Source organism: Macrotis lagotis, chromosome X, assembly GCF_037893015.1.
Source record: "Macrotis lagotis isolate mMagLag1 chromosome X, bilby.v1.9.chrom.fasta, whole genome shotgun sequence".
NCBI classification, from domain to species: Eukaryota; Metazoa; Chordata; class Mammalia; order Peramelemorphia; family Peramelidae; genus Macrotis; species Macrotis lagotis.
Genome location: NC_133666.1, coordinates 339,968,598 through 340,040,686, shown reverse-complemented (window position 1 = coordinate 340,040,686; position 72,089 = coordinate 339,968,598).

The window sequence follows — 72,089 nt, the reverse complement described above, 5'->3', positions numbered from 1 at the left end:
GTTGAATTGCTGTTCTCTTTCTCTTTAAAAATCTTTGTTATAAGGCCTATAATGCATCTGATCAATATGTATTTATTAAGTGCCTACTATGTGCCAAGCACTTTTCTATATGTTGGGGAACAAAGAAAGGCAAAAGAAAATTCTTTTCCTTGAGGAGCTCAAAAATATAATGGAGGAAACAACAAACTAATAACCATGTTGTTGTTCAGCTGTGTTCTAATTTTCATGACCCCATGGGGTGGCCAACTGTCCTTGGGATTTCCTTGACAAAGATACTGGAATGGTTAGTCATTTCCTTTTCCAGCTTTATACAGGCAAGGGTTAAGTGATTTGTTCATGGTCATACAGCTAGTAAGTGTCTTAAGTCAGATTTGATTTTTCTGACCTTTTTGACTTCAAGTCTGATGTTTTATCTACTTTGCCACCTAGCTTCCCCAAACAACTATCTTAAACAAGATATATAAAGGATAAATAGGAGATATTCAACAGAGAAAAAGCACATGATTTATAAAAGTTGGGAAAAGTTTCCTTTAAAATGTATTTAATTAGGATCCAAAGGAATTCAGTAAGTGAACATAGGAAACATTCCAGGCATAGGGGGCAGCCAGCAAAAAATGCCCAGATACAAGAAATGGAATGTCTCATTCCAAGTACAGTAAGGAGACAGTATTGTTGGATTGAAAAGTATGTTTGGTAAGATGGAGATGATGTAAGAAGATTGAAAAAGTAGAAATGAGTTAGGGGAGAGGGGGATAAAAGATATATATATATATATATATATATATATATATGTATATATATACATGTATATATATACATATATATATATTTGAAAACAAAAATTTATCAATGAAATAAAATAATGAAAATTAAGTTCCATGCTTAATAATATGTTAGAAATGTTTCTCAGTAGTATGGTGATCATCCTAAACTCTTCACGAATATGACATCAGACTGTGAATTCTCAAAGTTCTTGGGAAGGCACAAATTCTTTAAGGAGGATCTAGAAACAGAGTGTATTACACAATTGCCATCAATATCCACCGTGGTACAGTCTAAAGAACACTGGACTTGTAATGATGGGATCTTCATTCAAATTATGACTCTGAAATTGATTGTGTGACCTTGGGAAATTCATATAATGTCTCTGTACCTTAATTACTTATAAAATAAAGTTAAATAATATCTAAGTTTTTCCATTTCTAAATCAAGAGCTTTTTAGCACAGAGGAGCACATGTTTTTGTTGTTGTTTTTGTTCTTAAAGAGGGACAGAGCAGGAAATCAAACATATATAAATCTGCTTAATAAAATGACAATTAAAAATTCCAGATCCATTTTCAAAAACCTTTGTTAAACTGTGTTTTATTATCCTCTTCCCTTCATTTTTATTTTTTTTTAATGGTAAGTATAGCCAGAATTCAAGGCACAATATATAGGGAGGTCAAATAACACAGAGATCTCTCTACCTATAATTTATGACTACTAATTAAATCAGGGAAAATCTTTCTCTAATCTTTTGAGAAAGAGACTATAAATTCAGTTCATTCCCCTCAAAACCCATAGTGATTTAGAGAGACTGCTAATAGCAGAGCTCCTACTGGGCTTGAATGACTCACAATTTATGAAATATTTTCCTCCTACTAATATCTCCTATGTTGGCGCAATATAATGAAAGATGAAACTTCACTCTTCAGACCTTTGCCAAGAACTAACAATTATAAATGCAAATAACACTTGTTTTTCTTCTAATTCTCATGTCTTATTTCATCTCTTCTCTAATCTTATAATCATTCTTCTGTAATATCACCAGGTCTGCACAATAATTAATCTTTTTAGCAGTGATCATCCATGGTCATGCTTGCTTTAATGGTGAAGATGGGAGCAATCAATAGATTAATCATGGAACTTTGTGTAATTAGACAGCTGATATTCCATATCTAAATACAGAAACTACATACATATCAAACAAATATTTCTTTTTTGTTTTTAGGTTTTGTTTTAGTTTTTTTTTTTTTTTTTGCAAGGCAAAGGGGTTAAGTGGATTGCCCAAGGCCACAAGGCTAGGTAATTATTAAGTGTATGAGACAGGATTTGAACCTAGGTACTCCTGACTCCAGGGCCGGTGCTTTATCCACTGCACCACCTAGCCGCCTCTAAATATTTCTTAAATGCATTTCTTTTAATAGGCAATTTAAAAGATTCAGTGACTGGTCTGGTATATGGGAATACAGAATATGTGGATTGCCAAAGGATTCTGTCAATGGATCTTCAAAGCATTTTACCTCTTGTTCTGCACATCAAAAATGATGATAACAATATAATTGTACTTTTATGAATCATAGGGGTTCCACTCAAAGTAGCTGGTGACCCAGTGAATAGTGTAGTGGGCCTGGAGTCATGAAGACCTGAGTTCAAGTTCAGTGTCAGATGATTCCTAGCTGTGGGAAGTTTTTTAACCTCTGATTGCCTGACAAGATGAATCTACTGGAGAAGAAAATAACAAACCAATATAATGTCTTTGCCAAGAAAATTCCAAATGGAATCACAAATGTTCAGACATAACTGAATTGTTTTGGAAAAAGCACTTCAAAGGAAAAAATATATCTCTGCATTTTGAGACAGACCATTTTCATCATCCCAAAAGATTATGGAATCCTATTTTCTACATGAGATCTTGCTAAAATAATTAAGAGAGAATTGATTGGTGCTACTTTCATTTTCAGTCTCTAAAAACTTATACCACTAACATTCTTTGACACACAAACTTCAGCTGCTAAAGATTGCTACCCATCCATGTATTGTTTAATTGATAGACTGCTAGGCCAAGAGTCAAGGAGACCTGCGTTCCAATGGTGCATCAAAGGCTTACAGTTGTAGGACTAAGTATCTTAATTCCCTTCATCCTCATATTCCTCATTGATAGAATGAAATGAGATGACTTCCAAAGTGTCTTTTAACTCTGAATATCTGAATTATGATCCACATGCCTCAAATTTGCTGTATTTATTTCTTTTTAGGAATCCTCCAGAGAGAATTATGCTAGTATACAGCAAATAATGGTAGCCATCTATCATTGTTTTCACTCTAAATTAGTTGATAGGACCATTATATTCCTAGTTACCCAGACTAAAAACTTCAGTGTCATCTGCAACTCCTCACTCACTTACCCAATATATCTAATCTGTTGGCAGATCTTGTCATTTCTATCTTGACAATATCTCTTATATGGTCTTATTCTCTTCACCTGCTTAGACTAGTTTAGTTCCCTAATGACCTTTTTATTGAGCAATTAAATATCCTTTTAATTAATTTCCTCAATTCAAGTATCTTCTCACTACAATTTATCCTCCATTTAGATGTGATTTTTCTAAAATGTAGGTCTATCTGTAAACCAAATGAGCTCCATTATTTCCAAAGAATCAAAATATAAATTCTAATTTTGGCAATTAACCTTCTAGTCTTCTTGTAATTTAATTCCATCCATATAGTCTTCTATCTATCTATACTAGCTTACTTGTTGACCCTTGAACACAACATTCCAACCCATATACCATTTTTTTCCCCAAACTAGTTGTCCTGCATACCTGGAATGCTTTGACTCTTCATTGCTACTTCTAGTTTTCACTGACTTTCTTTTTTTTTAGTTTTTGTGCAAGGCAGATGGGGTTAAGTGGCTTGCCCAAGGACACACAGCTAGGTAATTATTAAGTGTCTGAGGTCGGATTTGAACTCAGGTACTCCTAACTCCAGGGTTGGTGCTCTATCCACTGTGCCACCTAGCTGCCCAACTGCACCACCAAGCCACCCTTCACTGGCATTCTTTAAGGAGTTAATGTCCTACCTTTTGCAGGAAGGCCCTCCCTTTCCTCCAATCACTAATGCCTTTTCTTCTGAGAATAAAAGAATATGGACTCGAGTGCTAGGGGGAACTACACTGAAAACTCTCATGTGGCAATTTCTTTGGACAGAGTTCATGAAAATCCCTATCTTTGGAGATCTCTGTTGGAGAAAAATTGGCCTTGAAAACAGTTGAGAAAATGCACCTCTTTTTCTTCACTGTAGTTGTAAAATGTTTAAAGTTATGGGCTATTGTGTGGATTGTGAGACACAGGTGATATTTTGATTGTTTTTGTTGAATTATTTTTCTTTGTTTTTTTTAAATCTTTGTTATAAGGTCAGTAATCCATCTGATCAATATACATTTATTAAGTGCCTATTATGTGCCTATTAAGTACCTATTATGTGCCAAGCACTTTTCTAAATATTAGGGATACAAAGAAAGGGAAAAGAAAATTGGTAGGAGAAATGAGAGAAATGCAGAAAAATCATGAAAACTGAGTCAGCAGTTTGGTGAAGGAGAAAGAAATAAAATACTGGAAAAAATAACATCTTAAAAACCAATTTGAGTTAAGTGGGAAAAGCAATCAAAAAGGTCAATGAGGAGAAGAATGGCTTAAAAAGTAGAATTGGTCAGACGGAAAAGGAGATAGAAAAACTCTGAATAAAATAAAAGGGAAGCTGATGACTGTGAGAAATCAAGAAACAATAAAACAAACAAAAGAACAGAAACTAGAAGAAAAATCTGAGGGGCAGTTAGGTGGTGCAGTGAATAAAGCTCCTTGGAGTCAGGAGTACCTGGGTTCAAATCCGACCTCAGACACTTAATAATTACCTAGCTGTGTGGCCTTGGGCAAGCCACTTAAACCATTGCCTTGAAAAAAAAAATCTAAAAAAAACAAGAAAAAAGAAAAATGTGAAATATCTCATTGTAAAAACAATTGACTAGGATAACAGATTCAGAAGTGATCATTTAAAAGTTATTGAACTACCTGAAAGTCATGACCAAAAAAAAAAAGAGTCTAGACATCATTTCTCATGAAATTCTTCAGGAAATAAGGGAAGTTCCTAATATTTTAGAAACAGAGGGTAAAATAGACATTGAATGAGCCCACTGATCACTTCATGAAAGAGAACCCAAAATAAAAAACTGCCAGGAATATTATAACCAAATTTTGGAACTTCCAAGTCAAGGCAAAAATATTACATATGGCCAGAAAGACATATTCAGATATTGTGGAGCTACAATCAAGATAACTCAAGATTTAGCAGCTTCTACGTTAAGGACTCCTAGGTCTTGAAATATGATATTCCAGAAGACAAAGGAGCTTGGATTACAACTGAGAACAAACTACTCAGTAAAACTGAACATACTTTTTTAGGGCAAAAGATGGAAATTCAATGAAATGGGTCTTTCAAATTTTCCTGATGATATGACCAGAGTTGGACAGAAAGCTTGATCTTCAAGTACAGGACACAGATGAAGAATAGAGAAGTTGAAGGGAAGACAATTCATGAGGGATTTACTAGTGTTAAACTGCTTGTATTGGGAATATGATATTAAAGACTCATATGAACCTTCTTATTTATTAGAGCAGTAAGAAGGAGCGCACATAGACAAGACAGAAGAAGGATTTGAATTTGAAGGTATAATCTATTTAAAAAGATGGAGTTAATGGTCAAGAAATGAATGTACTGGGAGAAAGGGAAAGGAGAGATAGAATGGAGTAAATTATTTCACATAAAAGAGACAAGGAAAAGTTTTTGCTCTAGAGTGGAAGAGGGGGAAGTTGGGGAGTGACTGAGTCTTACTCTCATTGGAAGTGGCTCAGAGAGGGATTAACATATACACTCAACTGGGTATAGAAATTGGGTATAGAGGAAAATGGAAGAACAAAGAAATGAGAAAAGGGAACGGGGGGAGGAGGGGTATAGGTGATAGAAGAGAAGGAAAAACATGGGAGAGGTAGTTAGCTACAACACACGTTTGAGGAGGAACAAGGTGAAAGGAGGGAGAGAGAATAGAATAAATGAGGGAAATAGAATGGAGGGAAATACAGTTAGCAAAAACAACTGAGGGAAAAATATTTAAGCAAAATTGATGGAAGAATGCTATCCATCTCAAAGACAGAGGTGATGATGTCTGAATAAAGACTGAAGAATCATTTTTTTCTTATTTTATTTTTCTTGAGGTTTCTCTTTCTTTGTGTGTGTGTGGGTTATATTTACTTTTACAACATGACTATAGTATAATGTTTACATATTTAATGCTATACATTTTTAACCTACACCAAGTACCTTGCTTTCTAAAAGGAAGAAGTGGAATGGGAAGAAGGTAGAGAATTTGGAACTCAAGGTTTTGGGGAAGTAATTGCTTAAACTTGCTTTTGCATGTAGGGGAACATTTTTTTAAAAGAAAATTTAAAAAGTTTTTATTGACTTAAAAAAGAGAGACTACATGAATTGATGCAAAGTGAAGTGAGCAGAACCAGGAAAACATTGTACAAAGTAACAGCAATATTATATATATATATATATATATATATATATATATATATATATATATATATATATATATATATGTGTGTGTGTGTGTGTGTGTGTGTGTGTGTGTGTGTGTGTGTGTGTGTATGTATAAACTATGAATGACTTAGTCTCAGCAATGCTATAAGTCAAGATAATTCCCAATGACTCATGATGAAAAGTGCTTTGCATCTCCAGAGAAAGAACTGGTAGAGTCTAAATGCAGATTGAAGCATACTGTTTTTCACTATTTTTCTTGTTTAATTTTCATTCAGTTTTCTTTCACAACATGACAAAAAATGAAATATATTCATCATGATTTAACATGCATAAGCTATATGGATTTTTTTCCCTGTCAGGGAGGAATTTTCTTCAGAGGTTTTCGATCTCCATTCCCTCAGGGTTGGAGGGAAATAATTTAAAACTCAAAGTTTTTTTAAAAAATAACGTTAAAATTCATTTTAAACATAAATAGAAAAATAAATTTTAAAAAGAAAATTAATCTTTAAATGCTTTAAACTGTATCATTGCTAGTAGGAATTTCATAAAAATATATTTAATCAAAGCCAGCCAATTATTCTTCCTGATTTTTCCTTTTTTTGTGATTAAAATTTTTTTATTCCACTTAATAATAATTAATTTTCTCTCCTTACTTCAATCCCTAGTTGAAAACAAAACCTTATAAGAAATGCATAACTGGGACAGCTACATGGCACGGTGGATAGAGCACTGGCCCTGGAGTCATGAGGACCTGAGTTCAAATCCAGCCTCAGACACTTAATTATTATCAAGCTGTGTGATCTTGAGCAAGTCACTTAACCCCACTGCATTTCAACCCACTCAAAAAAAGAAGTGCATAACTGAGCAAAAAAACCCCCCTCATATTGGATAGGTAAGAATGTATGCCTTATTTTGAAAAGAATCCATTATTTCTCTGCCAGAGATAGTATTATTCTTGATCATTAGTTCTCTGGATTAATGGCATGATTAGATATTATACTGATCAGTGTTCTAGTCTTTCAAAATTGCTTCTTTCTATAATTTGTTGCTGTAACAAAAGTTGTTCTGCACATAAAAGGGAAATATCAAACATTGGAAGAGAAGTGGGAAAACAAATACATTGATGCACCATTGACTTTACTTTCTATCCATGTGGGGATACTGAATTTAAATGTATTACATTTATTGTCAATAATGACAATGGATCATTACAGAAATAATGGCAGATCTGTGTCATTTTACATTTTTTTCATCCACTTCCAGTTTTATCTATAATTGTTCTCAGCATGAACTAGTTGGATTTCACACTTGGATTTTTGTAGTGTATTTTTCTTTCCAATATTCTTTGTTATTTTGTGATGTGATTCTGTAAATAATCTTCTATTGATCAAGTAACCAAATAACACTTTGATTATTTCAATGGATCTATCATTGATATGAACACTTTCTTTAAAAGTACAAATTGTACTTCATCTAAGCTTTCTTATCTAGTGCAACTTTTTATTTATTTATTTAAGGCAATGGGACTAAGTGACTTACCCAAGGTCACATAGCTAGGCAAATATTAAGTGTCTGAGGCTGGATTTGAACTCAGGTCCTCCTGACTCTAGGGCCGGTGCTCTATCCACTATGCCCCTTAGCTGCCCTAGTGCAACTTTTTAATGTCCTCCCATACATCCACAACAGAGGATCTTTACAAAATATTCTTGTCTTTTTTCCTAGTTGTTTAGACATTAAAAGGATACAAATAGGCCACATAGGTTATTCATGAGTTATGTTTTGTTTTCACTACTAATTATTTCCTTTCTATTCGAGTCATCCATCGTTATATTACTTCACCTGAAAAATTTTGACTGTTTTACCCCTTAATTTAAGACATTATTTTTTTACAAGAAAGAATGAAGAGAAGGGAAAATAGAATTCGGGATCCTAGTTCTCTAAAGGAACATAGAAGAGCCTCATATCAGAAGGGAATAGAATCTGAAACTTGAGTGAAATGAACTTTGGGCTGCCATGAGAAGGAATGAGATCAATGATACAGTCATGTAGTGTTTTCATACCCTATATTATCTATTTCATCGAGATAATGCTAGCTATTTTCACTCCTATTCAACTGGGGACCAGGATTGTCCCATATAATGTAATCATGTAGTTATGTCAAAGAATACTAAACATTGCATCAGGAAGAGAGGTCTTCCTTAGGAGCATTTGATAAGTTTGCCACTACTGAGGTTAAAGGCAAGGAGGTACAAATCAGCAACTTTAACTGGGAATATGAGTTGTCTAGCCAGGAAAATCCAGGCATAGAAAATTCCAGACATATGGGGTCCTAGAGAAGAGAAAGAATGTGATAGGAAGAAGGGAAATACTGTCAGATGAACATTATAAATTTTGGGGGATTTGTTTACCATTTAACTATATATTATTATCTGTACAAAAGACAGGCAACGACTGCATGAATAATTATTATGAGGAATGAGAATTTATAAAATGATAGGATCAAGTATTTAGAATTTCAAGAAATCTTAGAAATTATATAGTACATATTGTTTGCATATGAGGAAACTGAGACCCCAGGAAGTTATGCTCTTTTAAGTGATGTTGTATGTCATTTAGGGATCTCTACAATATCCTAAGACTTGATCCTTTCAATACCATAAAAGAGGTGTATGATCTTGTCATTCATAAAGGAATTCCTCTTTCATTTCTACACTGAACTAAAGATCTCCAAACATGGAATGAAACAATATTCATATATCTTTTTATATATTATAATCTGAAGATGGTTGAGCAATATTATTCATTTTATATTTAATATTTTATTCAAAATTTTACTCTGGGTACAGGCAAAAGCAACTTTCAACATTTCTTTCCAAAACCCTGATTTTCATACCCTTTCCCTTTTTCCCTTCTGACTCCCTCTATTGAAAAACCAAGTTACTTGGTGTAAGTTAAAAATATGTGGCCATGAAATACATTACTACAATAGTCATTTTGTAAAAGTAAACAAAATCCCCACCCACAAAGAAAGAAACCTCAAGAAAAATAAGGTCAGAAAAAAGTGTACTTCAGTTAATATTTAAAATCATCAGTTATGTCTTTGGAAAGGATAGCATTCTTTATCACAAGTCCATCAGAGAAATTGCTTCAATATTTTTTTCCATAGTTACTATGGTTAGCCTATTACTCTCAGGTCCCATTTATTCTATTCTCTCTCCTTTTACCCTGCTCCTCCTGAGAAGTGTGTGTATCTGACTACCCTCTCTCATAATCTTTCCTCTCTTCTGTCACCTATACCCTCCTTTCCTCTCCCTGTCCCCCTTCACTCATCTCCTTTCTCTTCTATTTTCCTCTAAGGTAAGATTTCTAAACTCAATTGGGTATGTATATTATTTCCTCTCAGAACTACTTCTGAAGTGAGTAAAGGCTCACTTACTCTGCCTCTTCTATTCCATTGCAAAAGTTTTCCTCACCTCTTTTATGTGAAACAATTTACTGCATTCTATCTCTCCTTTCCCTATCTCTCAGGACATTCCTTTCTTGCTCATAAGCTTCATTTTAAAAATATATTATACTTTCAAATTCAGTTCTCTCCTGTACCTTGTCTTTATTTGCTCCTTCTAACTACCCGATTAAATGAGGTTCATATGAGTCATCAGTTTCATCTGAGCAATGTTATTGCTGTTGTCATTTTTTTTCAAGGAATCATATGATAAAGGAGAGTCTTTAAAGTGGTATTTTGCTTTTTTGCTTTTTTTTTTTATTTTTAACCACAAATAAATACCATGGAATCATTTTCTCTAGTCCTTTAAGTCTTTCTGTGACTGTAGCAATATGCTTTGCTCTGGAACATTATTTTCAAAAGCCTTCACTAAAAGTGTAACTCTTCTTATACCTTCATTAAAGTATGAGATATGTCTTTGATGCATGCTTAGGTTATTCTTATTAAGATTTTGTTAGGTTGGAAAAAAGAGGGATATGGCCAGTGTTCATTGATAGTTCCTTAGTTTTACCTTTTAGGTAATAATGAAGTCTATAATTTCCCCCCCCCCCAAGAATATTGAATGATTTCCTTTTTTTTCCCATTACACTGAGAACATGTCCATCAATGGCCTCCAATTTCTATCACCTCCAGCATGCTCTGACTTTTTTACTGACTTTAGTCAAACCCCCCTATTTATTTTTTTCTTATTATTGTCAAATTGATTTCAATATAGAACACAAAGGACTTTGAAAAAACAGTCCAAAAGTGTTTGCCTAACTTCTAATGCTGGAGAAATGAATTTGCCATTGAAATTTTTACAACTCCTTTCTATTTTTTCCTATCTGTTGTCCTAATTTTATTTTAAAAATTATTTTGATATGATTTATTTTAGTTGAGTATCTCATCAAGTTTTCTTGATTTTCCACCTACTGTTTTTCGCTGTTTTATGAGGTTAAACAATTCATACCCTCAATATTCTTTTGTAAGATTTTACAAGATTTTTCATATACTGGCCAATATACTGGCAATGCCAAATGTTGCCAAATCTCTCCACTTGGCAAAGAGATCAAGTGTTTCATGGCTTATGATTTTAGATATTCTTTTTTATCTATTCTTTGTGGTGACTGATTTATTCAAATTAAACTTCTTAGGCAATAATAATAAATATTTCAGTTTCTATTCCTTTATTCCTTCTACTAGTAGATTAATTTTAAAGTTATATCAGTTGTATATTATATTGTCTCACTTTTATGACTCCCACTCTTATCTGTTAAAATATAACTATTTTCATTTTTGTTATTCTATTTGATGCCTACCATGCCAAACATTTACCATTTCTCTTCTTTTTTGTTGTTGTTGTTTTAAGTAGTATTTTATTTTTTTAAATTACATGTAAAGATAATTTTTAACATTCATATAAAAAAATTGAGTTCCAAAATTTCTTCCTTCCTCCCTTTCTTCCCCTCTTCCTAAAACTATAAACAATTTGATTAGATTACATATATGCAATCATGTAAATATATTTTCATATTAATCATATTGTAAAAGAAGCAGAACAAAAGGAAAATATTCATGAAAAAAGTGAAAATAGTATTCTACATTGAAGCTATCGATTCTTTCCCTGATGTGGATAGAATTTTCTATCAGGAATCCTTTGGAATTGTCTTGAATTATTATATTGCTGAGGAGAGCTAGTTATTCATAATTGATCATTATAATTGATAACTATATTATAAACAATGTTCTCCTGGTTCTGCTCACTCCCTGTCTAAGTATTTCTAGATTTTTCTGAAATCAGCTTTGTCATAATTTTTCTCATCATTATTTTATATTATTAACAATAATTTTGTTATAAGAGTAGATCTAGACCCCCCCTCTCCCCCCTAAAAAAGATATGAAACCTCAAGAATAGTGAGAGAGAGAAAAAAATGTATTTCAATCTATGTTCATATTTCAACGACTGTGTCTCTGGGGTGAGCTGCCTTGTTTGTCATAAGTCCACCAGAGACGTTGCTTCAATATTTTTCCCACAGTTACTATTACAAGATTTATTTCCCTCTACTCTATTCCTCCACACTGTCATTTATTCTGTTCTCTCTCTCCTTCCATTCTGTCCCTGTCCAAAAGTGTGTTGTATCTAAGTATCCTCTCCCACAATCTTCCCTCTCTTCTCTCACCTATCCCCCCCCCCCCGCTTCTCTCCCCACATTCCCCCTTAGCCTGTCCCTTTCTTCTCATTTTTTTTCTAGGGTAAAATTGATTACTATAACCTATTATGTGTGTGTTTTTGTGTGTGTGTGTATGTGTGTGTGTGTGTGTGTGTGTGTTATTTCCTCTCTGAGCCATTTCTGATGAGAATGAAGGCTCACTCATTTCCCTAACCTTCCCCCATTTTACTCCATTGAGAAAGCTTTTTCTTTATTTTTACTACACTATTCCATTATATTCTACTCCTTCCTGTGCCTGTCTCTATATGCTCCTTCTAACAGCTTTTATAAATGAAAAAGGTCATATGAGTTTTCCAAAGCAGGAATACAAATGGTTGAATATCATTATGTTCCTCATAGTTAGTCCTTCTCATCCACCTCCTCTATGGTTCACCAGAGTCCTGTACTTGAAGATCAAACTTTCTGTTCAGCTTTGGTTGTTTCAATATGAAAGTTTGAAAGTCCCCTGTTTGTTTCATTGAAAGTCCATCTTTTCCCCTGAAAGAGGGTGTTCAGTTTTGCTGGGGAATGGTTTCTTGGTTGTAAACCAAGATCTTTTGCCTTTTAGAATCCCAGAAACCCTTAATGTAGATGCTGCCAGATCCTTTGTGATCCTTACTATAGAACCATTGTATTTGAATTATTTGTTTCTACCAGTTTTTAGAATTTTCTCTTTGATTTGAGAGTTTTAGAATTTGGCTATAATATTCCTGAAAGTTTTTTCTTTTGAAATCTCTTTCAGGAGGTGACTGGTGAATTCCCTCAATTTCTATTTTACTTTCTGCTTCTAGGATCTCAGGGCAATTTTGCTCTATTATTTCTTGAAAAATGAAGTCTAGGCTCTTTTCCTGGTCATGACTTTCAGGTTGCCCAATAATTTTAAAATTGTTTCTTCTGGATCTGTTTTAGAGGTTGGTTGTTTCTTTCCAATGTGATATTTCACATTTGCTTCTAATTTTTGGCTTTATTGGAAGAGTTTTATTTCTTCCCGATTTCTTGCAAAGTCACCAGCTTCCTTTAGTTCCATTATGCATTTGAAAGAGTTATTTTCTTCAGAGAGCCTTTTTATCTCCTTTTCCAGCTGACCAATTCTACTTTTTAAGGCATTCTTCTCCCTATTTGCCTTTTGTTTTGCTTTTTCCATTTGACCTAAACTGGTTTTTAACTTATTATTTTCTTTAGTATTTTTTTGTATTTCTTTCACCAAGCTGCTGATTTGGTTTTCAATATTTTTCTGCATTGCTCTCATTTCTCCTCCCAGTTTATCTCTACCTCCCATAATTGCTTTTCAAAGTATTTTTTGAACTCATCCATAGTCTGAGCCCATTTTCTATTTCTCTTGGAGGTTTTGGATACAGAAGCTTTGATTTTGTCATCGTTTGAGTATGTGTTTTGATCTCCAATGGGACCAAAATAATTTTTTTATGGTCAGATTCTTTGTTTTCTGTTGTTTACTCATTTCCTCAGCCCAGGACTAATTGGCAGCACTTCCAAAACTTTGAGGTTTTTTTGGGATACCCCACTGGGACCTTTATTCCTCCAAGGTGTGCTTTGCCTGTGCTTTGATATGTAAATAACCACAAGGCTCTCCTGTGCCCTGGAGCTGTGAGAGGGGGGATCCCTGCTATCTTAGTACAGAAGGCCAAACTGCACCCTCGATCTGAGTGTGGGCAAACAGCAGAGTCCAGCCCCAGGGAGGGCAGAGAGATTTCTTCAGTCTCCCCTGACCCCCTTGCTGTCTGTCAGCTATGCTCTATGTTCAGGCTGCTTCCCCAAATCTCACTGCAGGTTCTGTGTCCAGTGCTCCTCACTCTTCACTTATTCTGGTGTAACAGAGTTCTCTCTACCAATTCTCTTCTTAATGGAAATTGTAATTTTATAGGCATGAAAATTCAGTAGAACAAATTTGTCCTTTTTTATGTAATTGCTGGATGAACTTTTATAACATTTATTTCTTATCATTTCTTGTATCACCTTTGCAAGATTAATAAAAATTAAAATCATCAATTTATTGAATAAACACAATTAAAATATGAGATGAATTCATTTTAAACATTTTATTGACTACATATCATTTCCTTTTCTATGTCTTTGTGATAAATATTGTCACATAAGTTGCAATTATCTTTATAATATTGCTGTTTTGCAAATGTTCAATCATGAAAACTTTGAATTGTGAAGAATGCGTGTCATATGTCAATAAACATTTATTAAACACATGTGGTCTTTGAAATGAGTTGTATTGCTGTTAGAAACCCAAGAAAGCTAACTCTACTAATTCTTTTATTTGCTTCCCCCAAACAGGACCTACGAGCTATTCTCTAATTTAGTTACAATGTCTTATTTTTTCTGGTTTCATTTATAAGGAAAATGTCATATGATTCAGTTTTTCCAGTAACACTCCTACTCCTTAGCCCCTGGACAAGGATATCGCAGATAACATGCCAACAGTTAAGACAAAAATTTTTTTTTCCCTCTGTCCTACTTCCCCATCACTGACCTACTAATTCAGCTTAAGGAAAAGAAAGAAGGGATGTTGCATAAGACTCAGGGTCACTTTGAATATTTATTGACTTGGTGGATTGACAAAGCCAAAACATTCATCACCACCAAGTCTACCTGTGATAAACTTTTCTATGCCTAGCTATTCTCATCAAAGTCAAAGTCTATTTCTGAAACAATTGAATTATTTCATGATGGATTCTGCCAAAGTTTGAGTTTTGCTAGTAAGAGAAGATCCTGCTTGCTTCCATGCTACAATCAAGCATTGAGGGATGGTTTGTAGTTAAAACGCTTTAGTATATACTGTTTATATTGTTTTTGGTCATTTTAGATGCAAGTTCTTTGCACACAGTAAGTTCCAAAATTTGTTCTTTGAGTTTTTGTTATCCTTGTTTCCCTAACAAGACTGAAACTATTCAAGTAAGACTTTGACTATCTTGATTTATTGGTAAGGCTAGACATACAGGAGGCATAATAAAATATTCGGCTCTCCTTTCCCTTGTTCTTTAGTTCCTTTGCTCATGTTCATACACACTGCTGTATACATCATCACATGAAATGAAATATTTAATAAATATATCTTTTTATGCTTTTGGTGAGCTATCCTGAAGCTTACTTTAAGATTGCCCTGAGATTATAACCAATTATACCATGTTAGAAGCTAAATGATTTTATATTTAGGCCCTCATAGGACACAAAGATATAAAGATCGCCTAATTGTTTCTTCAATTCACAAATTAGGAAGAAAGAATGAATGATTTCCATAGTGTTACACAGGCAACACATAATACTGGCAGGAATTAAATCCTTTCCTTTTCCTGAACTCTTTCTACTCTAATTTACTGTCTCTTAGACCACATTTTAAGTAATAAAGTCCATTAAAATGGGATCCAAGGAGAATCTGGACAAATTTCTGCTTAATCTAAAGAGAATTTCCTAAAAATTTGAGTGATCTACAAATATAATGGGCTATAAGGAATGAAAAAATATATGAAAGTCAAAAAATCATGGGACCTGTAGGGTCAGACCCTAGTCTAACAACATAGGCTGCATGGGTTTCTTGAAGCCCTCTAACTCAAAACTTGGTGCAGGGGTAGGAAGATTAGACACAGATGGCAGCAGCTAAATAATAAGTTCTCAAGTTATGCTGCAGTATTTTCAATGTTGACAAGAAGGCATGCAGCATCATGTCGGATGGAGGACACTCATGAGAGAAAAGCAGTAAATTATAATTGAAATCAGAATGCTGATCCAGAAAAACAAAAAAAATATATATAAATCTAGAACTGATTAAACAATGTATAGGTGAATGTATATCAAAAAGTGAAATGGGATCAAATCCCATATTCAAGACCAATTTTCCAACCTCCTCTGACTCTCATTTAATCCCTTCCAAGTTGTGGACCTCCAAATTAATGAGATGCTAAAGAAACAGTCCCAATCATTAAATCTCAAGTTTCATGATGAACTTTCTTATTCCAAGAAATAAATTATTTCTGTGAAATGTGAAGTTAGCAGGGCCTGAGCACAAACTAGAAACTGAATATTTTCTCCTTGACTTAACCTAGTCAGTGATAAAAAGGACAAAAGCTATAAAGACTTGCAATAACATCTCTTAAACTCTGAAATTTGAGCACCTAATCTCAAGACACTAATTTTTATTTCCTTGAATTTGTCAATGCCAGTGTCTTGCTAATAGGGAGTGAGAAAAATATATTGATATTGTCTCTAGTTTTTTGTAATTGATTCTATTCTATATCACCACCATTTTGTATATTGAGTAAAGTATGTTTCTTTGTGTTTGATTTAAGTTCAGAAGATAATCATCCAATACTCAGTTTTCCTCTCTGGCTTAAATTTGGAAATTTAGTTTTTGTGCTAGTAATTGTTCTATTCCTGTGCCAAGGAAATATATTATCTTGAATGATACAGGTGAATGACAGGGTGCCTTGGTCTCATATGTCAGCAACACTAGCTGTCCTAGATAATCTGGTCTGTTATCACTGTGACACTAACTAATCATGAAGGTAGACACCACTAATTACCTTTCTATGGAAACAAGATGGAAGGAGGGGTTGTTAACCTTTTCTATTTCCAGTCAATTAAATTGTTCCTAATATCTCTGATGTTTCAGATGTTTTAACTAATCACATTGTTTCTCCTATGCAGGATGTCACCTTCTAGTTTTTGGATGCTCCTTTTGTCTGGAAAAATGATTTCTCCACCCTCATTCAAAATCTTTTGACGTATGGAGGTTTTTTTGGTTATTGCTGACTTTGTCAATAAATTGAATGTACTCAGGCATCTGTGCCTCAGTTTATCTTTACTTCAATTGTGACAATTGGTGAGATTTCAGCCAGTGATCAAGAGTAGAAACTGACTCTGAAGACTGTACTCCTCGATCTTGAATTTATTGTAACCAAGACAGTGTTTCACTTCAGTAGGGAAATCTATCTCTGAGTTAGGTGAGCCTCCATGATGTTGGGGGAAAAGATAGTTAAGATTTTCCACCATTCTGTTTGGGAAGTATTTTCAGGAGGATAAGGTTATCTTCTACACTAGTGGGGAAGTCTCCATAGGGGAAAATGAAATTTGTCACTTTTACTTAGTGTGTAAGTAATAGTTTTGAATTGCTTTAGAAAATTGTGTGCATTAATTTTTGAAAAAATATTGTACTGGGAGAATAAAAAAATAAACTAGCCATTAACTAATTCTCTGTACTCTCTTTATTGTGAATTTCATGCTAATTGTTTAAAGGATTTTATAATATATTAATGGATTTTTGGAGGTTTGCAACTAGTATTAATATTAAGGGCAGGACTTCTTGGGGCAGGGCCAAGATAGTGGTGCAAAACTAGTCAATTTCCAGAGTTTTTCCCTAAAACAACGTTAAATGTAGTCTCCAAATGGACCCTAAAGTGACACCTCCCCTCAAATCAAAAGAAACAAAATAGAATAAAACAAGTTCTCAACTCAAGATACTATGGAACAACTTCAGTAAAGGTCTGTCTCATGTGGATAAATGGATAGTATAGACCAGCATGAGTGGAAGAGCCAAAGGTAGTGGCTGTCTCTTAGCCACAGCACAGCTCAGGTTTGGGCTCAGCAAGCCAGTAGGTCAATAGTAGTGATCCCAACCCTAGCTCAGAAGACAAAGTTCAGAAATGCTGGGGCAACAGATGGGATTGAATTGGGCTACCCTAACACAGGAAACAAACTGCTAGTGCCTGAAATACTATAGGCAAATAGTAAGCAGGGACCAGCTCCCCCAGCCCCAGTGCAAAAAACTTGGAACTGTGCCCCCTTTGTGGAGCAAAGTTCAATTATCAAAATGAACAACAACAAAAGACAAAAGTGTTAACCATAAAACGTTACTATTTTCCTAAAGACAATAAAAATGTTATATCAGAAGAGGAAAGCCTACATGTGAAGTCTTAAAGGTGTTTTTGAATTGGTCTCAAATCCAAAAAAGATATCTTGAAAGAGTACTGAAAGGCTTTTAAAAATCAAAGAAGAGGGAGGCTAGGTGGCGTAGTGGACAAAGCACCAGCCTTGGAGTCAGGAGTACCTGGGTTCAAATCCGGTCTCAGACACTTAATAATTGCCTAGCTGTGTGGCCTTGGGCAAGCCACTTAACCCCATTTGCCTAGCAAAAAAAACAAAACAAAACAAACCTAAAAAAGAAATCAAAGAAGAGAGGAAGAACAAAAATGGAGAAAATAAATGATAGTCATGTGGAATTACAAAAAGCTGACTGAAGAAAACAATAGCTCTAAAAATAAATTGGCCAAATGTAAAAAGAGATTAACTCCTGTTAAAGTAAAAATGGTCAATTAGAAAAGGGATGTAACTCATTAAAATGTAGAATTAAACAACTAGAAAAGCATAAATTGGGAAAAATAATATGGAAGGAAACACAGAGTTGTAAATCATAACTGTAAATGTGAATGGAATGAACTCTCTTATAATCAGAAACGGCAGAATGAATTAAGAACCAGAATCCTATAACATATTGTTTAAAGAGAGTTATACACAGAATAAAAGTAAATGTTTAGAGCAGAACATATTATGTTTCACTGAATTAAAATGTAAACAGTGGTAGCAGTCCTGATCTCAGATAAAACAAAAGCAAATATATCTACTTAAAGAAATAAGTAAGGAAACTAAATTTTGCTAAAAGATTCCATGGACAATAAAGTAATATCAATACTAAACATATATGCACCAAATGGTACAGTGTCCAAATTCTTAAGGGAAAGTTGTTAATTACAGACTCATGACCAAATAAGAAATCTAGACTAAAGCATTATGAAATATAAAGCAAATTATTTTGATTATATTAAATTGAAAGGCTTTTACAGAAAGAAAACCAGTACAACCAAGATTGAAAGGAAAGAATCCTGGGAAACAATTTTTATAGCAAATCTCTGAAAAAGGCCTCATTTTTCAAATATATAGAGAATGGAGTCAAATTTATAAGAATAAAAATAAGAATACACCACTTGTGTAATGGTCAAAGGATATGTGCAGATACTTTTCAGATGAAGAATTAAAAGCTATCTATAGGTATATGAAGAAGCACTCTAAATCACTTTTGATTAGAGTAATCAAATTGAAATAACTTTAAGCTACCACTTCTCATCCATGACATTATCTAATATGACAAAGAAGAAAAATGATAATTAGAGAGAATATGGTGAAAATGGGACACAAATGCATTGTTGTGGAGTTGTGAACTGCCTCATTTGGAATTATATTTGATGGGTAATCAAACTGTATACCAAAGAGATCATAAAAAAAGGAAAAAAGGACCTGGATGTGCAAAATATATTTATTGTAGCTCTTTTGATGGTGGAAAAATATTAGAAACTACATGAACATTCATCAATTAGGAAGGCTTGAATAAGCTATGGTATACGAATGTAATGTTGATGATCAGTGACATGTTGTGATGAATTGGATTTCAGTGAGGGGAATGCTATGCTTAGTCATCAGCCTCACTTTTTCTCCTGGTATCATCTGAGTCCAGGGCTTATGAATCAGGACAATTGGAGATAGCACAGGATGTGAGGCAATCAGAGGGTAATTAGATAGTGCAATGGATAGAGCACCAGCCCTTAAGTCAGGAGTACCTGAGTTCAAATGTGATGTCAGACACTTACTACTAGTTGAGTGACCTTGGGAAAGTCACTTAACGAATGTAATAGAATACTTTCACAATATGAAATGATAAACAGGTAGATTTCATAAAAACCTGGAAAGACTTGTATGATCTGATACATAGTGAAATGATCAGAACCAGGAAAACACCTAGATAGTATTACAGCATTGTAATGACTCAGTTTGTCTCAGCAACACAATGATCCAAGACCAGAAGGATTCATGAAGGAAATTGTGATCTACATCCAGATAAAGAATTTATGGACTCTGAATAAATATGAAATCAATTTTTCATCTATTTTATCTTTTTCATGTTTTTTTCTTTTGATCTGTTTCTTCCTTCACAACTGTGACTAATATAGAATTATCTTTTGCATGTTAGCACATGTGTAACCAATACCAAATTACCTACTGTTTTGGGAAGAGATTAAAGGGATAGAGGGAAAAAATGTATAATTAAAATATTATGAAAGTTGATGCTAAAAATTATCTTGACATGTAATTGTTAAAAAAAGAAGATACTATTTTTTTTAAAAACATACACAATAAGCACTACTAACATTTCTAGGTTGTTCTGTGAATAGACCACTAGACCTGGAGTCAGGAAGAAAGAAATTCAAATCCAGCCCCAAGAACTTAGTGTGCTATACTGAGTAAGTCACTTAACATGTCTGTATCAGTTTTCCCCAACCGTAAAATTGGGGTAAAAATAGCACTTACCTCCCAGAATTGTTGTGAACATCAAATGAGATAATAGTTGTAAAGTGTTTGCAAGCATAAAAGTGCTATATTCTAGCTATTATTGATTTTGCTGTTGCTAGGGAGAGAACATTAAAACTAAATAGAATGCCTATGATTATAATGATCAACATTGATCCTGGAAAAGAAATGAAAAAAATGCTTCACCATCCTTTTTTTTTTCTTAGGGGGTTAGGGAACAATGGTGCAGAGTGTCATATATACTCAAATGAGATCAATGTGTTGAGTCCTTGTATAGTAATATGCTGTAGATAAGCATTTTTATATCTATAAAGTATTTCCCTAGAACTTAGAGATGTTCCTTTTATTAGAGATCTTCAAAAACTTCTGCAGAACCTTTGGGAAACTGTAGGAGTGAATTTTTTATGTAAGTTGTAGTAAATGTCTTTGAGATTCTTTCCAAGTCTGAGATTCTATGACTTTCTGATTCTGTGATGGGATCTGAGAGGCAACAGGGTAGAAAATAGTTCTTAAGCTTTTTTTTGTCTTTCATATTATTTTTCCAGTTCAGTAGAATCTCTGAACCTCTTCTCAGAATAAGATATTTAAATAAGATAGGATTGCAAATGAAACCAATTATATTGAAATGCAGTTTGTAATGGACAAGATTATTCAGATCAGGAAGACCTGGGTTTAGATCTAATCTCAGAGTCTTACTAGCTGTATGAATTTGGGAAATTCAATGGACTTGTCCATGGGTCAGTTCTTTATCTAATGATCTGATTTGACTTGTTGACCAATTAGATCCTTTCCAGATCTATAAAGATGCTTTAAAAATGTCACACTTCAAGTAATGTTCTAAGGAGACTGTAATATATCAGGTGTAATGTCATTTCATCTTTCCTCTAAACTGTTGTCTAAAATATTTGAGTTATATACTGAGTCATGCATGCCACATTTTTCCAATTGCCTACATACTTGAAATTTCTTTCTACCACTGGGAAGCTAAGTAACCCCATAGAAGTTTAAGGACAAGACAGGGAGAACTGATTTTCATCCTTTCTTATTGTGTCAAAATGCATTTCTTCTCACCTTTTGATTGTTTTTTTGTTTTTTGTTTTTTAGGTTTTTGCAAGGCAAATGGGGTTAAGTGGCTTGCCCAAGGCCACACAGCTAGGTAATTATTAAGTGTCTGAGAACGGATTTGAACCCAGGTACTCCTGACTCCAAGGCTAGTGCTTTATCCACTATGCTACCTAGCCACCCCTCTTTTAATTGTTTTTGAAGTTAATTTTAAAGTTTCCATCATAAAAGGTAGTCTGATCTCTGATTCATTTTACAAACTTTAAAAAATCATTTTAGGAGGGCAATATGTCAAAGAAGGCCAGCTAGATTGTTATGGCTATTATCTATCATTTAGGATGTAAAGCATAAAGGGTGTGTGTATGTGTGTGTGTGTGTGTGTGTGTGTGTGTGTGTGTGTGTGTGTGTTTGTGTGTGTGGTGTGTGGGGGAATAGGCACTGATTCCTTTGGAATTTTCCTTATGGTGACGAAAAAGTGTAAATTAAGGGATATTCAATTGGGAAATGGCTGAACAAGTTTTACTATATGATTGTGATGAGATACAAGAAATAATAAATAGAAAGGTTTAAGAAAAGCACTAGAAGATGCATATGAACTGAAGCAAAGTTAAAATAGCAGAACCAGGAAAATTTGTCCACAATAACAATATTGTAGTGATAATCAACTATGAAAAACTTAGCTGTTTTCATCAAAAAAAGATTCAAAACAATTCCAAATGACCCATGATAAAAAATCCTATCCAGAGAGAGAGAGAGAGAGAGAGAGAGAGAGAGAGAGAGAGAGAGGAGAATGAGAGAGAGAACTGATGAACTTAATGCAAAATGAAATATCCTTTTTTAGTTTCTATCTTTCTTGGGGCTTTTTGCATTTCTGTTTGGTAACATGGTTAATATGGAAATATGTTTTGCATGATTGTCAAGTGTAATCATACTGCTTACCTTTTTACTTGGGTAGGAGAGGGTACAGTACTTAGAATTTAATTAAAAAATAAAAATCTTATTTTTAACATGTAATCAATAAATATTTAACAATTGAGATAAAGTTAGAAAGATGAGAGATACATAGATAAATATTTGTATTTGTGCGTATGTATTTTCTTTTTAAAAGAAGGTATCTATTTAGTAACTCAGAGAAAAAGTTTGCTGAGAAGGAAGCTGAAAAGGAAAAGAAACTACTTGACAAAATTTATAAAAAAGCATATAAAATAGATTTGGTAAAAATTCACTGAGGTTTTCTCCCTGCGTACACTCTGACTTTTTTAAAGTTTATAGCTTGTCAAATTTTTAAGATTGTCCAAGAATCTCCAGAAATATTTTAGCATGCTCTCAAATATCAAGGTTTTGTTTTCACTGATGCTGGAAAACAATGTCCATGGAAGACGTTGGACTACTCTGTAATAAAAGGAATGTTTTGACTAACTTCTTTTGATCTTCAGACAAAAAGTAATACCACACTTCTTCACTGCTACCATAAAGTGCTCTAGAATTTGAATATGTCATATCTGGCAAGCTTACAGTCTTAGGTTATTTGTAGAAGAGAAGTTCTTAACTATCTTTGTGTTATGGGCTCCTTTAGTCATATGGTAAAACCTATGGACCTCTTCTCAGAGAAATACACAAAGCAAAATACATAGGACCACAAAAGAAAACACATATTGAAATATAGCTATCAAAATTTTTTAAAATTAATTTTTATTAAAGATACTGATTTTTACAATCCCCCCCCCCATTTTACTTCCCTCCCCCCACGGAAAGCAATCTGTCAGTTTTTACTTTGTTTCCATGTTGTACCTTGATCCAAATTGGGTGTTATGAGAGAGACTTATCCTTAAAGAAGAGAAGTCTAAGAGGTAACAAGATCAGACAAAAAGATATCTGTTTTTTCCTAAATTAAAGGGAATAGTCCTTGAACTTTGTTCAAACTCCACAGCTCCTTATTTGGATACAGATGGCACTCTCCCTTGCAGACAGCTTCAAATTGTTCCCGATTGTTGCACTGATGGAATGAGCAAGTCCTTCAAGGTTGAACATCACTCCCATGTTGCTGTTAGGGTGTACAGTGTTTTTCTGGTTCTGCTCATCTCACTCAGCATCAGTTCATGCAAATCCCTCCAGTCTTCCCTGAAATCCCATCCCTCCTGGTTTCTAATAGAACAATAGTGTTCCGTGACATACATATACCACAGTTTGCTGAGCCATTCCTCAATTGAAGGACATTTACTTGATTTCCAATTCTTTGCCACCACAAACAGGGCTGCTATAAATATTTTTGTACAAGTAATGTTTTTACCCTTTTTCATCATCTCTTCAGGGTATAGACCTTCAGGGCATAGTAGTATTGCTGGGTCAAAGGGCAAAATATTTTTTAAAACTAACAAGTTTTTGGATCCCATATTAAGCACTCTTTATCTAGTATTTCCAGTGACTTTTTTTGGTTTGGAAGTGACCTGAAGGATATTGTTAAGTTACAGCCACTCTGGGCATAAAATGATTCAATCTGCATTTACTGGGAAATCTGAACTGCCCTAGAGAAAACATATGACAATGAATTGATAAAACATTTGAGAATTCCTGTTGATGCTTTCCCTATGGTTTTCCTGAACCAATTCAGAGAACTTTCGAGGATTCAGAAAGAGCCAATGTCTAGACTCTCATAGTTCCTATCAAAGTTTCACTCCTGATTGGAAATGACATTTGGAAATAATTGAGATAATAGCAATAACAATAATAGAAGTAGTAGCATCAACAGCAAGAGAATCAATAATATATCATTTAAAGAGTTGTAGAGCACTTTCCAAATATTAACCTATTTTATCTTTATAAGAACTCTTCTATAACAATCTTGCTATTATGCCTATTTTGCAAATAAAGAAACTAAGGCTGAAAGAAGTTAAATGGCTTGCTCAAAATCTCAAAGTATTTGAATCAAAACTTGAATTTCTTGACCACAAATACTATGCTCTATCCAAATGCCACCTAGCCATGAGGCCCCTTATTGCTCTAATTTTATGACTGGGGGATGATGTGATTTTGTTTAATTCCCTTTACAGAATGAAATCTATTTCAGTGAATGGATTCCTATTCAACAAGAGCAAAACAGAGAACTGGAAGTTGCTAAGTGACAAGCTGGCCGAAGTCCAGTTAAATTCATGGCTAAAATGAATTTTCTGGGTGATATGCAGCTTGTTAATTTTCTGTTCCTGTTGTCACCAATAATCAAAAGTTACTATATCAAGAATGACTGTCATTACAAAGACTGTCTTATTAAAAGGAGCAATGCCCTTTCAATCTCTCACAGAGACACACAGATCATTCTGAGGGAAATTAAATATTATTCCTAAGTAATTAAGTCTCATCCCTCAGGGCAAGAGACAATCATTTTGATTTTCAAAAATGTGATCTTTCCTCTCTTCTGCCTCTCTTAAATGTTGTCCAGTTGTTGTAGCATAACACTAAATTATATTGCTCCCTTTTCCATTTGTTACAATCAGGAATTATTCTCTGCCAGAGGAGGCTTAGCTTGAAAAATGAATTATCTAAAGTATTGTGGAAAACTCTATATTCTTGTTCAATCCTAGGATTTTTCAATAGTCCCTTCACCAAATGATGTCTCAATTAATGAATAAGCTGACTTCATTATGGAACAATGGGATTTTGTTAACTAGCTTTTTTAAAAAAATGCCAGTACTAAAGTATTATTGTCAAAGTTTAGATAACCAGTTGGAAGTCCAAAGAAATATGAGTTCTACAATTGCTAGCCATTTAGAAAAGTCTTTTTTGAGATTCTGAGCTAAATATTAAAAGAAACAAGACAAAGTCTTCCCATCAAGGAGCTTACAGTCCAGTGGTGATCACATATACACAAATAAAAAGGCATTATAGGATAATGTTTTAGCAATGGCAAAAAGTGCCATGAGAATTCAGAGAAAAATGCAATAGCCTAGTAGATGAAATAACATTTGAGGTAGACCTTTGGAAAGACTGATAAGATTTTGATAATTCAAAGCAATGGTAGAAAATGAAAGTTTGATGAAGGATAAAAATTATTCAGAGAATGAGTCTGATTTGAGTGGAATATGTGCTATACACAATTAAGCAGAGGATATGATGGTGAAAAAGGTATACTGATGTCATATTTTAGAGGATCTTAAATAACAAATAAGTTTATGTTTATTTGATAGGCAATAAGGACACACTGGGAATTTTTGAGTGAGGGATGACATACTAAATAGAATTATAGAAAGATAAATTTGGAGACAGTGTGGAAGATGGGTTAAAATTGTGATGGAGGGGAAAAGTCAGAGAAAGGGGATCAATCAGGAAACCATTCAAATAGTTCAGGCAAAAAGTAATGAAACACTATACCAGGGTGGTGCCATTAGCAGTGGGAAAAAACCAAAGAATTATGGCACATGCGATATACATTTCATAACAATAAGACTTGGTGACTGAATGCAAGAGAAAAGAAGGCATATTCAAATATGGTTGAGATTCTCAGACTAAGTACTTTGGAGAATAATAGATTTCAGACTAAGAAGGGACCTCATCAATTTCCCTTGTTATCCAAAAAAATTCTTTTCATATTTTACCCAAGTGGTCACTAAGCTTTTCTTGAAACATTTACTACCTTCCAAGGTATGATATTTTTTTAGGAGAGGTCTAATTATTAGGAATTTTTCTTTTATTTCTAGTCTAAGTTCACTTACTTCTTTGTAATTTCTGTCTAGCACTCCTAGTTTTGTCTTTTGAGTTCAATGAGGACAGGGATAATTTTTCTTTCCTATGATAGCCTTTCAAGGACTTTAACACAGATAAAATGTTTATCATGAACTCTTTTCACTAGGATAAATATCCCCATGTCCTTGCATGATCTGAGGAACAGGTGATTATCAAGCTGCCCTTCTCTGGATCTACACCAGATGATCTATCAACATTCTTCCCAAAATGTGGTGCTGAAAAACAATCAAAATCCTTTAAACAGAATATGACTGACTGGACTGGCACTTCCTTAGTCTTGGGAGGCTGAAGACTGATTATTGTAGTCTTATGAAGGCATCATTTACAAAAATGAGAAACTCAAGAGGAGAATCTGATTTTCAGGAGTCATGTGTCAAGTAAAATTTCAGTCAATTTATTTCTTTGGTATAGTTCAGACACAGTTGGAAATATTCAGCAAACATTTGGAACTACAAACTGAACTTATGTGAGCCTCCCAAATTATCTGCCCCAAATACCAAAAAAACCCAACAACAAAATTTCTTTGCTTCAGTGTCAACTCTAAGGTAAGGTACCAGTTCCTAGCATTTCAAGGCCCTCTATAGCCTCATTCCATAATTCTTTTTTCAGTTCTATTAACATTACTTTGTGTCCAGGCTCTTCATTTACTCATTCTGGTAATCACAATTTTACTCTCATTTATTTATTTTTTGGATCTTTTTCTTTGGAAGCTCAGTTGAAAGACCAATTATTACAATGAACCATTCATATCCTGTTTTATGTACCCATTCACTCCAATATTTAAAAACTCTTTCTCTTCCACCCCCACTTGTCTAACACATGCACATACAAATACACACAAAGCTTTAAGCAAAGCAATTCTTTCACATTTGACTTTGTTTATTCAATATATGGCACTATGCTTATCACATAATAAAGATTTATTAAATACTTATTGAATTTTTTAATTATGAAATATTGAATAGATTGTTAGATAATTTAACTAGATCTAGAAAGGATCTCATAGGACATCTAGTGATAGCCTTCATTTTATAGATGAGGAAACTCAGTGCAAAGGAGCCTTTTCCCACAAGGTTATACATTGTAAATAGAAAAAAAGTAGAGATACAAATTTGCAAATTATCTGCTTTAAGATGAAAGATGAGACTATAGGAATGAACTGGATTAATAGAGAAAGTACAGGGCAAAATAGAATAGGATTGGAGATAAGATGAGGGAGGTTGGAACTTGACAACTATTCATAATTAGGTGTTAGGAAAAGAAGACATCAAATGAGACAAATAATGGTCAAATACGTAGGAATAAATATATTTAATAAATGAATAAATTTTATTGAATTGAGAATAAGAGACTACAAAAGTGAAGGCAGAAATTTAAAGGACTGAACTTCAGATTCTGGGTGTCAAAATTAGTTGAGAGGTTAGGATGGATAATGACTGAGAAAATGCTTTGGGTTTGATGATTAGGAAATCATTGTGGCCTTCAAAAGCATAATTTTAGTAGAATAATATGGGGTGTTATTAAATTTCAAGGTGAGAAGAAGGAAAGAAATAGATGATAGTAACTGTAAGGATAGAGGAAGAAAAACCCAATTAGGGAAAACTTGTGCATATTGTGGACAGAGGAAAAAAGGACAGCAAAAGGGGGAAAACTGAAATTACAACAGGACAGGAGATAGTTTTAAAGTGAAGGAGATGAAATTAAGTGCACAGGTGAGGAGAGCCTGACTTTGTAAAGAAAGAGAGGAAACATTTATTCTAGGACCAAAAGAAAGGAAGAGAAGATGCCTGAATGAGAAATTTTAAGGTCGAAATGAACGTTTAAGTATATAATATATGTATATACATGTATTTTAAGTATATAAAATATACATGTAAAGTATAAGAAGGGGCAAAGGGAACTAAAACAATAATGATATTCCATATAATAAAACTCCCCTAGAAGAGCCAGAATTGATTTGATAAAAATAAAGGAAGAAGGAATGATATTACAGTCCTGAGGCTAATAGGAAAAAAGTTAGTCTATGGGGAAGAAAATGGAAAGTTAAGTCTTAAAATGGACAAGCACCATTGAGTATAAAACTGAAATTTACAAAAACATTATAGTGAACCATATTGATATGCTTCAAAATAATTTTGTAACTTTCTCTAATAATTTTTGATTTCCTGGTAGCAAGAATAGAGTTAGCAGATGGTGCAGGTAAGAGTTGCAGATTAGTTACTGAACTTGCAAGAATATCAAGGGGGAAAAATGATTCTAGGGTACAACTTGGACACCATTAAAATGGCTGAACATGATAGACTAGGTAGGGAAGTACCAGATGGGATATCATAAAGGGAATGATCACCAAGAGCCTAAGGACTGCAAGGTTACAATGAGAGAAAAGAGCAAATTCAGAATATATGAAACAGACTTTGGGAATATATTGTACAGCAATTCTTGTTTAGATAAATCGTAGACTAAGTGATCTTGGAGGTTTTTTCCATATCTAAGATTCTGTGATTTTGAATGAGAGAGGAGAAAGGGAACATTGTTTTGAATAATGATGAGGGTGCCTGAGTTCTTTTCTTTTTTTTAAAAAAATGTAAATGGGTAGCACAAAAATATTTCCATATTATAATTAGGAACTAGAAAAGGAGATGTGGATATATAAGACATCTAAAGAAAAGCTAGAGGGTTTAGGGTAATTTAGACTAGATACTCAAGCATTTCTATAAGATATAAAAGTGGGTGTTAGACAGTGAAAGTAAAACATAAGGAGAGAAAGCTATGGTAAGGAAGATAATATGAAGGGAAAAAGAAGGTAAATTAGCACTTTTTAGAAAATACTAAAATCTGAGGGCAGAGTCAAGATGGCAGAGAGAAGTCAGGAACTTTCTCAAGTTCTCCTGAGTTTTCCTCAAAAATAACATTATTCAAGACTCTAAACAGATTTTGGAGAGATAGAACCCACAAAAGAACAGAGTGAAACAAATTCCAGCAGAGTCTGTTTCAAGAGGAGCATGAACCTTGCCAGAGCAGGGAATAGAAAACCAGTACACGGGCAGTGGAATGAGGTAGTAGAGATCTTGGAGATTGGGTTCAGCAAGTTAATGGCACATCAGTCCACCTGAAAGAACCCCAAGGCAGGTGCCCTGGACCACAAATAAGTCAGCATGACCAAACTGGATGACTCAGTACAGATGTTGAACCCCTAGCATTCCTGCATTAGCAGGTCTAACCCAGTGAGCAAGCTACTGGTCTTCTGACCCAGATGGACCAGAAAGCAAGCCCTAGCAATCCCAAAATGGATGGTGCAGACAATGAGTAGCTGTCATTGACAAGGCAGATGGTCCAGAGAGTAATCTACTGATGTTCCTAATATGGTTAACCCAGTGAACAGCTCCCTGGAGTTCCCAACACCAATGACTCAAGAAAAATGAGTAGTCCTCTAGGGTTTTCAACACCAAAAATCTGTGAGTAGGCCCTTCCTCTAACACAAGAACCTTGGAATAGAGCTCAGGAACAAAACTCAAAATGAGTAAGAAAAATAAGAGAAAAGCAGTTTCTATTGAAAGTCATACTGGAGCCCGTTTCTCACGAAAGGAATCCATAAATAAAAACACTAAGGTATATTGTATCAAGAATTGTCAGATCAAAGAGGAAATCCTTGAGGTAGCCAGAAAGAAGGAATTCAAATACCAAGGAGCCACAGATAGGATTATACAGGACCTAGTGTTAATGCTAAATGATCAAAGGCACTGTAATATGATATTCCAGAGAGCAAAAGAGCTTGAATTACCATCAAGAATCAATCACCTAGTAAAACTGAGCATACACTTTCAGAGGAAAAGACAGATAATTAATGAGATAGTTGACTTTCAAACTTTCCTGATATAAAGAATAGAGCTGAACAACTGAACAGATCTTTAAACTGGAGGCTCAAGAGATGAATAAAAAAAATAAATGGGAAAAATGATTGCTATACAATAAAATTATACTGGTTACATTTCTACATGGGAAGAAGATTATCATCACTCTTTAGGATTATAACTCTCTTAGAGTTAGGTGAATTAGGTGAAATTTTATAACTTTAAATGTTTACATGAATAAAATAGAGGAAAAGGAGATCAATGAACTGGACATACAATGAAAAAAGCTAGAGAATGAACAAATTAATGATCCCCAATTAAAAACCAAATTAGAAATTATGAAAATCAAAGGAGAGATTAAGTAAGAAAACTATTATACTAATAAATAAAATTGAGTTGGTTTCATCAAAAACATCAATACAATAAATAAACCTTTGGTTAATTTGATTTGAAAAAGAATGAAGAAACAAATTACCAGTATCAAAAATGAAAAAAAGTGAATTCAGCATCTGAGGAAGACATTAAAGTAATAATTCAAAGCTATTTTGCCCAACTGTATGCCAATAAATTTGACAATCTGAGTGAAATAGATGTATATTTTCAAAAAAAATTGCTCAGATTAATAGAAGAGGAAATTAAATACTTAAATATTACCATTTCAGAAAAAGGAAATTGAATAAACCATCAATGAACTCCCTAAGAAAAAATCTCCAGGACCAGATGAATTCATAAGTGAATTCAACCAAAAATTTAAAGAGTAATTAATTCTAATTCTATATAAGCTATTTGAAAAATAGATGCAAAAGGAATGTTGCCTAATTCATTATATGTCACCAATATGGTACTGATCTCTAAACCAGGAAGAGTCAAAACACAAAAGAATTTGGAGGAAGGAAGTTTGGAAGGCAACAGGAACAAGTGACTTACCCAAGGTCACAAAGCTATGTAAGTATTAAGTGTCCGAGGCCAGATTTGAACTGAGGAACTTCTGACGCCAGGGCTGATGCAATATCCATTGTGCCACCTAGCTGCCACCCTGGGAAAAAATTATAGACCCATTTCTCTAATGAATATTGATGTAAAATTTTTAAATAAAAGATTAGCAAAGAGATTACAGCAAGTTATCACTAGGTTAATACATTATGATCAGGTAGGATTTATACCAGGAAAAGTATCAGCATAATTGACCATATCAATAACAAAACTTGCAGAAATTATATGATTATTTCAATAGATGTTGAAAAAGCTTTTTGATAAAATACAGCACCCATTCCTATTAAAAATACTAGAGAGCATAGGAATAAATGGAGTTTTCCTCAAAACAATGGGGAGTATCTATGTAAAACCATCAACAAGATAATATGTAATGGGGATAAGCTAGAAAAATTCCTAATAAAATCAGGGTTGAAACAGGGATGTCCTTTATCACCACTATTATTCAATATTGTATTACAAATATTAGCTTTAGCAATAAGAGAATAAAAAGAAATTAAAGAAATTTGAATAGGTAATGAGGAAACAAAACTCTCATTCTTTGTAGATGATATGATGGTATACTTAGGAGATTCCTAGAAAATCAGCTAAAAAAATACTTGAAATAATTATTAACTTTAGCAAAGTTGCAGGATATAAAATAAACCCACATCAATCACCAACATTTCTATATATATATATATATATATTACCAATAAGATACCAGCTTGAAATAGAAAAAGAAATTCCATTTGAAGTTATTGTAGACCACATAACATACTCAAGAGTCAATTTACCAAGACAATCTCAGAATAGGAAAACAATTATAAAAAATAGAAAATAAATACAAAATACAAAATAAAATGAGATCTAAATAATTGGGCAAATGTCAATTACCCATGAATAGGCTGAGCTGATAAAATATAAATGTCAATTTTACCTAAATAAATTATTTACTTAGTGCCATACCAATCAAACTACCAAAAATATTTTATTCAGCTAGAAAAAAATAACAACTAAATACATTAAGAGGAATAAAAATTCAAGCATTTCAAGGAAATTAATGAAAAATTGCAAAGGAAAGTATTTTGGTCTTATCAGATCTAAAAATATGTTATAATGCAGATGTCATCATAACGGTTTGGTACTGGCTAAGAAAAAGAATGGTAGATCAGTGGAATAGATCAGGTACAAAAAATACAGTAGTTAATGACTATATTAATCTACTGTTTGATAAATTCAAAGACTCCAGTTTCTGGGATAAGAACTTATTCTTTGATAAAAACTGCTGGGAAAATGAGAAGATGGTATGAGAGAAACCAGTCATAGAACAACATCTCACACCCTATACAAAGAAAAGGTCAAAATGAGTACAGAATTTAAACATAAAAGGTAAATACCACATCAATTAAGAGAAAAAGGAATAGTTTACCTGTCAGATAAATAAAATCAATGTAACCAAAATTAGCAGGAAAGCAGATAACTGAGAATTAATATTTTCAGCTAGCATCTCTGATAAAGGTCTCATTTCTCCAATACATAGTGAACTGAGTCAAATTTATATGAATGGAAGTCATTTCCCAATTGATAATAATCAAAGGATATAAACAGGCAGTTCTCAGATGAAGAAATTAAAACTATCTTTAGTCATATAAAAAATTGTTCTAAGTCATTGTTGGTTAGAGAAATGCAAATAAAACCATCTCTAAGGTATCACCTCACACCTATCAGATTGGACAGTATGACTATAAAGTAATATTTTCGATGTTGGAAAACTGGGACACTAAAGCAGTTGTGAAGTGATCCAACCTTTCTGGAGATCAATTTGGAACAATGTCGAATGGACAATAAAATTGTACATACACTTTGATCCAGCAATAACACTTCTAGATCTATCCAAAGAGATCAGCACAAAAGGGTAAAAAACCCAATGGTTAATCATGGTATATGAATGTGATGGAGGACTATTGTTCTGTAAGAAATTCTGAGGGATGAGACTTGAGAAAAGCCTAGCAAGACTTGCATGAGCTGTTGCTGAATGAAGTGAACATAACCAGAAGAATGTTGCATACACTTAGAACAACATTGGGTGATGATCAGCTATGATAGACTTGCTCATCCCAGCAGTACAGTAATCAAAGACAATTCTAGAGGAATTGTGATGGAGAATGTCATTCACATCAAGGGGGAATTATGGAGTCTGAATGCAGATCAAAGGTTATTATTTTCAATTTTTAAACACGTATTGTTTTTCCCACTCATGGTTTTTCTTGTTCTCTTTTTGATTTGATTCTTTTTTCACAACATGATTAATATGGATGTATGTTTAACATGGTTGTACATAAATAATCTATATTAAATTGCTTTCTATCAGAGATATGGGGGAGAGAGGGAAAATAATGTGAAACTCAAAACCTTGCAAAAATGATTGTCAAAACTATCTTTGCATGTAATTGGGAAAATAAATTAATTAAGAAAGAAAGCAAATGCTAAAATCCAATACCAGTTGTATTACTTAGTTATATTTTTTGTTTTGAAATTCTTTCTAAAGAAATCATGGATAAATAGTTATTTTTTCATAAAAAGAAAATCATGTTTAGAATTTGGAGTATTTAAAACCTGAATGCTTATTTTGAACGATTGAACAATGGAATTTTTAGGAGCACTTGAAACAAAAAGCAGATTTCATCTTGGAAGCTAAGACTTCAGTTAATTAATTAATTAATTAGTTAGTTTCTTTCAAGATCTCCACATAAGAGAGGAAACAGTGTTATGCTCACTTAAAGGGTATTTATGAAGTTGTGATTCTGGATTTATGCTTATTGATTTTTAACATATTAATCAATGCAAGTTGCATTTTATGAAGCATATTCTTACATTTGATCTTGCTAGGTTTGGTTCTTACTGCCATCTTTGCTAGGTTTGGTTCTTACTGCCATCTTTGAACGAAATGTCCACTACAGTGATTAATTATTTATATCTATCTCTTTTGCTAAATGAAGGAAGAATATCACATTCATATGCTGCTGTTTTTTTCTCACTAATGTTTCTCTCTATCATCTCATAATTAGTAGGCAACCAATCAAGGTAAGAAAAATGTAGGAGGACTTTTCACTAAGGAAAGGAAAATATGCTGTAACACTTTGTTCTAACAAGCAGAAATAAATATGTCAGACCTTTCTTGGACCTCAGATAAAGGGATTTAGTCAATAAAGAATTAAAAGGACCTGGTTATAAGGCATTTTCACCTTTGAAGAGTTCCACAGCATGGACTTAAAGAAGCTGGATGTATCTCATATCTGAGAAAGGTTCCAGTGTTTATTTCTCTGAGGATATATCATATATCATATACATATAATGTCTGCATATATATATATATATCCATATATACAAACATATGCCATTATATGTATATATACATATATATATATAATATATAAAATATGGGAATATATTATATATAGAGAGATACATAACACAAGTTATCACTGCACCCCCAACTATACTTTAATCCTAAAATAAACTATATTCAAAAGTCCCTGCCATACTCCTAAGTATGGAAAAAAAGAGAAGGGAAGCAATTCAATTAAGGAGGTATTCACATCATTTCATACTGTGTTAATGTCAGTATTTACAGTGGGGGATAAAAATGCAAGTCATCTATAATGAAAAGACAGAACACACAAAGCTAATGCTAGAGATGTATAATAAAGGATAAACAAAGGAGCAATTCAAACCTCCCAGGAGAACCAGATATTAAGGGAAAAATAGGTATCTTGAACCAGACTCGTCCTTAAATAGGTGCTACACACCCAGTTCAGAGAAAGACTCTGATAGGTAGAAAATCTGAAATCAGAGTTACCCCTGATTTCATACACATCAGAAAAGGAAGGATCTAAGAAGGCAAGATGGGCAGGAGCTAGAAAGGCAACTAAATTACCAGATTGCTATAACTTGAAAAAACTTGAAAGAAATTCAAAAAGGAACTATCAGGAAAGGTAGGTGGCACAGTGGACAGAGTACCAGCCCTCAAGTCAGTAGAAACTGAATTCAAATCCAACTTCAAACCCTTGATACGTCCCAGCTGTGTGACCTTGGGCAAGTCACTTGAGCACATTGCCCCACAAAAAAAATAAACAAAAAAGAGCTATTCAACTGTTTATTGAATAAACAAATATATTAGCTTCATCAATCAGTCACAATTTTCAAATATCTTTTATTCTTCAACAGGCCAGATATTTTTACTTTTGCTTTTAACTTTCCATAGACAAATTTGTCAATAGCACAACTACTAATAAGAGGTCTGGTTTTCACTCTGTGGTTTAATAAAGGTTTATTGATTGACAAATTAAAAGTCCCAGTCTAGATTCCTAATGTTAACCTGGTAAATTCAAAAATCTGCAAAAGGCTTAGTGACAGAAAAGCTTCATATGTATATAGTGAAAATATGGCAAGAGAAATATACAGATGCCCCCTGTTTAAAGATGCTGAATATACAAACTAATAGAATGAGGGTTATTTTTCCATTGCAGAAATGTCTTTTTCTAGGTTATTTTAAGTAAGTGTTCTAATATTTTTGTGTTTGCCAGACTCTGATTAATAAAGAAACTGAAGTGGAGATTGAGTGTATAGAGTCAATACCAATGTAAGGTCATTCCCAAAGGAAGAAAAATGATATGCAATCATAATGGAGACAGAAAAAATAAGATTTTTTTGAGGGGGAAAAATGCATTTACCACATATTGGGGGTATTTATTGTACAAAACATGAAAACCTCAATATAAGAAGACAGAATCAGACATTGACTCAGAAAATGAGACTCAATTCTTGCTTTCCATCATTCCTTATCAAAAAGAAGTAATTGGCTTCCAATAACTGAAACATTTCATATGCTTATAGTTTGTTTACTTCATTTCATATGCTGCAATCATAATTCCTAAATGTTACAATGCTATTTGACTGAGAGAAACTAATTGAGTTTGTGCAGGTTTACTTCATCTTTTTTTTTTTTTCATTCCATTTGAGGACTACCAACTTCTTTATTCTCTTCTGTAAACGCCTTTCACATATAATCAAATGTATTCTCCCCTTTCTGGGTAGAGAGAGGATGATGAAGAGAGAGCTTTCCCAAAATTTTCTTAAAGCAACTCTAAGTGCAGCCTCAGAACAAAAAGTGACATAACCCACAAAAAGACACAGTGAAACAACTTTTCAGCTCGAGATATCTTGGAGGTACTTTAGGAAAGGTCTGTCTCATGTTGGTAAAAAGGGAGTGTAGGGGTGGCTAGGTGGCACAGTGGATAAAGCACCGGCCATGGAGTCAGGAATACCTGGGTTTAAATCCGGTCTCAGACACTTAATAATTACCTAGCTGTGTGTCCTTAGGCAAGCCACTTAACCCTGTTTGCCTTGCAAAAACCTAAAATAAAAAAAAAAAAAACTTTCAAAAGGGAGTGTAGCCCAGCATAGGTAGGGGAACAGGAAAGTCAGTGGGAGGCTATATACCATAGCACAGTTTAGTAACCAAAACACCTGAGTGACTACTCTTCAGGCCAACAGTGAGAAGGCAGAAGGCATACATCATTGCAGAAGGCATACTTCAAGCCCAAGAATATTGGTGCAGTAGAAAGAACTGGGTTGGGTTACCATAATGCAGCAAACAAGAACACCTGAGACCCAGTGCAGAAAGCCAGGGGACCAAACCCCTGCACTCCCTCCCCAGAGAGAAAGCTTTGGATTATATTACCTGTGCCCCAGGAACTTAGCTCAACTTGTAAAAAATGAGCAAGAAAAAAAATAACTACTAAACATTAGAAAGCTACTATAGAGACAGAGAAAATCAAAATGACATCTCAGAAGAGATAAGCAGTGACAAAATGTCAACATGTAAAACCTCAAAGGGTTTTATGAATTGGTCTCAAATCCAAAAAGTCCTCTTGAAAGAGCTCAAGAAGGAATGGATGAATCAAACAAGAAAAAAAGAAGAAAAATTGAGAAAAGAAATGAGTCATGAAGGTGAATTATGAAAAATTAGAAAAGCAAACACAAAAATTGGCCATGGAAAACAATACCTTTAAAAGTGGACTCGGCCAAATGGGGAGAAAAAACTCCCCAACTTTTCTAAAAGTAAAATTGATCAACTGGAAAAGAAACACAAAAAAAACTAACTGAATAAATTAAATCCTTAAAAATTGCAATTGGGCAAGTAGGAAACTAATGACTCTATGAGACATCAAGAATCCATCAAATAAAATCAAAAGACTAGGAAAATAGAAAACATTGTAAAGTACCTCTTAGAAAAAAATAACTGGCCTGGAAAATAGATCCAGGAAAAATAATTTATGAATTATTAGATTACATAAAAGCTATGATAAAAAAAAACCTGGATAATATCTTTCAGTATATTATCAAGGAGGAACAAATGATAAAGAATATCAAGAGACTTAAGAAAAGGCATAAAGGATGACAACTTAGACATGCCAATCTAAGACTATATAGTAAACCATCAGTCATCAAAACTGTTTGCTATTAGCTAAGAAATAGAGTGGTGAAATAGATTAGGTACAAAAGAAACAATAGTAAATGACTATAGAAATCCACTATTTGATAAACTCAAAGACTGAAGTTTTCTATAAAAACTCGCTATTTGACAAAAACTGCTGGGAAATCTGAAAAATATTATGGCAAAAACCAGGTATAATATTGGCACAAATAAGGGAAAACTGGAACATTAATGCATTGTTAGTGGAGTTGTGAACTGATCCAAACATTCTGGAGGACAATTTGGAACTATCCCAAAGGGCTATAAAATTGTACATACCCTTTGATCTAGCAATATTATTCTGTATCCCAAAGATATCACAAAAATGGGAAAAGACCCATATGTACAAAATATTTATAGGAACTCTTTTTATAGTGGCAAAGAACTGGAAATTGAGAGGATGTCCTTCAGTTGGGGAATGACTGAACAAATTGTGGTATATGAATGTGATGAAGTATTATTGTTCTAATAGAAATTAAAGGTGGGTAAACCTTGGAAAAAAACTGAAAACACTTGCATGAACTGATGATGATGATGAGTGAAGTGAGTAGAACCAGGAGAACATTGTGTATTAACAGCAACATTGTGAGATGCTCAACTATGATAGACCCAGCTCTTCCAAGCAATTCAGTGATCAAGGACAATTTTAAAAGATTTATGATGGAAAATGTCATCCATATCCACAGAAAGAACTATGGAATCTGAATACAGAATAAAGCATACTATGTTCCCTTTTAAAAACTTCTTTTATGATTTTTCTTTCTCATGTATTTTCCCCTTTAGTTCTGATTCTTTTTCACAATATGACAAATATGGAAATATGTTAAATACGATTGTAGATTCATAACCTAATCATATTACTTGTTGTTATGGGGAGGGAGAAGGGAAAGAATGATGGTGAAACAATATGTAAACCAGAAACTTATGAATCTATCTTAGAAATCTATCTTTACATCTAATTAGACAAAATTAAATAAAATAACATATAATCAGAAAAAAAGAATGAATGGATCAAAGAAAAATCATAGATATAATAATTTCATTAAATAGAATAAGAAAAATAAGAAATATCAAAATTTATGAAATGCAGACAAATTAGCACTTAAAGGAAATTTTATACATCTAAATGCTTATATCAGTAAAACAGAGAAAAAGCAGATAACTGGTCATTCAACTAAAGAAAGCTAGAAAGAGAACAAATTAAACCCAATTAAGTACCAAATTTGAAATCCAGAAAATCAAAGAGATTAAAAAAATGAAAATAAAATAATCATTGAAGCACTAAGTAATATTAGAAGCTGGATTTATAAAAAAATGATAAAAGTCAGCAAACCATTAGATAATTTCATTAAAAAAAATCACCAGTATCAAAAAATGAGAAAGGTGTATTCATCTCTAAAAGTAAATTAAAACAATTATTAAGAGTTAATTTGATCAATTATATGTCAATAAATCTATCAATTTAAGTGAAATATATGAATATTTACATAAATTCATGTTGCCTAGTTTAACAGAAGTTGAAGTACAATACTTAAAACTTTAGAAAAAGATATTGATCAAGCCATCTATGAGCTGCCTAAGGGAAAATATTCTCAGGAATAGATGGAATTACAAGTGAATTCTACCAAACATTTAGAGAACAATAAATTATAATACTATATTAAATTATTTGAGAAAATTAGCACAGAAAAAATTACCAAATTCCTTTTATGAATTGTAGTGTTGATACCTAGATGAAGGAAAGCAAACACAGGAAAATGAACTATATGTAAATTTACCTAATGAATAGTGATAAAAAATGTTCAAGAAAACAATGGAAAGATTATATCCATATAATCCAAAAATAATATACTATGACAAGGTATGATTTAAGGGAGGAATGTCAGGCTGGTTCAATATTAGGGTGTTTCAATATTGACCACATCAATAACAAAACCAATATAGATCATGATTATCAAAATAGAGGCAGAAAAAAACTTTGACCAAATTCAAAACTCATTTCTATTAAAAACACTAGAACATATAAGAATGATATATCATATAGAAAACATATAGAAAATATTAACTTTTACAGAGATTAGATAGAAGTCTTAGTAATAAGGACAAGAGTGAAGCAAAGATGTCCATTATCATCACTAAATTTCAATATTGTAGTAGAAATACCTAGCCATAGCAATAAAAGAAGAAAGAGAAATTGAAAGAATTAAAATAGGTAATTAGGAAACAAACCTATTATTCTTTGTAGATGATATGATCCTATGCTTGAAGAATCTCAGGGAATCGGGTAAAAACAAAATTAGTTGAAAGTAACAATTTTACAAAGTCATAGGATATAAAATAAGCCCACAAAAACATCAATAGTAAAAAATAAAAAGATAATTTCCATTTAAAATAATCTAAATAGACAATATAAGTAGACAATTCAAAATTCTTGGGAAGCTACCTGCTGAGACAACTATATGACTTACATGAACACAATTACAAAACACTTTTCACACAAATAAAATGAGACCTGAACACCTGGAAAAAATATTAATTGCTCAAGTCAATTTAATAAAAATGATAATTCTACCTAAATTAATGTATTTATTCTGTGTCATACCTATTGAATTACTAAAAAAAAAATTTAGAGCTAAAGAAATAACACCAAAATTAACTAGAAGAACGAAAGTCCAAGAACGTCAAGAAAATTAGTTTAAAAAAAAGTTAAGGAAGATGGTCTGGTCATACTTGATCTCAAATTGTTTACAAAAGCAATAATCGGGGCCTAGGTTGCTCAGTGGATAGAGCACCTGCCCTGGAGTCAGGAGTACCTGAGTTCAAATCAGGCTTCATAATTACCTAATGGTTATTTAATAGTTACCTAGCTGTGTGGCCTTGAGCAAGCCACTAACCCCATTGTCTTGCAAAAAAACATATTAAAAAAAAGCAATAATCAACAAAGCAATCTGGTACTGACAAAGAAACAGAGTGGTGGATCATTTGAATAGATACCATGTACCAAAATAAAGTAAAAAAGGGTAAATGAGTTAGATGAAAAAGGTGACACTGTAAGCAAATTAGAGGATCATGGAATGTCAGATATGTGGATAAGGAAATATTTTTATTACTAAATGAGAGATAGCAGTAGGGGATATAAAATGGATAATTTTGATTACATGAAAGTGAAAAAGATTTTGTAACAAAAGCCACAATGCAATCAAGATTACAAGAAAAGTAAAAAACTGGGAAATTTTTGATAGTAAGATTCTCTGATAAAGATCTTATCTCATGACCAAGTATGAATGACTTATTTATTCTCAATATGTTGATCAATATGGTGATCTACAACAATTCCAAAGAATTTAGGATGAAAAATACTATCCAGCTTCAGAGAAAATAGCTGATGGAGTCTGAATGAAGATCAAAACACATTTTCTAAATTTTTAGTTTTCTTTTTTGTCTGTTTTCCTTCACAATATGAATAATATGGAATGTATAGCCTATATTAAATTGCTTCCTTTCTCAGAGAGTGACTAGGGGAAGGAGAGTGGGAGAGAGTTTGGAATTTAAAAAAATGCAAAAAAAAAAGGTTTAAAATAGTTTTACATGTAATTGAGAAAATAAAGTATTAAAATTCCCCAAAATGAAATAAAAACAAAAAAAATTTGATTCCTAAACAGTAATAATAGGGTCAAAAATTTGTCAAGAAATTCTACTAAGAGACTGGAATAATGTCTGCTATTTAAGAAATTAGAATAATTAAGGAAAGAGATCCATAGTGTAAGATTGTAATCTGCAAAACATATGCCAATTAGAGCTAGTAGAGAGTTTATTGCTCACAAGTGCAGGCCTGTCCTGTGAATTCAGCAAGTCATTCAACTTTCCTGGGATTTCATTTCACTCCATGATAAAGTATAAGGCTTCCATTAGCAAAAAGATTATACAACCTCTATTACGACTTAGACCATAGTATTGAAGAGATCTTAGAAGCATCTAATTAACCTTCTAATTTTAGAATTTTCAATATCATACAAGTAGTAAGTGCCAGAAATGGAATTCTAACACAGATCCTTTAACTCTAGAGCTAATATCTTCTTTTCTCCCATTATAATCTTTTTTTCTTTTCAGGGTTTTTTTTTTTTTTTTTTTTTTTTTTGCAAAGCAATGGGGTTAAGTGGCTTGCCCAAGACCACACAGCTAGGTAATTATAAGTGTCTGAGGCCAGATTTGAACTCAGGTACTCCTGTACTCCTGACTCCCTGACTGGTGCTCTATCCACTGCACCACCTAGCTGCCCCCATCATTGTACTATCTTGAGAATGCTTCTCAATGATTTTTAAAATGATTTGATCACATAGAAATGAGCCAGAAAAGTATCACCATACAAACAGAAATTAATATCAAATTGTCAAGCTGATTGAGAGTAGTTTTTAAAATCATCAGGTATCTCCCGAAGGGGGTAGGGGGAAGGGAGTTTGTAAAGACAATCACCAAAATGTTATTTTTTCGTAAACTAGAGCTTCTCATACATTATATTTATCCAAAGACCATTTTACCTCACTCATACCAAATTCTCAAAAAAAAGTAAGCAGACTAGCTGCTATTTATAATACACTAATTAGGTAATATGTCACTTTGTTTATAGATTTATAGATTTAGGCCTGAAAGTGACCTAAAAATATCAAGTCCGACTCCTGAAAATTTATGGATGAGTAAACCAATGTCTAGAAAATATTGGTGACTTAAAATTAGTAAGTGGCAGATACTTTTTCTCCAAACCTAGCCTCTAATCAATATTTAAAGTATATGTTCTTCTGTTCATATAGGAGCTCTGCAGCTTGCAGTCAGAATAACATCTCTGAGTACTACTGTGGTTTAATGATAATGCTACCAACAACAACAAGAATAGCCTTCATATATCAATTAAAAATTTGCAAGGCCTTTTTCACTTGAACCTCACAACTAGGGGCAGGGAAGGAATGTAAATGGGGAAGGAATACATATTCACATAGTACCTACTGTGCCAGATACTGTACAAATAATACTTTTTAATCAACAACCCTGTGAAGTGGGTGCTATTATTATCCTCATATGGCTAGATGAAGAAACTGAAGTTGAAATGAAATGACCTGCCAAGGGTCATTTAGCTAGGAATTGTCAAAATTAGAATTCAAACGTGGTTCTACTTGGCTCTAATACAGTCTTCTATATACTCCAATACCTCCAGTATACTCCAGCGTCTCCCAACTTAGCTAGGCTAATGCTCAGATAAAGACCTACAGATCATCACTGGCCCTCTACTTGTAGGCTTTCCAGTTTAGCCAGATATACCAGATCTTGTGTTCAAAGGGGATCTTGGAAAGCTCAAGGTCACCTCTAGGAAAAGATGAATCATCATTGTAGGATATGCTTGGCAGCTCTATTTTATAATTAAGTAATTCTCACAATGTAAGAGTAAACATTGGCACATTAGAAATTTAATGTAGTATGAGCAAAGGCTAGCATGTGGACCTTGAAGGACAAAATAAGCTACAGACATTAAGAATGTTATGATTATTTATAAGAAGAAGAAGCAGGTGGGAGGAACCCAGTGGTCTATTATAGCATATTGCTAGTGAGGTCTGGTGACCAGTAAAGAAAAGAAGATGTGAGTTTATACTTTATGTTATTATTTTTTTTGCTAATTGCCTAAGGACTTATAATCAGGGAAACAAAGTGAAGATAATAGCAGCTTAAGGAAGGTCCAGGGGAGATCAACAGGAGTAAAGAGACTTAAAAAAACATTCCTAGGAACACTAGTGACCTAATGCACTGATGGGTAAATACTATCAACAAATAGTTAGCTGTGGAATTTTATACCAAGAGACTCATAAAATACACAATGGAGTTGAGATGAAGGAAATATGTATAGTAAGTGAGTTGTTTATCAGAGTTGAGAATCTCTATGAAAACTAGAAAACTATGCAAGTAAGCTCCTTTGCCCCTGATGCCAATTGAACCAGTTATATTAGATTGGTAAGAGAACTACCCATAACATTTGTCTGTGTCTTGGCATGGAATTGTAACTGATTTGGTGAAGTATGTGACGGTATTTTGAGAGGAAAAAAGATCCCTGAAGCGTCTGTAATCCTGGAAAGGATTGCATGTAAGGGAAAGAGCAAATGCTGGCAGCTATCTTCTTTCATGACTTCTTAAACTCAACAGGATATAGATAGTAACAATAAGAGAAAAATTATTATTAAAAGAATACAAGGGAAAAATTATTCATAAGTAAAACAATATTAAACAAAAAGGATAGTAAAGAGAATAAAAGAAAAAAATTAAAAGTTACAACTTGAAATTAACAGAAAGTAGTAAAGATAATGAAAAAGTATAAGAGAAAAGAATAGAGGGAAATAAACAATTAACGATCCTAATTGAATGTGAATGGAATGAACTCTCCCACAAAATAGAAGAAGTTAGTAGAATGGAATAGAAAGAAAATTTAACCACTTGCTAATGAGAAACACACTCAAAAATACAGACTCACATAGGATTAAAGTAATAGGTTAGAAGGGCAGCTAGGTGGTACAGTGGATAGAGCACTGGCCTTGGAGTCAGGAGGACCTGAGTTCAAATCCTGCCTCAGACACTTGCTAATTACCTAGCTGTGTGACCTTGGACAAGTCACTAAACTCCATTGCCTTGCAACGCCCCCCCCCAAATAAAACATAATGGGTTGGAGTTAGAAATCTATTATATCTTACAGGAACATGAAAATCTAGTGGTAGTTATTATTATTTAAGATGAGATAACAGTAAAATAAACTTAATGAAAAAAATAAAAAGGGAGACCATATTTTATGAAAAACAACATAGACCATTAATTGATTTCATTGCTTAAGAAATAGGTAATGATGTCATATCTTCTAAATTCTGAAAGAGAAACTAAATTATAAGGAGGAATAGACAGCAAATTCTCCTTTAGTGAATGATTTTAATTTGACCTTATCAACCCTACATAAATCTAACAAAAAAAAGAAAGAACTAAGAAACTGAATAGATTTGAATTCAAATAGAATAATAGAAAAATTAAATATTCTAGACCTCTGGGGTAATAATTGATTAAGAAGAGAAAGAATTGCAAAGTTTATTAGAAAAAAATATTTGCAATAAGTTTTTTTTTTCCTAAGGGTCTTTTCTCCAAAATATGTAAGGAAGAGTTTCAAATCAAAATCAAAGATTAAGAACGTTTCCCCAGTGATAAATTTTCTAAGGACATGAACAGGAAGTTCTTAAGTGAAGAAACCTAGTTTTTATATAGCCATATTAAAAAGAGCTTCAAATCACTAAAGAAATTCATATTTAAGTAATCTTGAAATCCCACCTCACTCTCATCAAATTGATAATAATAAAATGAAAATGATAACTGTTTGAGAGCCTATAGCAAAACTGAAACCTTGATTCACTGTTGGTGAACCTACCTGTGAATGGGTACAAACAATTCACAAAAAAGTTACTTAGCAGTGCAGTGCACATCCTTTGGACCAGCTATAACACTACTAGGTCAATGCTCCCAAAATAATTTTAAAAAAGAGTAAAAGTTTCTTCATGTACATATAGATATATATGAACACACACATATAAATATACACATATAGCAAAGCAAAATATGATAAGCAAAAATTTATGCTATAATATAAATACTGAAAAGGAAAATAATTTTGAAAATTACCATAAACTGATGAATATTGAAGTAAGTAGAAACAAGAGAACAATTTATACAATTACAATAATAATATAAAGATAAGCAACTTCAAAAGCTATTAAAAAACTATAATAGATACAATAACCATCCATGATTCTAGAGGGCCAAAGATAAAGTATAATCACCATCTTGACCATGAGGTGTTAGATTTAGGTTGCACATATACACACACACACACACACACACACACACACACACACACACACACACACACACACAGGTCAAATGAGAAAACTTTGTTTACCTTTTTTTTTCCTCTTTTTTTTAACAGTAGTGTGAAAGGTAGGAGATGGAAAGGAGAGAACAGAGATTTCTGTTCATTAAAAAAAACAAAATGTAGAGATTGTGCTACAGATATAGAATGCTGGAAATACTTCCAAATGAAATTATTATATTTTGAGTTTTGCTTAATTGTTTTACTTTGTTAGAAGTAATGCTAATGAAATGAGAATAATCTGTAAATATTTGTGATATAAAAATAAGACACATTAATAAAACTTTTTTTTCAATGACCCCTCTCTGAGACTTCAAGCAGGATTTTCACTTTATTTCTCTTTGGATGCTTCAATGTTTAGGCCACTGTTGTCAAATTGGCTCATACCACAGAACTGAATATGGGATCAACAGTGAGCTGGAGTAATAAGGGCAGAAGAATAGAGGCTGATGAACACAAACCCCCTTTGTAAAAAAAAAAATTATTTAGAACAATGGAGTTAAGTGACTCGACCAAGGTTACACAGCTAGCTGTCCCATGTCCTGTTTTTGCAAGGCAGTGGGGGCTAAATAACTGGCCAAAAGTTATGCAGCTAGATAATTATTAAGCAGGTGAGGCTGGATTTGAACTCAGGTCCTCCTGACTCCAGGACCAGTGCTCTATCCACTGCGCCATTGAGCTGCCCCATCAGTCTTCACCTCGCCCACAGGTTGAATCCTTAGGAAAACCCCATAAAGTTTATGAACAACTTTTTGTCTAGGATCTATATTAGAGATATTAATGGATTCCTTTCTAAAAAGGTAATATGTAAAATATATTATATTTATTATCTCCCCATATAAAGCTAACCACTTTAAAGAAAAGATTCTTAAGAGTAAATTGACAATCACCTAAAACATCAAACAATAACTGATCACTATTGTTTTATTTGTTGAAAGACTGAGACTTTGAGGAAATATTGAGTATCTATTTCAAACTTATCATTACTCTGTACTGTGAGAACAAATTCTTCAAAAGTAATATTTTCTGGTAAACTAGAGAATGACTTAAACACATTCTCCTATTAATGACTATATTCTTCAAGATGTATGTAATTATAGAAACCTGCTCCTGCTACCAGTTAGCATTGACTAATGAATACAGAGAATCCAGGAATAATTCAATTCAATTCAGTAAACATTCATTAGGTATCTACTATGTTATAGACAATTTACTAAGGACTAGGGAGACAGATTCTTATCTGTCCCTGTCCTCAAATGGGAGAATAAGTTGCAACACATTAAAACTACCATATTTCCCCATGTATTAGGTGCACCTTAATTTTGGGGCCCAAAATTTGAAAAAAATGTATTACATAATATTACATAATAAAACTCATGTTATATTCATCATAAAATTCATACAACTCCTGGTGACTGTCCATCCCTTAGCTCATCCTCCTCTGTGTTTGATGATGAATCACTGAGGATCTGACTGCTGGTCTGGGGTTGACCAAAAGCATCCCCAGTTTCATGGACGCAGGCCTAGTCCATTCTGGTTCAGGTTCATCAACCTTAAGCACCACTTGTGTCCTTCTTTGAAATCAGTAATTTCTTTTTCATCAGCAATTCTTCTGGCCTCTTGCTGAACCACATTTGTGTACAAAGGAATTTCACTTGCCCTTTGCTCTTCAGTCCATTTCTTCAATCCCCTCTCTAACTCAGGCCATTTATCTGACTTGCCTCTCATGGTCTTCTTCTGCCAGGGCATTTTCAGTAAGGTTTCTTCTTCCCATAGCCAGTATCAGATTATTTTCTCAGTTGAAGGAGGACCAACGTTCAGCAGCACTACTTACATTCGCTTTTGCAAACTGGATCACAGCCCTAAACAAAAATCTTTTCTGAGTCATTTCTGGGCAGAAATGTGGCAAAACATAACCTAATATACCAGTAACAAATGAGAAACAATGAGTGCACAGAAAACAAATATGAAAAAGTGGGAAATATAAGTAAAAAAAAAAAAGATTTACAACCACTGCATAAGACACTTCCAGTTTTTTGACCCCAAAGTTTTTGAAAAAGGATGCATCTTATACATGGGGAAATACAATAAGTTGAAAAGGGTGGGGAGAGGCAGGACACTGGGGGACACCAATGTTCCATAGAATTGAAGATAAGCAGAGATGCAGATGGGAAGTGGAGTGACCTGGAAGTTCAGTTCCAGTCCTCTGTAAAAGAAGACTTTGGGAGGAAGTTTAGGACTCTATCTTCTGATCTTCTAGCCAAAGGGAACAACCACAAGGCTAGAATCAGCAGTTTATTGATGAGATAAGAAGTGATTAGTATGTCATAGGAAGGGAATCTTGTTCCATGGAATAGGACCCAGCCAGATGCTAAGGGAAAGAAACACAGAGCCAAAGCATTAGCTTGGGCCTGAGGTTTAAGTTCAGATTTGCATAGACAAGAAATATGTTGGCTGCCTTGTGTGAAGAGACAACACAGAAGGCAGGAAAGGGGAAAGGGGAAAAGTTAGAGAATCCTTTTTTCCTCCCCTGAAAGTAAAAAAAAAAGTCCTACATAGTTTCTACATGTTTATGAGATAGGAAGGGATAAGAGATAAAAGAGAAAAGAAGAGAGAGGGTATGGAAGTTGTTTCGCCTTTAAAGTTTACTGAACTGATGCCCATCAATGAACGCAGGTGCAATCTCTACTTTAAATCCTTCCTTATTTTTTTTTCTTTTCCAAGGCAATAGGGATAAGTAACTTGCCTAAGGTCACACAGCTAAGTAAGTATTAAGTGTCTGAGTCTAGATTTGAACTCAGGTCCTCCTGATCCCAGGATCAGTGCTTGATCCATAGTGTCACTTAGCTGTCCCTCCATCCTTAATTTCTAATCTCCCAAGCTAGAGGAGACCTCTTCTGAAATCTTTCAGGGAAACAGGCTTTATCCCTTCAACATATTTAATTTTTTAAAAAATTCAAACTATTTTTATTTACCAAAAATTCTATTTATTCTTTCTTCTTCCTGTCCCCAAATAAAAAAGTCAAAAAAAGCAAAACCCTTGAAACAAATATGCATAATCAAGTAAAATAAATTGTAGCATGGTCATGCTCAAAGTAGCTATGTCTCAGCTTTATCTTGAGTCCATTACCTCTCTGTCAGAATGTTTTATATCAATTTTCTAGGCAATTTCTAGTCACTGAAATGATCAGTTTTTCAAAGTTGTTTAAGATTGTTATCTTTATAGTATAGTCTTTGTATAAATTGTTCTTTATTGCACTCTTAATTTGACATAAATGCATATATTTCTTACCAGCTTTCTTTCAAACTATCCCTTTCACCATTTCTTACAGCAAGGTAAGATTTTAAATGGAACTTGGAGGAAGACAGAAGGTAGAGTTGAGGAATGTAAATATTCCAGGAAAAGGGAAAACTATAGAAATTCCCTGGATATGAGAGAGTCTTGAAGTCTTAGATTAAATGATTTGCCAGGTTCACAAAGCTAGTATTTGTACAATGTGGGATGTGCACCCACGTTTTCCTGATTTCCAAATCATCCCTCTATCCATTATGCCACACTGTCTCTCCACCTTCTCCTCCTCTTTTCCCTCTGTGTGTGTGCACTTCTCTCTATGTGTCTCTCTCTTTTTCTCATACATATACTTAATACTATTGTTTTCCCTACCCAAGCTAATGTGATTAGCAAATGGAAATATCTTCTCTTTGCTTACTCCAGTCATAAATCTAAGACACACTAAGCTTGTTCAGTAACATACCTTGACTAGCTATTGTCTTCTGAGAATAAAGACATTCTTATTGGACATGTATAGTTCTCCTGCAAACAATGAAAGACAGTATTTAAAGCACCTGTGATTTTACTCATTTCTCTCTAATTTAAATACATTTTTAGTGCTTATTTCTTGATTTGAAATAATTTATAATGATCTGGGACTCCGTATTTCTTCAGGTTCCATGCAGTTTAATAGAGTGATTACTTCATTCTCCACATTTTTGTCCTCATTTACATGGTAATTCACATAGACAATATCAGTGATGCTGTCAGTATGTCACTGCAGCCTTGTAGGAGGAGATATATAATGGTTCACTATTTAACATACAGGTGGACTACTGAACACAGTAATCAAGGGCAATATTAGCATATTGGTCATCTTACCTTTCGGGAATGAAGTTTTTGCATATGTTTTTTTCATATCACCTAAACTTAACTACCTCCATTCCAAGATGAGAAGATGACATTTTACAATTAGAAAATTCTATTGAATGTATTTTACACAAACCTCTTTGACAAGGTAAGGATAAAATAGAATTCTACTCTAAAATTCAGGTTTTAATCTAGAAAGCAGGTTCTTAACCTGGTTTACGTCATAGACCTTTTTGACAAATATTATTTGGCTATGCAGCCCTTTTCAGAACAACAAATCCATTACTCAATATTTATTAAGTGTCTTCTCTTTTCCAGGCACTGTAGTAAGTTCTGGGGATAGAGAAAGAGCAAAACTACAGTCCCTACTACACTCAAGGAACTTACAATTTATTGGGGTATAGAGGGTTGCAGTGGACAACATGCAAACAAATATAAATAAAGTCATATAAAGGTTAAGTAGAATAAGTGTAACAGAGGGAAGGCACTGGGACTAAAAGGGGTTACAGAAGGCTGCCTGTAGAAAGTGGAATTTTAGTTGAAACTTAAAAGAAGTCAAAAAGGTCAGTAGTGGGTGTGGAGGAGGGGCATTGCTTCAGGCAAGAAGAGAGCCAGAGAAGCTGTAGCCAAGAAATGAATGTCTTGTTCAAGGAACATCCAAGAACAGAGTCATTAAATCATATTCAGTGGTAAGTAAAGTATAAAGAAGACTGAAAAGGTAGGACAGGATTAGGTTATGAAGGACTCTACATTAAAGAAAATTTTTATTTGCCTAAAGGCAATAAGGAATCATAGGAATTCACTGAGTAGAGGGTTTATAATATTGAGTAGGATTGGACTTGCACTTTAGGAAAATCACTTTAGTGGTTTAATGGTGGAAGATATATTAGAGAGGGGAAAGACTCAAGACAGGCAAATCCACTAAAAGGCTATTGCAAAAATGCAGTAATGAAGTGATGAGCATCTGAAGAAGAGTGGTAGCAGAGGAGAGAAGGGAACATATTCCAGAGTTTGTAGCAAATCAACCTTGGTAACAAATTGGCTGTGGTTTGGGGTGATATAAGAGTGTAGGTTGAATCTGAGGGAATTAAGAAGAAGGCAATGATGGCAAATTAGTTTATTTATTTGAGTCTGAGTCTTTTTTTCTGGTCCAAACTGAATGATCAGCTGCCACTCATTAACCCAATTTAAGAACTAAATTCACACAGAATAGTTTTAACCTCCTCTATTTCTAATATAGGCTAGGTTGTTACTGCTTAGCTTACTGACTTGTCCACTCTTGAGGAGTTTCCATATTGGTATCCATACTGAACACATGTTCAGAGCAACCTCTAATAGCTCAAAACTCCTGAACCCATGTGATCCATCGACCTTAGTCACCCCAATAACAATTATCATAGGCATATAATACTTTGCCAGGCTCAGAATAATAATTTCAAATACATATAATGGTATCTATATGATTAAAAAAGGAAGTCAATTATAAAACATGAATGTTCTTCCTATTGAGCTTAACAAATTTCCTGAAATTTATCTGCAAAATCCTTGAGGATTCATGAGTCCAAAGTTAACAACCCTGACTCTATGCTTTTTTTATGTTGCATGGGAGCTGAGATAATGGGAACAGAACTGCCTATACTTCGTATTCACTAATTATGAAATTAACCAAGAAAATGGTGCTAAAGGAACTAGGAATCCCACTCACTGATTCATATGAGATTACATTATTCCCTGACTTTGCATGCGCCATTGATAAGGGCCATTAATCACCACTTTTCACTTTTTTTACTTCTTTCCTTCTTCTGGAATTATCTCTTTGTTCTCTATATTTCACTGAATTATTTATAAATCTCATAGTTCAAAACTGGCTCTTTGCAGTCAGGATTATATGCCACTTTTGCCACTTTTAACTATTTGAAGACAAAGTCAACTGTCCAACTACCCTGATACCAATTTGAGAATGAATGATACCATGGAATTGGGGAAATTGTTAGACTAAACCTGTGACTTGATTCAGACCATATATGAGGGCTAACTGAGAGTTTCTCTATAAACATTTGAGGGATATATATATATATATATATATATATATATATATATATATATATATATGTATATGTCAGCTATCAGAAGGGTCCTCTCCTTGAAGGAATTTACTAGAGTTAATAGCTTTTGATTGCTTCAGTCCTTGAGTCAGTTGGCTCTATAGTAAGGTAGATTTGTGACTCTGGATTATTTTCTCTGGACCTACTCCCTTGGCTTGTTGATTGGTTTCTACCTCCTTTCCTGTATGCAGGTTCTCAGTATTAGTCATTCTTGGATTCTATTTTGCCAGTGTATTTTTATTTCATTGTTTCTTCTACCATAAGGGAAATGAACTGATGCAGTTCCTAATGCAAACAACTCTCTGCTGCCCCCTACTGAAGTTGGAAAATGCTAGGGTCTTATCCTTGGACTTTAAACCCCAGTAGATTCAGGCTCTCACAGGTTACCACATTTATTTACAATATGCTCTCTAGGCATATGAGTTTTCAGTATTTACTCTTCTAGATAGTCTTAACTGTCTGTGAAAATGCTAATTTGTATGTTAAACTAAGCAAATCATCCAAATTAATCATTTGAAAAGTATCAGTATCATTCATTTAGCTAAACAGGATAATAATTTATGTGATTTTGTAATCAGCAAAACTTCTTGGAGTCTTTGTTATTATTTTCCTGTCAAAAGATAAAATATCAGAATGAGTTAGATTTGTTTTTATATTTTCATTAAATTAAAGTCAGAATGCCTTATATGTCCTCTATATGTGTTTTCTAATGTATATTTCACCACTAAAAATAATCTTTGAAAATTATCTCAAAAAGTAACTACTAGGAGCGGCTAAGTGGTGCAGTGGATAGAGCACTGGCCCTGGAGTCAGGAGGAGCGGAGTTCAAATCCAGCCTCAGACATTCAATGATTACCTAGCTGTGTGGCCTTGGACAAGCCACTTAACCCCACTGCCTTGCAAAAAAAAAAGTAACTACTAGTAAGTAAGTATTCAGAATATTCTTTTGGAAATCCTTGAAAAAAGATCATCAATTTCTCTGGATTTACATTTGTTGGGAAGGATATTACTTGCATCATAGGTAGTTGCCATTTGATAGTGACTTGTTGACCTTCTACCAGTAGTCCTATAAGTCACACTAACACCGGAAATATCTAGGATATGCTTAGAATTGGGTCTCAAGTTGTGAATATAGGTTAGAGTCAAAGCATTTTCCCAATTCCTGACCTTTGATGCAGGTAACTGACTTCCCAAAATAAGAATCAACTTATCTCCCAACCCTTACTAACATTACTACACCAGTACTCCAAGAAAAGAGTAGTTTTGAGGACTAACCTCAAGAAGTTTAGCTTTCTCTTCTTTCTATTCAGTGGTTAGAGAGGAGGGTTTGAAGCTGCAATTTCATTGGTATTTTGAATTTCCATATTACAATCCATCTCTACCAATGCAGAGAAATACCTTATCTACAACATATAGTTTTAGGAGATTGCCTAGAATACTGAAAAGTTATGTGACTTTACTAGAGTCACACAACCAATCTGTCAGAGACAGAACTTGAGCCCAAGTCTTCCTGAATAAAAAGTTGGCTGTCATTCTACATGCTATCTCTGTCTTATTTATTATAACTTTTAATCATTTATTACTAATATCTGGAGCCAATCTGGATATATTTTAGTGTGAAAGATAAGAGTTTAAATAATATTTTTGGGGAGTAAAAAGGTATCAACCTAGTTTTTTATTTCTCTCAAATCCTACATGCTAAGTGTGTACTGCCAAGAAAAACATTATCTAATAAGTTAATGGTAAATTAGGTTGCTAATCTTCATTCTATTCTTTAGTATAATGAGAGAAGAAAGAAGATACTTGCATGATAAGGTCAATGATTAAGAACTAGAAGGTCCAGATATCAAAAACATAATCAATGCTGTAGTTGGGTAAATAGGAAATACAATACATTCCCCTTTTCATTACTGGGTATCTGAGTGGTTCCATGTTGTTTCCCTTTAGATTTTTAGCCGATCAAAAACAGCATTGAAATTTCTAACCACATCAAAAAATTACTTCCTCTTTACATACCTTGTTATGTTGTTTTCTAGAATCTTTCTTCCTTCATTTAACTTGGTTTCCTCAGAGTCTGCAATCTGCTATGTTTTCTTTCCTACACTGTTTGAAGTTCATGAACTCTCTCCCTAGAGTTAGGAGTTCAAACAATAGTGTAAAGCCTTGAAGTTGCACCTTCTCATTCCCCTTGGTTAATATTAAGAAACTAGAAACTTCTTAAGATCTTGGTGCCCTTCTCTGAACCCCAACTTTGCAATCATATTTCTGTTTTCTCTCATGCCACAGTAAATACTAGTACTCCTTTATGATCTCTCCTTATGAGAGATTATCAGTCATCCTCATATATATTATTATTCTTATTTTTACCTCGTAAATATCACAAAACATGAAAACATTCCCATGGAGGTATTCAAAGGCTTTCTGTACCTGTGATTCTGGGGAAAATTTTCCAAATCCCAAGGGCACTTACCCCTTTGATATCCCCTCAACGCTGCACTTAGTAGATGTTCCCTCTGACTGAGCATGGTTGAAAGAGATTACTTATAAAATCTATTAACCACTCACTCTGGTGAGAAAAAGAGGCAATTTGAACTATGGAAAGAAATGTCCTTCCTTCTCTTCAGACCTTAGTAGAACTTTTATATTAATTGGGCTTGAAAAAAAGCAATATAAGCTATTCCAAAAAGTGCCACAAATGGAATTTTTACTGAGGAGTAGAAAGAACTGTATTTTCTCTTTTCCATCAATATCAGCAAGATTCCTGAGTTCTCATTCACCCCCATCAGATTAGCCAGTAACACTTTTAGTAGATGGTCCAATGTTTCAGTATTCAATGATGCCTCATCACGCTAGCATAAGTTGGGGGAAGAATAAAGAAAGTCACTGTAGACAACCTATTCTACCTTTTACCTTCTACTTATTCAACACAAAATGTGTTAGCCATAACCATAATGCTCTAGAGATGCCAGAAAAATAACAACTTCTACCAATACTTCACTCTACTTAGTAGAGCATCCTTATCACATTTTACTTTACTTAGATTAAAAAATATAAAAATACTATTTTGTTTAGAACACTGTATTTGGTGAGAAATTGGATAGAGTACTACTAGACCAGGAGTCAGGAAGACAAAAACACTCTCAGATTCTAGCTATATGACCCTGTGTAAGTCACTTAACTTTGTCTCACCCTCCTCAATGATAAAATGGGGATAATAATAGTATTTAGCCCATATGGTTATTTGAAAGATCAAATGAGATCATTTTTGTAAGGTGCTTACCATAGGTCCTAACATAAAGAAGGAACTAAAGAAATGTTTATTGCATTCTCTCCACCACCATCTGTATGATAATTGTACCATTCATTAGCTGTGTGATCTTTAGAAAAATCACTTATCTTCTCTAGGCATTATTTTCTTCATTTGTGAACTAGAGATAGATGTTTCCTAAGGCTCTATCCAATTCTAGATCCAATGACTATTGGATGAAGGGAAGTATTCTAGATGGGCCTAAAGTATACCCATTGGAAAGTACTCCCTCCAAATGTCATATTTTAGTTGCAATCCTGCTTCTAAGTAAAGACAAGACACCAGTACCTGGGGGCAGATAGTGGTTAGAGCACCAACCCTGGAGTCAGGAGGACCTGAATTCAAATATAGCCTCAGACACTTGATACTTACTAGCTGTATGACTTTGGGCAAGTCATTTAACTCCATTGACTAGAAAAAAACAATAAGAAAAAAATAGCAAAACCAAATCCCAAACAAAAAAGATTACCATATCTTAGAAGTTCTTTTGAAATCTAAAATTCTGCCCTTCTTTGACTACTGTTATTTGGGTATAAAGCCATAATATTTTATTAATAAAGATGGGCACAAACAATAATATTTCCTCATATTTTTAATCTCATACTGAACCTCATTAATATTTGAGAAAGACTTTGCTTATTCTAGAAGAATTGATACATTATTTTCAATTACCAAGTTGTTGTCAATGGGATCTGGGGTAACCAGATAAGCATAGGAATTTGGGGACCACTGAAATATGAAAGAATTTTATCTTTCTGGTATGTTAAAACTGCTCTGGATTTTATTAAGAAATATAGCAAAGTAAATAGGTTAAAAAAACACTTTTCCTTTCTCTCCCAGAGAAGCAACAGTCACTTTAGGACAAGGAGTGAATAACAAAAGGCTAGTCATGGTTGCTTGGTAGACAGGGAGTGAGACAGAGAGAGGGACATAAAGAGAGGCAGGCATAAAGACAGTCAGAGAGGGAAGAGAGAGAGAGAGAGAGAGAGAGAGAGAGAGAGAGAGAGAGAGAGAGAGAGAGAGAGAGAGAGAGAGAGAGAGAGAGAGAAAGGAGAAAGGCTTGGCTTAATAAGGCCACATGACATGGGGAGGCCCATGGTGCTACATGTGCTCTAAGAAAGAGCATGAGCAAAACTCATCCTACTAGAGTCAAAGAAGAAGAAGCAGCAGCAGAGCTTCCTGTTAAATTACCCTTCTGTTGTAGGTTGGACAAGGAGTGGCACTTGGGGAGTGATTCTATACCTTGGGCTAGTTATCTTCCAATGACAGGTCCCTTCCTATCTCATGGTGCTCCACCTCTAAGTTCAACATGTTATTTCCAGTTATGCCAAGTTATACTTGTCCTTCCTGTACCAAGGTTAAGTGGAGGGGAAAATGGGGGGATGGGATACAATCAACAGGGTCAAAAGGAGACATAATACAATGAACAAGGGTCAGTTTACATCTCAGGAGCAAACAGCCTTACACAATTAACAAGATTTCAACAACATTAAAATATATTAACAATAAAAGGTAACAAATTTTATTTCTGCTACATTACTAATTCTCTACAACTAAGTTAAGGCTGATTTTGAAAACAGTTAGGAGGCTAAAATGAATTTGTTGGTCTCAGCAATTTGGATATTTCCTGCAGTCTCCATAGCTGGCATTTACCATTTTAGAAGGGGAAGGGAAGTCAATAAACATTTATTAGTCAACTATGTGCCAAGCAATGTAGAAAGTATGGGACACTATGATCTCATTTCACAAACATCTGACATATTTCACCATTTTTTGCAATGTAAAAGAAGTTTAACCCTTTATCAATTTTCACTCATCTCCATTATTGGCATTCACTGTGTTAGAAGGAGAGATGAACAAGATTTAATAAATTACTGCTATGTGCAAACATTGTATTAAGTACTTTATAAATATTAGAAAATAATCAGGTCAACCTAAGAACAACTCTAAAACTCAATTACTCATAGTAAAATATTGTTTACTGGCAAAGCATAAATATTGACCAAATCATTCCAATATATAGCTCTTTTTCTATTTTGTACTTTAATAAAATTATATTATTTTTACCCAGCTCTACTTTAAGGTGAAATCTGTTAATAAAGTTTATGATAAATTTTCAGAGATCATCTTATTGTTTTGACCTATCCTATGTGCAGCCTATTTGTAGAACAATAATGCAGTGGATACATTTCAGTTTTCAGGTATACTACCTCCTTTCCCATTTCCCTTTAATGAGTAAGTGCCATAAGTTTGGCCATGTAGACATGACAAGGGAATAATATTTAAAATAACCAGGAAAATATTTAGTAAACTTAGAGAAAGGAAATTGCTTTTGAGCAATGGTCATATAACTTTTCAGCACTCTGTATAGGTTTCAAGTTACATTAACTGAGCTATACAGTCACCATTAATAGCATACACATGTGCAGAGGGGAATTGAAAAAAAGAAGATGGTAGTTAACTATTATTTGCTAACTTGGAAATATATTCTGATTCATCTCAGCAACTGTGTATTGATTTTGATTGCCTTTAGAGGTGACAGACTCAGAGATTAGCCTGTAAAGTTTAATAAGTTTTTGAGTGCATTGTCAGAATTCCCAACAGACTTCCCTTTTGCAGGTGTATAACTGTGAATCAACCTCAGAGCAACAAGAAAATTCTGAATATGTATTAAGTTCCCCTCTCTTAGGACTTCTTATATACTTGCTTTGTTCCTTTTGGCTATCTTTTTCGTGGTTTTACTGGGGTTTATATTGAGAAGACTTTCCTGAGACACCCTAGAGCTGCATTTTTTAATTTGGTATCTTTTTGAGACTATTACATTAAACTCTGGTTTAATTATGTGTCTCTGGCATAATAAGTAAAATAAAGCAAGTATAGTGAGAGACACAGAAACCTAATTCAATGTTGTCCTAGTTTGATTGTCTATACTCAGAATGTGTCAGGACATAAGAAAAATTTCTTTTTTGACACATTCCATATGAAGTAGGGAATTGAGACAAGTAACCATATGTCAAGGAAAATAGGTCATTTTTTCCTCATATTACCTGGCTAATTAAGGAGCTTTTCCTGAATTACACACACATAATTAAATTCAATGCTTTTCTTGCCTATAAAGAGTGAAGCTTAGGAATCTTGACAAGTATGCACCTTATCAAAAACTCGTGCAGTATGTTGCCATCAGGGCAGCATTCTCAATTTACCAAACTCCTCAAAGAGTCCACTTATTTCAGTAAATTATAGAAGCATGATTATCTCAGTTGCCACTCTGAATGAATACTAAAATTGAGACAAATAATATCCATAATCAGTCCTAGGGAACTATGAAGGGATTATGTGGAAAAATGGCTTTTTCATAATGAAATTCATATCCATTATATGTTTGTGTGTGTGTGTGTGTGTGTGTGTGTCTGGGTCTAATTCCTTTCTATAGTAACCTATAACCTTCAAAAGCATCATCTTCAAAAACAGAGCAATTTCTTCCAAAGACTGATTAACCAGAGAAGAATAAAACTATCCAATTCTAGATCCAATGACTATTGGATGAAGGGAAGTATTCCCAGGTAATCATTTAACATCCCTTTCCTGAGGAAAGATAATCAAATAAGAAACCAATAAACAATTTTAATTTCTATTTCTTTTGGGTACTAGGAAATCATCACCTTACTTCATTTTACATTTGTGAGAGTTCTTCAGATTACAGCTAAAAATTCTACCTTCAAGAAGCATCTTTCCTGATCTGCTTTAATTCTAGTGTGTTCCCTTTCAGATTATCTCCAAATTATCCTATATATGTCTTGATTGTACACAATTTATTTTATGCTGTATGCCCTACCAGACTGGGAAATCCCTGGGAGCAACGGCTTTCTTTTCCTTTCTTTTTATCCTTTGACACTTAGCAGAATGCTTGGCAAATGGAAGGAGCTTAATAAATATTAGTTTACTGACTGACTCTCACATCTCTCATCTCTACCCATGCTTGATGGCTGGAATGTGCTTCTTTTTCAGTTAGCTTCTTGGAAATTCTCATTTATTGCAGCATTCACCTTAACTGCCACTTTCTATAAAGATTCATAGGGTCATAGGTTTTTCTTAATTTTATTTTTTCCACTTGCAGGCAAAGAATAATAGTGCTCCATCACATTCATATACCATAATTTGTTCAGCCATTCCCCAAATGATGGATATCTCACAATTTTCAATTTCTTGCTATAAGTATTTTTGGATATGAGTGTCTTTTCCCCTTTTTATGATCTCTTTGGGATATAGTAGTTTTGCTGGATCAAAGGGCATGCATAGTTTTACTGCCCTTTGGGAATTGTTCCAAATTGCTCTCCTGAAAGTTTTAATCAGTTCACAAGTCTACTAATAGTGCATTAGTGTTCCAGTTTTCCCAAATCCTCTTCAAATTGTTCATTTTCTTTTTTTTGTCATTTTAGTCAATTGGATAGGTATGAGATGGTATCTAATCGTTATTTTACTTTGCATTTCTCTTATCAATAATGATTTTGAGCATTTTTTCTTTCCTTTCCTTACCTTTCCTTTCCTTTCCTTTCCTTTCCTTTCCTTTCCTTTCCTTTCCTTTCCTTTCCTTTCCTTTCCTTTCCTTTCCTTTCCTTTCCTTTCCTTTCCTTTCCTTTCCTTTCCTTTCCTTTCCTTTCCTTTCCTTTCCTTTCCTTTCCTTTCCTTTCCTTTCCTTTCCTTTCCTTTCCTTTCCTTTCCTTTCCTTTCCTTTCCTTTCCTTTCTTTTTCTTTTTTAAGGTTTTTTGCAAGGAAAACAGGGTTAAGTGGCTTGCCCAAGGCCACACAGCTAGGTAATTATTAAGTGTCTGAGACAGGATTTGAGCCCAGGTGCTCCTGACTCCAGGGCCGGTGTTCTATCCACTGCAGAAATAGTTTTAAAAGGTGTAGTAATTATTATACTTTATCCACTATGCCACCTAGCCGCCCCTTGAGCATTTTTTCTTATGACTGTAGATAGCTTTAATTTCTTCATCTGAAAATTGCCTGCTTATATATCCTTTGATCATTTATCAACTGGAGAATAACTTGTGTTCTTATAAATTTGACATGATTCTCTATATATTTTAGAAATGAGTCCTTTATCAGAAACACAAGATATGAAAAATTTTTTTCCAACCTTCTGTATTCCTTCTAATCTTGGTTGCATTGGTTTTAATTGGACAAAATATTTTTAATTTATCGATTTTACAATTTATAATATTCCCTGACTCTGGCTTCATCACAAATTCATTCTCTCTCCATAGATCTGACAAATAGACTATTCCTTGTTCTCCCAATTGGGTTATAGAATCACTCTTTATGTCTAATTCTTATAACCTTTTAACCTTGTCTTGGTATACATATAGGATACTGGTCTACACCAAGTTTTTGCCCTACAATTTTCCAGTTTTCCCAAGAGGGTTTTGCTAAAAAGTGAGTTTTAGAAGCTAGAGTCTTGGGGTTTATCATATAGTAGATTATTTTAGACATTTACTACTTGGTTTCTTTTGTGCCTAATCTATTCCTTTGATCCACTTCTTTATTTTTCAACAAGTATCAGACAATTTTGATGATTTCTGCTTTCTAATATAGTTTTAGATCTGCTACATCTAGACCACCTTCCTTAAATTTTTTCATCAATTCTCTTGATATCCTTTTATTTCTTTTATTGTCAATTTACTAAAAAAGTCCAAACTTTCCATAACATAGAAATGAAAATGATTCTTCATGAAAAATAAATATTTATGTATTATTTGATATTACTTTTGAACATAAAATAAAGCTTTCAAATAAATTCTTTTCCACTTTTTCTTTCCTCCCTCCACTCCTACACTAGAGATAGAAATATGTACATGCATACACACACACACACATACATATGAAGCATGCGCTATATACCTCTATTTAACAGTTTGTTTCTTTTTCCTCTGGGTGTTATAGTGTCTTCTTTCATATATCCTCTATAGTCAGTTCAAATATTTGTAATAGTTAAAATAAATCAATCACTCAAAATTGTTTTTAAAATAATATTGTTATTACTGTACAGAACACTTCCTGTTTCTACTTATTTTACTCTTCAAGTTTAAATATTTCTTAAGTATTGACTATACTTAAGCTACTGAGATCAACTCCTACAAAAAAAGTTTTCTAATCCTCTGTGTTACTTTCTTTTTCTAAAAAAATATTTTATTTATTTGATTTTCCATCTTCATGCAATGGTAGTTTTTACCAATCATTTTTTGGCAAGATTTTGAGTTTTATAATTTTTCTGTTTCCCTCCCTTCCTTCCTCCCTCTCCTGACAGAAAGCAATCTGATATAAACCTTACATTTATAATTATGCTTAAATGTAGTTTGATATTGATCATATTGTGAGAGGAAAAATCAAATACAAATGGAAGAAATAAAACTTTAGAGAGAACAAAATGACAATAAATAAGACAGCTTTAAAAATTGAAGATAAAAAATTTTGATCTTCATTTTAATTTCAGAGTTCCTTCTCTGGATATGGATGGTATTTTCCATCATAAATCTTTTAAAATTATATTTGATTATTGAAATGCTGACATGAACAAGTTCATCATGACTGATCATCATCCCATCTTGTTGCTAATGTCATAATGTTCTTCTGGTTCTGCTCATTTCAGTCAGCATCAATTCATGTAGGTCTTTCCAAGGTTTTTCTGAAATCCAGTCCCTCATGATTTCTTGTAGGACAATAGTGTTCCATCATATGTATACATATATCACAATTTGTTCAACCATTCCTCAAGTAACAGTCATCCCCTCAATTTCCATTTCTTTGTCACTACAAAAAGAGCTCCTATGAAGATTTTTGTATGGGTGGAATTTTTACTCCTTTTCATGATCTCTTCTGGATACAGACCTAGTAGTGATTTTGATGGATCAAAGTGTATAAACATTTTTATTGACCTTTGGGCAAAATTCCAAATTTTCATCCAGAAATTTTGGATCACTTCACAACTCCACTAAGAGAGCATCAGTATCACAGTTTTCCCACATCCCCTCCAACATTGATGATTCTCCTTTCTAGTCATATTGACTGATTTGAGAGGAGTGGAATGGTACCTTAGAGATGTTTTAATTTTCCTTTCTCTAATCAATAATGATTTAGACTAATTGTTCATATGACTATAGATAGTGTTGATTTGCCTTTCCATATCATTTGTCCATTTAAGAATTAGGGAAAGATATTTTTATAAATTGGACTCAATTCCCTATATATTTTAGAAATGAGTCCTTTTTTGGAAACATTAGTTATAATAATTGTTTCCCAACTTAATACATTTGTTTAGTTTTGGTTGCAGTGGTTTTGTTTGTGCAAAAAAATTTAATTTAATATAATCAAAATTATCCATTTTTTATAATCGTTTCTATCTCTTTTGCTATCCTTTCCAAAGGTTTGACAGCTAAATAATTCCTAGTTTTCCTAATTGGCTTATAATATTATTATTAGGTACAAATCCTGCCCATTTAAATTTTATTTTTGTATAAGCTGTGAGATGTTCACCTATGTCTGGTTTCTGCCATATTATCTTCCAGTTTTCTTAGCAGTTTTTATCAAAGAGTGGGTATTTATCCCAGAAACTGGAATCTTTAGGTTTATCACACAGTAGATTATTATAGTCACTTACTGCTGCCTCTTTTGCATCCAATCTATTTTACTGATTTCTTGCAAAGTCATCAGTTTCTGTTAGTTCCATTGTACATTTGAAGAAGTTATATTCTTCAGAGAAATTTTTTATCTTCTTTTCCAGTTGGCTAATTTTGCTTTTTAAGACTTCCTTCTCTTCATTTGCCTTTTGTGTTGCTTTTTCCATTTGACATAAACTGTTTTTTTTAATTTTTAACGATTTATTTTTTTATTAAAGATATTATTTGAATTTTACAATCCCCCCCAATCTTACTTACCTCCCATCCCCCACTGAAAGCAATGTGTCAGTCTTTACTTTGTTTCCATGTTGTACATTGATCCAAATTGAGTGTGATGAGAGAGAAATCATATCCTTAAGGAAGAGACAAGAAGTCTACGAGGTAACAAGATCAGACAACAAGATGTCTGATTTTTTCTAAATTAAAGGGAATAGTTCTTGAACTTTGTTCAAACTCCACAGCTCTTTATCTGGATACAGATGGCACTCTCCTTTGCACACAGCCCAAAATTGTTCCTGATTGTTGAACTGATGGAATGAACAATTCCATAAAGTTTGAACATCACCCCCATGTTGCTGTTAGGGTATACAGTGTTTTTCTAGTTCTGCTCATCTCACTCAGCATCAGTTCATGCAAATCGCTCCAGGCTTCCCTGAAATCCCATCCCTCCTGGTTTCTAATAGAACAATAGTGTTCCATGACATACATATACCACAGTTTGCTAAGCCATTCCCCAATTTACTTGATTTCCAATTCTTTGCCACCACAAACAGTGCTGTTATAAATATTTTTGTACAAGTGATGTTTTTACCCTTTTTTCATAATCTATTCAGGGTATAGACCTAGTGGTGCTGGGTCAAAGGGTATGCACATTTTTGCTGCCCTTTGGGCATAGTTCCAAATAGCTCTCCAGAAATGTTGGATGTGTTCACAGCTCCACCAGCAGCTTAATTGTGTCCCAGATTTCCCACAACCTTTCCAACAAGGAACTTTATCCTTTCTGTTCATATTGGCCAATCTGAGAAGTGTGAGGTGGTACCTCAGAGAAGCTTTAATTTGCATTTCTCTAATAAGTAATGATTTAGAGCAATTTTTCATAAGGCTATGGATTACTTTGATCTCCTCATCTGTAAATTCCCTTTGCATATCCTTTGACCATTTGTCAATTGGGGAATGACTTTTTATTTTAAAAATATGACTCAGTTCTCTGTATATTTTAGAAATGAGTCCTTTGTCAGAATCATTAGTTGTAAAGATTGTTTCTCAATGTACTACATTTCTTTTGATCCTGGTTACAGTGGTTTTATCTGTGCAAAAACTTTTTACTTCAATGTAATCAAAATAATCTAGTTGGTTTTTGGTGATGTTCTCCAACTCTTCCTTACTCATAAACTGTTTCCCTTTCCATAGATCTGACAGGTAAACTAGTTTTGGTATTCTAATTTGCTTATAGTATTGTTTTTTTATGTCTATGTCCTGTAACCATTTGGAGTTTATCTTGGTAAAGGGTGTTAGGTGTTGGTCTAATCTAAGTTTCTTCTATATTAACTTCCAATTATCCCAACAGTTTTTATCAAAGAGGGAGTTTTGGTCCCAATAGCTGGACTCTTTGGGTTTATCAAACAACAGTTTACTATAATCATTGACTGCTTTTACACCTAGTCTATTCCACTGGTCCACCACTCTATTTCTTAGCCAATACCAAGCAGTTTTGATGACTGATGCTTTATAATATAATTTTAGATCAGGTAGGGATAATCTCCCTTCTTTTGCACTTTTTCTCATTATACTTCTGGAAATTCTTGACTTTTTCTTTCCCCATATGAATTTACTTACAATTTTTTCTAACTCATTAAAGTAATTTTTTGGAATTTTGATTGGTAGGGCACTAAACAGGTACTTTAATTTTGGTATAATTGTAATTTTTATTATATTATTTCTACCTATCCATGGGCAGTTGATATTTGCCCAGTTATTTAAATCTGAATTAATTTGTGTGAGAAGTGTTTTGTAATTGTTTTCAAAAAGTTTCTGAGTCTGTCTTGGCAAATGGACTCCCAGGTATTTTATATTGTCTGAGGTTACTTTGAATGGGATTTCTCTTTCTAGCTCTTCCTGCTGCATCTTGCTAGGCATATATAGAAAAGTTGAGAACTTATGAGGGTTTATTTTATAACCTGCAACTTTGCTAAAATTGCTAATTGTATCCAGTAGTTTTTTGGATGATTTCTTGGGATTCTCTAGGTAGACCATCATGTCATCTGCAAAGAGCGAGAGTTTTGTCTCTTCCTTCCCAATGCTAATTCCTTCAATTTCTTTTTCTTCTCTAATTGCTGATGTTAACATTTCTAATACAGTATTGAATAGTAATGGTGATTATGGGCACCCTTGTTTCACCCCTGATTTATTGGGAATGCCTCTAGCCTCTCCCCATTAAATATAATGCTTGTTGATGGTTTCAGATAGATAATGCTAATCATTCTAAAGGACAGTCCATTTATTCGTCCACTCTCTAGTGTTTTTAGTAGGAATGGATGCTGTATTTTGTGAAAAGCTTTTTCAGCATTTATTGATATAATCGTATAATTTCTGCTAGGTTTGTTGTTGGTATAATTGAGTATACTAACAATTTTTCTAATATTGAACCAACCCTGCATTCCTGGGATGAATCCTTCTTGAGCATAATGTATTATCCTAGTAATAAGTTGTTGTAATTGTTTTGCTAAGATTTTATTTAGGATTTTTGCATCTATATCCATCAGGGAGATAGGTCTATAATATTCTTTCTCTGTTTTAACTCTTCCTGGTTTAGGTAACAGCACCATATTGGTTTTATAGAAAGAGTTAGGCAGAGTTCCGTCTTTCTCTCTTTTTTCCAAAGAGTTTTTATAGAATTGGAACCAATTGTTCCTTAAATGTTTGGTAAAGCTCACTTGTGAATCCATCAGGCCCTGGTGACTTTTTCTTGGGGAGTGCAATGATGGCTTTTTGAATTTCTTTTTCATAGATAGGATTGTTTAGGTATTTTATCTCCTCTTCATTTAACCTGGGCAAGTTATATTTTTGTAAATATTCATCAATTTCACTTAGATTATCAAATTTACTGGCAAAGAGTTGGGCAAAATAATTTCGAATTATTACTTTAATTTCCTCCTCAATGGTGGTGAGTTCACCTTTTTCATTTATGATAGTAACAATTTGATTTTCTTCTTTCTTTTTTTAATCAAATTGACCAGAGGTTTATCAATTTTATTGGTTTTTTCATAATAACAACTTTTGGCTTTATTTATTAATTCAATAGCTTTTTTGCTTTTGCTTTTATTAATTTCTCCTTTAATTTTTAGAATTTCTAATTTGGTATTTAATTGGGGATTTTTAATTTGTTCTTTCTCTATTTTTTTAGTTGGATGTTTAGTTCATTGATTTTCTCTTTCTCCAATTTATTCATGTAAATGTAAACATTTAAAGCTATAATATATCCCCTGAGAGCCACTTTCAGGGAATCCCATAGGTTTTCATATGTTGATTCATAATTATCATTATGTAAGGATACAATTGTTAATTCTTTCTATAATTTGCTTTTTGGTCCACTCATTCTTTAAAATGAGGTTATTCACTTTCCATTTGTTTCTGCGTCTATATCTCCTCGGACCAATATTGCATATGACTTTTATAGCATTGTGATGTGAGAAAGGTGTGTTCACTATTTCTGCCTTTCTGCAGTTGATCATTAGGTTTTGTGTCCTAGTACATGGTCAATTTTTGAATAAATTCCATGTACTGCAGAGAAAAAGGTATATTCCTTTCTATCACCATTCAATTTCCTCTATAAGTCTACCATATCTAGTTTTTCTAACAATCTATTTACCTCCTTAACTTCTTTCTTGTTTATTTTATGATTCGATTTATCTAGATCTGAGAGTGGGGGGTTGAGGTCTCCCAATAGTAGAGATTTTCTTTCTATGTCTTCCTGTAGTTCTTTCAGCTTCTCCTCTAACAAGTTGATGCTGTTCCATTGGGTACATATATATTCAGTATTGAAACAGCTTTATTGTCTAAGGTACCTTTTAGGAGGATAAAGTTTCCTTTCTTATCTCTTTTAACGCTATCTATCTATTTTTGTGGCTACTTTGTCTGAGATAAGGATTGCTACCCCTGCTTTTTTAGTTCAGCTGAAGCAAAATATATTTTGCTCCAACCTTTTGCCTGTAGTCTATATGTATCTCTCTGCTTCAAATGAGTTTCTTGTAAGCAGCATATTGTTGGATTCTGGTTTTTATTCCAGTCTGCTATTAACTTATGTTGTAAGGGAGAGTTCATCTCATTCACATTCAAAGTCATGATTACTAATTCTTTATTGCCCTCCATGCTTTCTTCCCTCTGTTTTTATTTTCCCCCATCCCCCCCTTATCCATATTCCCCAGTATTTGATTTCTGAATACCACCCCCTTCAGTGTGTTTGCCCTCCTATATCGCCCCTCCCCTTTCTTTCCCCTTTCCCTTTTCCCTTTTTCCCTTCCCTTTCTATTATTAGTTTTCCCCTTTCCACACTCCCCCTCCCTTTCTCTGTTCCCCCTCCCCTTTTCCCCTTTTAATAATTGACAGGTTAGATGTTTTTTAAGTTAACTAAGTATGTGTAAGTTAAATTTAAACCACATCTGATGAGAAGAAGATTCAGGTGTTTCTCATCTCCTCCCTTCTTCCCTTCTATTACCATAGGTATTTTGTACCTCTTAGTGTAATGAGATTTACACCGTTCAATCCCCTCTCTCCTCCCGTCTCCTTCCTGTCCCCCCCTTTTAAGGTGGTAGTGTATTTTAGACCATTCTATCTGAGTCATAGAAAATTCTGAGTATCTGTCACTTCTAGCTAAGTACATTCTATCTGAGTTAAAATTCTTGAGAGTTATTAGAAATTTTCTCCCAAGTTGGGTTAAAGCCAATTACATCTCATTGGATAGAAGTTTCATGGATAGGTCATGAATGTCTATCACTTCTGGCTAGGTATATTTTCTCTATTAGAGTTACAAGTCTCAATATTTATGAGAATCTTTTTCCCCATGCTGGAATATAGCCAGTTTTCTTCTTTTACCCCCCCCCCGTTTTTTTTACTTTTTCATATGTCTCTTGTACCTCCTGTTTGATGTCCAAATTTTCTATTTAGCTCTGGTCTTTTCATCAGGAATTTTTGGAATAGTTCCATTTCATTAAACATCCATCTTTTTCCCTGGAAGAGAAGGCTCAGCTTTGCAGTATGGTAGATTCTCAGTTAGGATCTTTCCCTTCCAAGAATTTTTCTAGGGATCCATCTTTCTGCTGACCCTTCTTCATTTTTCTAAGACCTTGCATTGGGGAGGGGCTGTTCACAGGGTCTTGGGATCAATAGACTTTATTCACTGAGTGCAATTTCTCTGGTTGGCCAGTAGGAGGTGCTGGTTGCTTTCTTTTGAGTGTCTGTGACCTTGTTTGAGGCCTTCTCCTTCAGCTTGAATGGAGGGGTTGGAGCTAAAGAATCCTTTTGCCTTCAATTAATGGTGGCTTGGAGTCATTCCTCTCCCTGTTGTCAGCTATATTCTGGTTCTGCTGCTCACACACCTGGGAAGAGGCCTGAATTGCAGTAGAGGCAGTGACTCAGAGTTCCTCAGACCAGAGGAGCCCAGGGATGGTGGCCTCAGCTCTCCTGAACTGGAACTCTTCCCCCAGTTCTGTTGGGTCAGCGTGCCTCCACTCCCTGGATGACTGAAGTCCCAACTGTCTATTCCCACCACTGATCAAGCACATCCATCTCTCCAGCCCTCAGACTCCTGGCTCCTATTCGGCTGCTAATCTGGCTGATCTGAGGCTGATCCTCCCTCTAAGCCCAGACTCATCTGCCCGAAATCCTCCAGTGCTGCGGCTGGAGACAAATCCTGAGGTAGATGTTCTTTCTCCTGGCTTTTCTTTCTGGGTTTGTGGGTCGAATTTCTGTTAAGAGGTTTGTTTCATATGATAGCTGGGGAAAGATCAGGAGACTTTAGAATTGTGCTTGTCTTCTCTCTGCCATCTTGGCCGAAAGTCCCTAAACTGGTTTTTAACATATTATTTTCTTCAGTAATTTTTTGTATTTCTTTCATCAATTTGCTCACTTGGTTTTCATGAATTAGCTGCATCAATCTAATTTCTCCTCCCAGTTTTTCCTCTACCTCGCTTAATTGCTTTTCATAGTATTTTTTGAGATCATCCATAGCCTGAGACCATTTTCTATTTCTCTTGGAGGTTTTGGAATACAGAAACTTCAATTTTGTCATCTTCTTAATTTTCTATGGTCAGATTTTTCTTTTTCTGTTGTTTGCTCATTTCCTCAGCCTATGACTGATTTACCACACTTTCAAGGCTTTGAAGGGTTTTTTTTTTTTTTTTTGGTAAACCCCACAGGGACTTTAATTCCTCCAAGGTCTTATGAGAGACTTTGACTGCTCTCTTACCTGTGCTCTGGTATGTGGATGACCACATACCCTGGAGCTGTGAAGTGGGTCCCTGCTTGGCTATGGTGGTGTTGGGGCGCAGACTACAACCTGGATCTGAATATAGGAAAACAGCTGAGTCCTGCTCCAGGGAGAGCCAGAGAAACCTCTGCAGTCTCCCCTGACCCCCTTACAGACTCCCCCATCTGTGGGCTGTGTTCTGGAAGTCCTGGGGGCTTTCTGAATTCCCAATGTAGGTACTCACCATAGGGCTGCTTTAAGGGAAGTGCTTCACCCTGTGCTCATTCTGGTGTGACAGAGCTCTCTCACCATCCTTTTAGGCTGTCCCTGGAGATCCCTGGGCTAAGAGGTCTGGAAACTGCCCCCTTTGCCATGGACCCAATGGGACCCAGATGCTTGCTCAGCTGTGTTCTTTCCAACCACTGGTCCCAGTGAAACAGACCTTTCCTGTGGAACTTCTAAATTGTCTTGGACTGGGAAATTGTATCACTCAGTCTTTCCATGGGCTCTGTCCCTCTAAAGTTTTGCTAGTAATAATTTGAAGGCTTTTAGAGGTTTTTGGGGAATGAGTTTCAGAATGAATTCCTGCCTTGATTCCCTGCCATCCTGTCTCTGTCCTCTAGAAAGTAGCTCTCTCCCCTAGAAAATCTCTCTAGTGTTTTAAATAGGAATAATGTTACATTTTGTCAAAGGGTTTTTTTTCAGCATCTACTGAAAGAATCATGTGATTTCTATTAGTTTTGTTATTGCTATGATCAATTACGCTGTTTTCCTAATATTGAACCAACCTTCCATTCCTGGTATAAATCCTACCTGATCATAATGCATTATCCTAGTGATGACTTTTTGGAATCTCTTTGCTGGAACTTTATTTAAAGTTTTTTACATCAAAATTCATTAGGGAGAATTGCTCTATAATTTTCTTCATTTTTTTTTTCCTTCCACGTTTTGGTATCAGCACCATAAAAAGATTTTGACAGATCTCTTTTTTCATTTATTTTTTCAAACAGCTTAAATACAATTGAAGTTAATTGTCCCTTAAATGTTTGGTAGAATTCTCTTTTAAAATCTTCTACCCTGAGGATTTTTTTCTTAGGGCGTTTTTTGATGATTTGTTAAATTTGTTCTATTTTTCTGAAATAGCATTATATAGGTATTGTATTTTCTCTTCTGTTAATCTGGGTAGTTTATATTTTTGTAAATATTAATCCATTTCATTTATATTGTCATATTTGTTGGCTTATAATTGAGAAAAATAGCTCTGAATTATTATTTAAATTTTTTCCTCATTGGTGGTGAATTCATACTTTTCATTTTTGATACTGATAATTTGGTTTTTGTCTTTCTTTTTTCAAACAGATTAAACATGTTTATCTGTTTTGTTGCTTTTTTCATATAACCAAAACTTAATTTTATTAGTTTTCTTATTTTCAATTTTATTTTCTTCTTTGATTTTAAGAATGTTTAATTTGTATTTGATTAGGGATTTTTAATTTATTTCCTCTCTAGTTTTTTAGTTGCATGTTCAATTCATTGATCATCTCTTACTTTTATTTATGGAAACACTTAGAGGTATAAAATTTCATTTAATAGCTGTTTTGGTTGCAACCACAAGTTTCGGTATGATGTATCATCATTGTCATTGTTTTGAATGAATTGCTGACAATTTCTGTGACTTGCTTCAGTCACTCATTTTTTAAAAATTAGGTTATTTAGTTTCTAATATATTTTTATTTTATCTGTCCAAGACCTATTATTACAAGTATCATTTATTGCATCATGATCTGAAAAGAATGCATTTAAATTTTTTTCTTATATGAATTTGATTGTTTTTTATGACCTAATGCATGGTCAGTTTTTATGTAGGTGCTATGTACTGTAGAGAAGAGGGTATATTCCTTTCTATCCCTATCTAGTTTTCTCCAGAGATCTTTCATTTCTAACTTTTCTAAAATTCTGTTCACCTTCTTAAATTAACCTTGTGATTAGATTTATCTAAGTCTGTGAGAGAGATTGAGTTCCCACACTAGTATAGTTTTGTTGTCTGTCTTCCTGGAACTCATTTACCCCTTAGGTACCTATATGTTTAATATTGATATTACTTTATTGCCTATGGTTTCTTTTAGGAAGATGTAGTTTCCTTCTTTATCCCTTTTATTTAGACATATTTTTGCATTTGTTTAATCTGATATCAGGATTGCTTTCATTCATTATTTTTTTTTTACTTAGTTGAAGTGTAATCTATGATGTTGCAATCTTCTACCTTTACCCTGTGTGTATCCTATTGGATCTCTCTGCTTTCATGTAAATGTCTTTCTTGTAAGCTACTTGCTATAAGATTCTGCCTTTTTTTTATCCATTCTACTTTCCATTTCTGTTTTATAGGAAACTATCCCATTCACACTTACAATTATGAATTTCTCTCCATCGTATTGCCCATTTGTTTATATTTTCTTTTTCCTTTTCCCTTTATACTTCCTTATCAATGCTTTCCTTTTGAATGCTATCTCCCTCAATCTGCCCTCCCTTCTATCAGCTTCCTTTTCTTTTTCTTTTCTTTTTCCCCTTTTCTTTTTTCTTTACCTTTACTTTTTCCTTCCCTTGTAGCAGATCTTCCTTCCCTGTTCTTTACCCTTTACCCTGCTATTTCCATTTAGGGTAGGATAAATTTCTAAATGCAATTAGGAAAGTATGTTATTCCCTCTTTGATCTAAATATGTTGAGAGTAAGATTTATTCAGTGTTCTCATTCTCCCTTGTTTTCCCCTACTGTCATAGGAACTTGTCTTTTCATGTAAGTTATTTATTCTTTAATGCCTCCATCTACTTCTCCCAGTATAATCCTTTTTTTCATGGCTT